Source organism: Sceloporus occidentalis, unplaced genomic scaffold, assembly GCF_023333645.1.
Source record: "Sceloporus occidentalis isolate IW3139 unplaced genomic scaffold, rSceOcc1.0.p SCAF_1, whole genome shotgun sequence".
Lineage (NCBI taxonomy): Eukaryota > Metazoa > Chordata > Lepidosauria > Squamata > Phrynosomatidae > Sceloporus > Sceloporus occidentalis.
The window spans coordinates 73,517,515-73,589,603 of record NW_028316981.1 but is presented as its reverse complement, the minus strand read 5'-3'; the positions used below and the strand labels follow the sequence as shown (position 1 = coordinate 73,589,603).

Sequence of the window (72,089 nt, the reverse complement as noted above, 5' to 3'; positions counted from 1 at the left end):
TAATCAAATCCGCAACTATCAAAGCCACAAATATGGAGGGATGACTGTACTTTCCCCATAATTCATCCATTTGCAATATAATTACGGGGTAAAACATGACTGCAGGAGATATGTATATACCTTTCAGATCTAATTAGAAATGTAATTAGTGCCATGCAACAGAAGCCCTTGATCCCACACAATAGCATTCCATTATTTTTTTCAATGATACAATGGTATTTAGGGCAAACTTTTTAAAGCTTTCATTTTCTTTAAATTAAAGCTACAAGACTTTTTTAAAAAGTGATAAGCAGCAGCACTGCCAATTTACTTCACTGTTCCCTAGAAAAGTCCCATAACCCATGGGCTTGTGCCCCATATAGTAAGAAGTGGTAGCACTCTATTGTTGCCAGTATTTTATGAGTGCTATTGTTCCAAATGCACTGGATCATGTGAGAAATAAGACTCGGTTGTGCTTGTTTGGGCCACATCTGAACACTCTTGCTGTGAGAGAGAATTTGGAAAATAAAAAGGAATGTGCATTTCAGCCAGCAAATGTTTTACATTCATGTTAGCAGAGCTATCTTCAGAGTTATAGCCGGGGATGGGAGTGGGAGAGTAAATGAATGTATTGCCCCCAATTAAATTTGATGCCAGACTCGAAATTTCTACCTTTGTAGTTACTTGAGCTCAGCAAGGAGAAATAAAATTTAGGCATCTAAAGAAAAGGGTAAAGCACAGTTACCAATGGAATATGAACACAGAAGATATTAATTCTAGGTGTGAACAATTGTCAGTGTCTCACTCTCTGCAATGTTAGACATTTGGAACCTGAAGGATAATTTCATTTGGGAGAGCAGACTACTTTTTCTGAGCAGCAATGCCCTCATTTTGTCCCCTCCTAGGGACACCCTTAATTTCACACATTTAACATAATTTTGTTGCATTCACACATTGCCCCCCCCCCTTTAGCCGTACACATAAGATGTCACCGTGTCCCTAAAGAATGCAGTATTTGAAGAGGGCCCCTGAGTGCTTCAGGATGAAAGTGCTTTTTGAAAGTGATGCTGTTTGACTCTGTTAATTGTTCAACCATTCTCTTTTCAAATAGGCAACAGTCAAGTGCAATCTCAGAAGAAGAAATGGCAGAAAAACTAAAAAGCAATTAAGGTAAGATACTCACAGAGACTCCAGATGCCATTTGTTCACCAGCCACACAGAATTCCCCTCCCTGGCTTATAGAGAATGGGTGTGTTTCTCGGAAAGCAAGGACATTTCCTATGAGCTGAGCTAAATAACATGTTATCTCCCTTGGGACAAGAACATAAAGAGGGAAAGTCAATGCAAGAAATAATTAATCCCGAAGTAGGCATGGTAGCATGTAGTAATACCATACATTTCAACACAAGTGTTCTCTAAAAAAATCAATTAGTAATGGATACCTTTTTCTTATTTCTCAAGTGGTAGGAAAGTCCAGATTTGGTCATGTTAAACAAAACTGAGGAAAGGAAATTTTTCTGTCTTCTACTCAGAGCAGCCCTGAGCTTGTTTTTCAGCTGTGTTTTTGATATACCGTATGTTGTGAGCTTCCCCGGATTCCATATTAGAAGCAAGGCAGGATATAAATAAAATACATGAATACATTGGCAAAGTTATGTTCCAGCTTTCTCAAGCCACTGTTACCTAAAGTCAAGGGACACTGCAGAATGTTGTGGGCTGTGATGGGAGAGGAGATAAAAAATTGCGTGTGCGTGCACACACACACACATCCACTTGTGTAGCCCAGCTAGCAGGATCCCTTGAAGGCCTCTGCAGCATTTTCACAGGGCTACAGGGACTGCTTTTGACAGAAGGGACAGGAACCTCTCCCACCATCCCAGTTCTTGTGTGTCTGTTTGTCTTTGTCACCTCTCACTTATGGTGATCCCTTGAATTTAATACAGTTTTCTTAGGCAAGGAATCCTCAGAGGTGGTTTTGCCAGTTCCTTCCCCTGAAATATAGCCTATAGCACCCAGTATTCATTAGTAGTTTTCCATCCAAGTGCTAACCAGGGTTAACCCTGTTTAGTTTCCAAGATAAGATTTGCACACACACAAATTTGGATCCAACCCATACAGTTCTTTCTCCATTCAGAAATTAATTATTTCAATGTATTTATTTTATTTAACTTGTAGAGCAAATGCTCTCAAAAGGCAGCTTCCATTAAAAAGCTGTACATTCCATTCCCTATCCACAGCCCAAAAATTACAGGACAAGGTTTTCTGCAAGCTATCTTTCAAGACATTAAGATTAGTTGGTGCTGTTTTGTGCTCTGCAGTGCTATGGATGCAATCTGGATAATACCACTTTTCACATAATCTTCATATTGTATCCATCTTCAGTCACTGATTAGAAGTAAGATGGCAGTTTAAGTGGACTTCACCTGTCTGCTGCGAGTACAATTCACCCAGTGTTAGGCATTTTGAAACAAAATTTGTTTTCATTCAGAGGACTAGGTCAGATCACAAAATCATGAGTTGTAAAGGGCATAGGAGGTCATCTGACTTAACCTTTCCTCAATACCTGATCTACAATTATACTTTTATGTGACAATAATGTATGTCTGGGCACATCCATAATATTAGGAAAGATTTAATCAAAGTCAGCTCATCTTGCTTCCATGGCAGCTTCTGGTGTGAACATTCTGGCTATCCTTCGATCCAAGATTAAGATGGATTATAAGTAATGTAAACAGGAGACTTTCTAGAAAAGCCTAATTATTCTTGATGAGACAGTGTCCTTACTTACAGGTCATAATCATGCAAAGTGTAATGTATAATGCATTGTGTTTCAACTTAAGTTTAAAGGAGGAAGTATTCAAGAAGAAACAATTTTATTAAATCCTTTGGGAAAGATAGCTATCATGCTGCTTCAAGGGTGTGATTCTCCCTTCTTCTGTTATTATTTACTTTTCTTCCTCTCTGGGAAATGTTGTGACTTGCTGATTGATTGTTGCATTCTTTTGCTGAAGGAGATACAGGTGAAGATAGGCACCAGTGCTTCCACAACAGTGCTTGGGTTTTGAATGGTGCTGGAGCCAAGACCATGCAGCCCAAGACTACTTTTTGTGGGTCTCAATAATTCAACACTGCACATGCACTACAGAACATTCATGTTGTATGGAGTCAAAAAGATCAGGGCAGAGCCTGAAGTTTGAGGCCTTCTCAGCCAATGTGCTTCACCCCACCATCCTCTTTACTACACAGCTGGGGTAGGAAAATGTGGAACCCTACACAGTTCTGCCATAACACTCATCTGCTATAAAACATACATACATTTTTCTTGTGACTGTGCATATCCTTTATGGCTTAGAAACATATTCCATAACATTTAGAAGCCAATGGAAAGTAGTAGAATATCCCGAGAATTTAAGAACAAAAACACAAGACTATTATATTCCATTTTCACAAAAGAGGCATAATGAACTCCAACAAATACTTGAGGGTGATAATGCCTTATGTGCACAGTTCAGCAATCCCTTTTAACAATGTCATATACTGTATTGCATATTTCTGGTATCACTGTCCTTGAAAACATCACATTATTTGTCAGGAAATGGGCCCTTAAGTTCTATAATGATTTTCTTCTTCCTGAAAACACAGATGCACCCTTTGTGTTATCCCATTCTCCTTTGCTTTTAGTCTTAACAATCTTATTTGATTTGGAATAAATATAAACCAAGGTTATGTCCAATGGGTCTCAACATAAGACGTATTTTAGAGAAAATTAAAAACAGCAAAAGAATCTGGAACAGATGGACCTAAAGGGGTGACTTGATTCCACCCCTTTCATCGCTGAATCAGGGCTGCAGCAACCACACACAGTGACCCCAATCCAGCGTTTTTCCAGCCCAAAAAGAAATGGCAAAATGCCACTCCTTTTTGGGGTGGAAAAAGGGTGGCTTTTCTGTCACGGTGCCAGCTTTTCAGCACTCCTGTGGTGTGCAGCGTATAAACACACTGCTGGAGGGCTGCGATGTCATACATTGTCTGGGCAGGTGTGTGGTGTGATGCTGACTTGGGGATGGTGGCAGGGTATGCATCATCTAAACTCCACTCCCCATGCCACCCCCTGGTCTGTTGTACTGGTCTGTTTTGCCAACCCCATGCCATGCAGGAACTCAACATCAAAGCATTATTATTATTATTATTATTATTATTATTATTATTATTATTTATATGGTGCTGTAGATTTGCACAGCACTGTACATAAAAACAATAAATATAAAAGAGTAAACCTGCCTATGGCATACAATCTAAGCATCCCCTGTGACAGATGGCCATCCAGCCTTTGTTAAAAAAAACTCCAAAGCAGGAGACTCCACCACACGCCCAGGCAGCATGTTCCACTGTCAACCAGCTCTTATTGTCAGAAAGTTTTGCCTAATGTTTATGTGGAATCTCTTTTCCTGTAGTTTGAATATATTGCTCTGGGTCCTGTTCTCTGGAACAGCAGAAAACAAGCTGGCTCCATCCTCAATATGACACCCTCTCAAATATTTAAACAGAGCTACCATGTCACTTCTAAACCTTCTCTTCTCTAAATATACCCAGCTCCTTAAGCCCTTCCGGATAGGGCATGGTTTCCAGATCTTTTAATAAATAAATAAATAAATAAATAAATAAATAAATAAATAAATTTATACTTTCCCCCCCTCTCCCAGGTGGATCGAGGCAGGATTACAACTCAGTATAAATATACAATAAAATACAGCAGTTAAATATATAACATCTGACAATTAGAACAATATAATCAAATCAAAACGACAGTGGGATAGAGTATTCTAATCTTGAACAGAAGAATGGAACAGTATTTCTTATAGAAGATTAGGTGGGTAGGCTCACCCATTTTGTTTGTTGTCCTATGGACATAGAATCATAGAGTTGGAAGAGACCGCAAGGGCCATCCAGTCTAACCCCCTGCCATGCAGGAACTCTCAATCAAAGCATCACCAACTGATGGCCATCTAGCCTCTGTTTAAAGACCTCTAAGGAAGGAGACTCCACTACACTCCGAGGGAGTTTGTTCCAATGTCAAACAGCCCTTACTAACAGGAAGTTCTTACTAATGTTGAGGTGGAATCTCTTTTCCTGTAGCTTGCATCCATTGTTCCGGGTCCTAGTCTCTGGAGCACCAGAAAAAAAGCTATCTCCCTCCTCAGTATGACATCCCTACAAATACTTAAACAGGGCTATCATATCACCTCTTAACCTTCTCTTCTCCAGGCTAAACATCCCCAGCTTCTTAAGTTGTTCCTCATAGGACATGGTTTCCAGAACTTTCACCATTTTGGTTGCCCTCCTTTGGACACACTCCAGTTTCTCAATGTCCTTTTTCAATTGTGGTGCCCAGAAATGGACGCAATATTCCAGGTGGGGCCTGACCAAAGCAGAATAGAGTGGCACTATTACTTCCCTTGATCAAGATACTATACTTTTACTGATGCAGCCTAAAATCACATTGGCCTTGTTAGCTGCCGCATCACACTGTTGACTCATGTTCTTGTGGTCTACTTGGACTCCTAGATCCCTTTCACATGTTGTCTCCTTAAGCCAGGTGTCCCCCATCCTATATCTGTGCATTTTATTTTTCTGCCCTAAGTGCAGTACCTTACATTTCTCCCTGTTGAAGTTCATTTTGTTAGCCGTGGCCCAACTTTCTACTTTATTCAGGTCATTTTGAATTTTGATCCTGTCCTCTGTGGCGTTAGCTATTCCTCCTAATTTGGTGTCATCTGCAAATTTGATAAGTATGCTTCCATTTCTGTCATCCAAGTCATTGATAAAGATGTTGAATAACACTGGCCCCAGGACAGAGCCCTGTGGGACCCCACTGGTCACTTCTCTCCAGGATGAAAAGGAGCCATTGTTGAGCACCCTTTGGGTTCGGCCAGTCAAGCAGTTACAAATCCATGTAACAGTTACCTTGTCTACCCCACATTTTACAAGCTTCTTTGCAAGAATGTCGTGGGGAACCCTGTCAAAAGCCTTACTGAAATCAAGATATACTATATCCACAGCATTCCCTTCATCTACCAAGCTAGTAATTTTATCAAAGAAAGAGATTAGATTTGTCTGGCATGACTTGTTTCTCTGAAACCCATGTTGAATTTTTGTAATTATAGCATTGCCTTCTAGGCGTGCATCACTGAGACCTGGCTGGGGCCTGAGAGCGAGGCAGTGTGGTCCCAGGCCCTTCCAGCCGGGTACTCAGTTAAGGACCAGATCAGGTTAGGTGGGCGGGGGGGCGGTGTTGCCTTGGCCCATAAAAATACCTTTTCCTTAACCAGGATCCCAGTCCAGAAAACAGATCACATCGAATGTATTTACCTGTCCCTGAAGGCCAGAGACAGCCTAGGGATTCTGTTGGTCTACGGGCCACCCTGTGCGCTAACAGACTCCCTGGCCGAGCTGACACAGCTGGTCTCGGAACTGGTGTTGGAGTCCCCTAGGCTTCTTGTCCTGGGGGACCTCAACATCCCTTTCGAGGCCAGTGATATTCTAACAGGTGCAGCTCGGGAGTTCATGACTACCATGACAGCCATGGGCCTGTCTCAATTAGTCTCAGGGCCAACACATTGTGCTGGTAATACTCTTGATGTGATCTTCAGTACGGACATGGAGGCTCCGTGGGTAGAGATCTCTAATGTCTCTCCCTTGTCATGGACGGATCATTTCCTGGTTGAGGCTAGAATCAAGGCTTCTACCATTAACCCTCCCGGGGGTGGCGGACCTATTAGGATGGTCCACCCTCGAAGGCTGATGGAACCCATAAGGTTCCAAGAAGCCCGAGAGGGGTATACGACTGGCTCTGACGGCGACTCTGTTGATGCCCTAACTGACATCTGGGATACTAATCTCTCCAGGGCTATACACAGTATCGCTCCCAAGCGTCCTTTCCGGCCTGCTTCCAATAAACAACCCTGGTATACGGAAGATCTCAGGGCAAGGAAGCGGGTCGCGCAACGACTAGAGCATAAATGGCGAAGACATCAGTGCTTGTCTGACAGGACACTCCTTCGCTCTCATTTGAGAGCTTATGGAGTGGCAATACGTGCAGCAAAGAATTCTTTCTATGCTGCACGTATTGCGTCCGCAGAGTCGCGTCCGGCAGAGCTGTTCAGGGTTGTGAGGGAGCTAACTCGGCTCCCTCCCACCCTGAGCCCTATTTTGGAGCCATCTAAAGCCTGCTGCGACGATTTTAACAACTTCTTTGCGGATAAAATCTCTCGGGTAAGGGCTGATCTCGACGCCAGTTTTTGTGCAGATCCTACAGGAGAGGTGTCCGAAGCGTCCGTGGTCCCTGTTATACTGGATCACTTTGAGTTTGTTAGTACCGATGACGTGGACAAGATCCTCCGAAGTGTTAGGAGGACGACTTGCTCTCTTGATCCCTGTCCCTCATGGTTGACAGCTCAGTGGGGAGATGTGGTGCGACTAATGTTACATCACATAATCAATACATCTCTAAGTGAGGGTCAGTTTCCATCTAAATTAAAATTAGCAGTGGTTAAACCCCTGCTAAAGAAGCCCTCCTTAGACCCCCTGCTTCATAATAACTATAGACCCATCTCGCTGCTACCTTTTTTGGGGAAGGTGATCGAGAGAGCAGTCGCCTTCCAGCTTCAGTCGATCTTGGATGACACTGATTTTCTGGACCCATTTCAAACCGGCTTCCGGGCGGGCTATGGAGTTGGGACTGCCATGGTCGCCTTAGTTGATGATCTCCGTCTGGGCATGGACAGGGGGAGCGTGTCCCTGTTAGTGCTCTTGGACATCTCAGTGGCCTTCGATACCATCGACCATGGTATCCTTCTGGGACGCCTGAGGGAGTTGGGAATTGGGGGCACTGCTTTGCAGTGGTTCCGTTCCTACCTCTCAGGCAGATCCCAGATGGTGGAGCTGGGGGACTGTCGCTCCGATAGGAGGGCCCTGACATCCGGTGTCCCTCAGGGAGCGATTTTGTCTCCTATGCTATTCAACATTTACATGAAGCCGCTGGGAGAGATCATCCGGAGACATGGGGCGCGGTGTTATCAGTACGCTGATGACACCCAGATAATTTTCTCTATGTCTCCGACTGATGCAGTAACTAAGGATGGCATCTCTCCTCTAGATGCCTGCTTGGCGTCGGTAATGGGCTGGATGAGGGAGAACAAACTCAGTGTGAATCCAGGGAAAACGGAAGTACTGGTGATAGGTTCCCCGGTTTCTGGTGGTGAGATCTGTCACCCGGTCCTGAACGGGGTCACACTCCCCCTGAAGGACTCGGTGCGCAGCTTGGGAGTACTCCTTGATTCGTCGCTCCAGCTGACTTCTCAGGTGGATGAGACGGTCAGGAGTGCCTGTTATCAGCTTCGGCTGATACGCCAGTTGCGTCCCTACCTGGACCGAAAAGACCTAGAATCTGTTGTACATGCTTTGGTAACCTCTCGATTGGATTTGTGCAACGCGCTCTACATGGGGCAACCCTTGTACCAAACCCGGAAGCTGCAATTGGTGCAGAACATGGCAGCTAGATTGGTCGCTGGTAGCTCCAGGACGGGCCATATAACACCTATTTTAAAAGACCTTCACTGGCTGCCTATTCGCTTCCGAGCTCAATACAAGGTGTTGGTTTTGACCTATAAAGCCCTAAATGGCTTGGGCCCAGGGTACTTGGAGGACCGCCTCTCCCCATATAATCCGCCTCGCACACTCAGAACTTCCGGGACTAAATTGTTGGAGGTCCCTAGGTCTAACCTTACACGGACCTCACAGAGGGCTTTTACTACTGCTGCCCCTTCACTTTGGAATAAGCTCCCTGCAGAGCTTCGCTCCGCCGCCTCATTAGCTGTTTTTAAAAAACAGTTGAAAACATATCTATTTCGGCTGGCCTTCCCACCTTAATTTGTCTGTTTAATTTTCCTGCCCCCTTTTTTTCCCTTTTGACCCTGGATCGATGTAATTTTTTTCTTTTCTTTTTCTTTTGCCCTTGACATGTGTATTTTCCTATTTTACTGTTTTCCTGTTCCCATTTTGTAGTAATGTTTTTAACTGTTATACTGAATTTTAATCCTGTATTGAAATGTTTTTTATAAATTTTGTAAGCCGCCCTGATCATATCCATGGAAGGGCGGGGTAGAAATAAATTTATATTATTATTATTATTATTATTATTAGATGTTCACAGACTCTCTGTTTAATGATCTGCTCTAGAATCTTTCCTGGTATTGATGTCAGACTAACTGGACGATAATTGTTGGGATCCTGTTTTCCCCCTTTTTGAATATGGGAACAATGTTTGCCCTCCTCCAGTCTGCTGGGATTTCTCCTGTTTTCCAGGAGTTTTCAAAGATTATTGCCAATGGCTCCGATATTACATTTGCCAGTTCTTTTAGTACCCTTGGATGTAGTTCATCTGGTCCTGGAAACTTAAATTCATTTAGATTAACAAGGTATTCCTCTACTATCTCTTTACTTATTCTGTGCTGAAATTCCCCTATTCTGTCCTCTGCTCCATTATCCTCAGGTTAAGCACCCTTTTCCTTTTCTGAGAAGACCAAGGCAAAGAAACTGTTGAGTAATTCTGCCTTTTCTCTGCCCCCTGTTAGCATTTTGCCATCTTCTCCATACAGTGGCCTTACCATTTCCTTCTTCTTCCTTTTGCTGCGGATATATCCAAAAAAGCCCTTTTTGTTGTTCTTAACCTCTCTAGCAAGCCTGAGTTCATTCTGTGCTTTAACTTTTCTGACTTTACCCCTACACGTACTTGCTATTTGTTTGAATTCCTCTTTGGTGATTTCTCCTTTTTTCCATTTCTTATACATGTTCTGTTTAAAACTTAGCTCAGTTGAAAGTTCCTTAGTCATCCATCCTGGTTTCTTGAGACACCTCCCGTTTTTCTTCCTCATTGGAACTGTTTTAATTTTGCCTTCAGTATCTCCCCCTTGAGAAACTCCCATCCATCTTGAACTCCCTTCTCTTTTAGTATTCCTGACCATGGGATCACCCCCAGTATTTCTCTAAGTTTACTAAAATCAGCTTTCCTAAAGTCTAGATTGCATGTCTGACTATGGCTGGCTTCTCCTTTCCATTGTATAACAAACTCCAGGAGAACATGGTCACTTCCACCTAAGGATCCCACCGCTTGCACCCCATTAACCAAGTCATCCTTGTTGGTTAGGATCAGATCTAAAGTAGCTGATCCCCTTGTTGCCTCTTCCACCTTTTGGACCATGAAATTGTCTTCCAGGCAAGTGAGGAATTTGCTAGACCTTGAGGATTTTGCTGAGTTTGACTTCCAGCAAATATCAGGATAGTTGAAGTTGCCCATCACTACTACATCTCTTTTTTTTGACTGTGTGGTCATCTGTTCTAGAAAGATATCATCCAATTCCTCAGTCTGACTGGGAGTCTGTAGTAGACTCCCACCGTAACATCCTTGTTGTTTCCCTCCCCTTTAATTTTTATCCAGATGCTCTCCACCTGGTTTCCATGACTGTTGTCCTGGATCTCTTCACTGGTGTAAATCTCTCTGTCATATAGTGCTATTCTCCCTCCTTTCCGGTTGGCCTATTTCTCTTAAAAAGGTTATACCCCTCTATTTCCACATTCCAATTATGAGACTTATCCCACCAGGTTTCAGTGATGCCTATTATATCATATTTGCTTTGTTGTACTAGAAGTTCGAGTTCATCTTGCTTATTTCCCATGCTCTGTGCATTAGTGGATTCAAATAAAAGGAAAAGAGATTCTACCTAAAAATTTGGAAGAATTTCCTTATGCTAAAAGTTGTTGGACAGTGGAATACAGTCCACATTCACAGGGATTAGAGCAAGGGACCCCACAAAAGTGAAAAAAACCACAAACTCTCTTTGTAACCTTGAAACACATAACTTCCCCCACATTTCCGAAGTGCTTCCACTTTCAGTCTGATGTTAGCAGCTACAACTGCAAAGCATCCACCTTCTCTCCTCCTCCCCATCCCTCCTGGCCAGACAGAAGCAACACATTATCTTCCCAACTTTGACAAACTTTGCATTTTCCTCATTTCCAAAGTCTTTCCACTCTGAATTCAATGTTTGCTGCTATCACCAGAAAGGGATGGTATGGTTTTTCTTTTATCTACCTGGGAGAAAGAGTGAGGAGGAGGAGGAGGGGAGATAAGTTGGATCCTCCTTAGGGTGGCTGCAAACATCAGATTCAAAGGGAAGGTCTTTTGAAAATGAGGAGGATGCAAAGCAGGGGAATGTATGGTGCTGGTTTTGACTGGCTGGAAGGAATGGTGAGGAAGAGGGAGGTTAAGAGGTTGACCTCATTAAGCAGCAGATACAAAGTCACAAATAGTCAAAACCACAAATTGAAACCTGCAAATGTGGAGGGCCAATTGCACACTGCCTCAGAGTGTAATGGAGTTGCCTTCTTTGGAGGTTTTTAAATAGAAGCGGAATGGCCATCTGCCAGGAGTACTTTGATTGTATATTCCTACATGGTAGGGGGTTAGACTGGATAGTCTTTGTGGTCTCTTCCAACTCTATGATTCTACGAATGAGTGAATTTCCTGTGGCTCGGCTTCACTAGAGGAAGAACTGTCACACAACCATAGTGTGGCTCAAACCAAGGCCAGGTGGGGCCTGGCCTCTAGCCCTGGCCACAGGATAGTAGCTTTATGCAATAGTCAAGAGTTTAGCCTCTCTCCCCCACCATTTTGCAGTAAAAAACAAAAATGCCATCAACCTTAGCCAGCAAAGGTCTCCCTGCGCAGGCCCCTAATCAGCTAATAATTGGCTGTAATGGTGCAAACAGCAGTGGCTTGTGTGTTACTGAATTATCAGCTAGTGAGGATGGAGGTGGAATTGCATACTATGTTATCCAGGCCCATATAATAATCTGCACATACCAGAATCTGACAGCCAGTTCTCTCAGATATTCTCCCCCCACATCACCTCTGGAGGAAACTTATTTTCTCTTTGTGTAGGCCTATCACAGGGGTAGGCAACCTTTTTGAGCCGGGGGCCAGGTTGCTGTCCCTCAGACAACTGGGGGGGGGGGGCGAAGCCGGGGGTGGAGCTTCCACCCCTGGGGGAGGGGCCACATGCCGGGGTGAAGTCTCCACCCTCCGGGGGCGGAGCTTCCAGCCCAGGGCAGAGTTCCCACCCCAGGGCAGAGCTTCCACCCCTGGGGGCCCCCAGGGGCCAGGCCATCTCCTCTTTGCCGGCCCCTAACGGGGCCCCAGGCCCTGTCAGAGGCCAGGAAAGAGGCGGCGGGGACCACCAGCGCTGGAGGCCTCCCCGTCTTTGCTGGCCCCTGATGCCAGAGGCCCGCTGCCGCCGTCAGAGCCCGCCTGGAGGGCCCCAGCGACAGCAACAGGCCTCCTAGGGGCCCGCTGCCGCCGTCGCAGCCCTCCTGGAGGGCCCCAGTGACGGCAACTGGCCTCCCAGGGGCCCGCTGCCACCGTCAGAGCCCTCCTGGAGGGCCCCAGCAACAGCAACAGGCCTCCCAGGGGCCCGCTGCCACTGCAGGAGCCCTCCTGGAGAGCCCCTGCGATGGCAACTGGCCTCCCAGGGGCCCGCTACCACTGCAGGAGCCCTCCTGGAGAGCCCCTGCGATGGCAACTGGCCTCCCAGGGGCCCACAGCCGCCGTCGGAGCCCTCCTGAAGGACCCCAGCAAAGGCAACGGGCCTCTGGGAGGCCCGCTGCAGTCGCAGGAGCCCTCCTGGAGGGCCCCAGCGACGGCAACTGGCCTCCCAGGGGCCCGCTGCTGCCGTTGGAGCCCTCCTGGAGGACCCCAGCAAAGGCAACTGGCCTCCCAGGGGCCCGCTGCCGCCATCGGAGCCCTCCAGGAGGGCCCCAGCGACGGCAACTGGCTTCCCAGGGGCCAGCTGCTGCCGTCGGAGCCCTCCTGGAGGACCTCAGCAAAGGTAACGGGCCTCTGGGAGGCCTGCTGCCGTTGCAGGAGCCCTCCTGGAGGGCCCCAGCGACGGCAACTGGCCTCCCAGGGGCCCAGTGTCGCCGCTGGAGCCCTCCTGGAGGGCCCCAGCAACGGCAACGGGCCTCCCAGGGGCCTGCTGCCGCCGCTGGAGCCCTCCTGGAGGCCCCAGTGAAGGCAACGGGCCTCCCAGGGGCCCGCTGCCGCTGCTGGAGCCCTCCTGAAGGACCCCAGCGAGGGCAATGGGCCTCTGAGAGGCTCGCTGCCGTCGCAGGAGCCCTCCTGGAGGGCCCCAGCGACGGCAACGGGCCTCCCAGAGGCACGCTGCCACCGTCAGAGCCCTGGGCGCCGCCATTTTGGGGGGAAATGGCGGTGAAATCTCGCGTGACCTTCTCTGAGGCCGCGCAAGATTTCGCTGCCATTTTTTGCCCAAAATGGTGGTGCCCATAGCGGGCAAAAGCCACAATCGGCGGCGGCGGCAGGAGGAGCCAAGGGCCGGCTTAAAGGCCTCCACGGGCCGCATCCAGCCCACGGGCCAGAGATAGCCGACCCCTGGCCTATCGAGTACAGCAGCTTAAAAAGCCAGTATGAATCTAGGCTGCAATAGGAGCATAGCGTCCAGATAAAGGGAAGTAACAGTGCTAGTCTGTTCTGCTTTGGGGAGACCTCACCTGGAATACTGTGTCCAGTTCTGGGCACCACAATTCAAGATGGATGTGGACAGGCTGAGGCAACAAGGGGATCAGCTATTTTGGACCCATCTGTTTGTGTCACTTTGGTGCTATTCAGACCGACCTGGATTCGTGCTAGGGTTGCGTGAGGGCAGCGCCACCGCATGCCCCGCAACCCTAGCACGCCACGGTGGCATCAAAATGGCAGCGCCCTGTCTATATGGGCAACACCATTACGATGTGATGGACACATGTCACACTTGCGACATCACAAGTGCACCATTTGCACACTCGGGCATCGCAAGTGCAACAAAAAAAGAACCCGCAAAAAGCAGGTTCTTTCCCACCGGCAGAAAAGGAGGCGGCGACAGATTGCCCTTTTTGGGCGGTCTGTGTCCCGCCATTGGCAATCCACAGTATCTGTTGAGCTCTTCTGTAGCACCACATTTCAAATTTTTTTTCTTCCTATCAGCTTTTTTCACTGTCCAGCTTTCACAACTGTACACATAAATGGGGAATACTATAGCAAGGACTACTCTGACCTTTGTCTTCAGTGATATATTTTTACTTTTCAGGATCTTGTCTAGTTCTTTCATTGCTGTCTTTCCAAGTCCTAGTGTTCTTCTGATTTCTTGACTGCAGTCTTTGCTGTGATTAAATATTGAGCCAAAGTATGGAAAAACTATTTTAATGTCATCATCATCTACTCTAAAATTATGTATTGTAAATTATGTATTGTTGCAATAAAACATATTTAAGTGGCTTCCTTCCTTCAGCTGATTGGCTAGATGGTAGAGGCATGCCACTGCTCTCATTATGTTAGGATTCATGGAAAAAGTCTTAATGTTTAAAGTATAATTGACTCTGGGAATGAGAGGGCTGTTCTTGCGAAAGGTATAACGCTGTGAAGGAAGCAAGGAACTTGCTGTGTTTTTCCTTTTGGCAACTGGGCATCTGCTAAACTACATCACCGTGATTAACCTTTCTAATCTCTTGAATGTCTGTAATTCACTGAAGAAGTTGGATTAGCTGAATCTCAAAGAGTTTTTTTCTTGCTTTTTATTCAACATATTTTTCAATCAAGCATAGATAGCTGTAGCAAACTGGATTGCTTTAATGGTTATAATTAGTTACAATATTGTCTGTGTGATGGAAGAATTTAAATGCTTTGATATCTTATACTCAATTGATATTAATTCTATTAAAATATTTATTATTTCCTTTTCTGTCCAACAAGGCCCCCCTAACCAATGATGAAATATATTAAAAAGTATTTTTAAATACAGTGCAAAATCATTTAAAAATAGTTTCAATTAATATAAATGAGTGGATATAAAAACATACTCAGATTAAATGCATCACCACACAGTATATCAGAATTTGTCAGAGGGATACTGTGAAACATAACAAATTAGTACCAGAGAGATGGGAAATCATTGCTGTGAAGAGAGAAAAATCTGAAAATAGGAGTAACTGGGTTATAGAATTATAGAATCATAGGGTTGGAAGAGACTACAAGGGCCATCCACTCCAACCCCATTCTGCCATTCAGGAACTCACAATCAAAGGACCCCTGACAGATGGCAATCCAACCTTTGTTTAAAAATCTCAAAAGGAGATACCGCCACTCTCCAAGGGAGTGTGTTCCACGGTCAAAGGGGGTGTTCCCATTCGCCTATAAAGTGGATCATGATGCAAATGTAGGGGGTATCGTTTCCACTGAAGCCCAAATTAGACCCGCATTGCCCCAAAATCGTTCCAATTGCGTTTCGAATCTGATTCGGTTTATATTGTATAATCTGGATTATATGCCTATAAACCGGTTTAAAAAACAGTAGATTTTAACATGGATTGTTTTTGATCCCGGGGTACGATTCACTGTATCCGAATGGGAACGACAAGGGTGTCTGATTCAGGATCCTGGAGATGGGAGGAGCAGCACTTGAGGGGCTGGCTTGGGGGTGTCACCCTTTTGTTCTCTTTCTGCTTCGCCAGCACCATTTTCTTCCATTCGCATAGCCTTTCCCCCAGTGGAGTGGGAAGCAGGGTAAGGCGATCGTACTACATTGAGCTCCAAATGCAGTAAATACATTACTCCCCCTACAACCTCCCCTCTGCTCCACATTCATAGACCGATGTGTCAGGAGAGCCATTGAACACCATTTTAAACTATTATTTTTTCTTTTTCTTTTTTTTGCCTCTGCCTGAGGCAGCAAATGGGCTTTGCAGTAAATGCCTGTTTAATCGCCCCCCAGACAGCCCAGGCAGAAATGGGGGAGACGAAGGGATTAAGGGTGATTAGAGTCTTCGCTCTTTCTCAAAGGGAATCTGGGGAGACATAGGAGAACCTGGATGCCCAGTGATCTGGGGAGAAAATAGAGCCTTTCCTTCTCTCTTTCCCAAACGGAATCTGGGGAGACATAGGAGAGCCTGGATGCCCAGTGATCTGGGGAGAAAATAGAGCCTTTCCTTCTCTCTTTCCCAAACGGAATCTGGGGAGACATAGGAGAGCCTGGATGCCCAGTGATCTGGGGGGAAAATAGAGCCTTTTCTTCTCTCTTTCCCAAACGGAATCTGGGGAGACATAGGAGAGCCTGGATGCCCAGTGATCTGGGGGGAAAATAGAGCCTTTTCTTCTCTCTTTCCCAAACGGAATCTGGGGAGACATAGGAGAGCCTGGATGCCCAGTGATCTGGGGGGAAAATAGAGCCTTTTCTTCTCTCTTTCCCAAACGGAATCTGGGGAGACACAGAAGGGTCTTTGCAGCTGATTTTCATTGGCTGCCCAAAAAACAACAACAACAAAACAGAAATAGGAACAGAGAGCAAAATATACTGTGTCAAAGTGTTTTGAATCAGGTGACGACACTTGTGACGTCTGAAGCCTACACGCTTGATTGACAGCTTGCAGACACAAATGGGAACGGGGAGCAAATTAATCCGCTTTAAAATACAGTGATTTAAAATACATGGGAACAAAAACAGGGTCTAAATGAATCGGGATAATTTGCCCCTTTTCGTAAATGAAACTATGGAAAAAATTCGAATTATTCTCGGAACATAATCCGAATCAGAATCGTACCAATATAATCCATTTTATCTGCCAAGTGGGAACACCCCCAAAGAGCGCTTACTATCAGGAAGTTCCTCCTAATGTTTAGGTGGAATCTCTTTTCCCATAGCTTGAATCCATTGCTCTGGGTCCTGTTCTCTGGAGCAACAGAAAACAAGCTTGCTGCCTTTTCAATATGACACCCCTTCAAATACTTAAACAGGGTTATCATATCAGTTGCCCAGTTGCCAAAAGTTGCCAAAACGTTTAATGTACAATTGTCCAAAAGAATGGTTGAATACCATAGTGGGGCATATCATAGTGGTATACCCAGCCTCATCTCATGTTTTGCTTGCTTAGCTTAAGCTCGTTAACAAAAGGGAGTGGTTCATATTTTGCACAGCTGTTCAACTTATATAATACCTCACACTGGGAAAGGAGAGAACATAAATGTAATTTAAAAGTTATTTTCCCTAATCATCAACTGCTTACGCTGTCTCATCAGTGCAACAATATCTACATACAGTGTTAAAAGTGCTATGAACCAGAGCCGATGTTTCCCTAAATCTGCTCCCCTGCAATAGGCTACTAGTCCTATGATGAACCCACAGTGTAATCTGGCTTTCTTATCTTTCGAACAGTAACACTGATTTTCTGTTTCAAACTCTTGTCCACCTTTAGTGGTTAGTGCGGCTTCTTTTTCAAGTTCATGAATATCAGCAAGTTTACCCTTTGTAGCATCCCAGGTTTCTGTGTCAAATACATCATACAAGATTCAGTTTATTGGACTGATGCAACCAGTATAACAAAAATGTATAATTCCAATGCTCTAAATTTCTCCCCATTAAGAGAGTTGCTACAGGAGGTTCAAGATCAACTTTTCCATGAGTGAGGCCCAAATAGGAATGGGGGCTGCAGTGCTCAGGAAAGGGAGTAATGATGAACCCTGCCCCGAGCTCCATTTCCCTAGTTAACATTGCTTCCATTACTTTAAAGATTTTAGTGGTCCACTAAAAAACAAAACTCACACAGGCATTTCAAAGTCTACTTTGCAATATACGCAAAGACCTCAGCTCAACACATCCATATGTTTTCCATAATGGAAGAGAGGGGAATGGTATTTTTCAAGAGCCAGCATAGTGTGGTGGTTTGAGCAGCAGGCTATGACTCTGGAAACCAGGATTTGAATCCCTGTTCAGCCGTGAAAAACCACTGGGTGACCATGTGCACATCACAGCTGCAGAGGAAGGCAAAGGCAAACCCCTTTGCCTAGAAAACCTTTACCTTTAAAGTCTCCAAAAGCTGGAAACAACTTAAAGGCACGCAACAGTACGAGGTCATCAAGTGCAGACTAGACTACCAACTGTCTGCAACAACACTCCTTTAATTCTGGATTTCTTCTGTTTTCTTCAACAGAGATCACATTACTGTTTCTTTTAAAGGAACTGGATCACAACCCCCTTTCAAAGAAACATTCACAACCCACACCTTCCAATTGACGTTCCCTATCAGCTCTGACAAGCCAGAATGGGTCCTTTTCCAAGCATTTCGTCCATGCCTCAAGATGAACAAATTGAAGCTAATCCATCAAAACTGGGCAAATGCATGCTTCAGTTACCTCCCCAGATCTACGCTTAATGTGGAGTCCAAGCTGGAGTGGATCTGAGTGATTTTCCATACAAATGTTTTGTAGATTCATCACATGAAAAAACATCATTTGGTTCATGTAACTCAAAAAAATATTTTTTAAATTGTTTTATATATTTATATATATATTTTTATATATATATATATATATATATATATATATATATATATATATATATATATCTCCCACTTTTCTTTTGATATAAGGACTCAAGATGTCTAACAATAAAGTTAAACCCAAAACAATACATTTTATACTTTATAAAAAGTATAAATAAAAAATGTAAGTACAGTTAAACAATTTATAAAGTCAAAAACATCAAACATTTAAAAATACTTAAAAAAATTTTAAAAGACTATATACAAACTTTAAAATTTGAATCACAGAGCACTCAAAAGCCCAACCCTCATAATTTGGCACAAAATGTTTTTACCTGCTGCCAAAAGGAGAGCCAGGATGGGCCATCCTGGCTTCCCTAAGGAGTAAGTTCTCCAAAGAGAAAAGGCACCATTCTATTAGAGAAGTTTTAATGAAAATTAGTAAACAAGCTTGTAAAGTCCAGATGAAGTTGGTTCTCTCAAACTTCCTCTTGTTAGAGAGATGACATGTGGGGTGGAATGACATGGGAGATGTCCACCACAGTGTGTCTATGATAGAAACAAACTGGCAAAAGGCAAAATAACATTTTTCTGGTAATTGCTGAAGTCTGCATTACACTCTTCTGCCTTTAAAGAATCCCCACAAAGTAGAACATAAAATTTCCTTCTTGCTTCTGTCTTTCTTTCTTCCTTACTTCCTTTCTTACTTTCTAAACACATTTATTGCCCATCAGCCCATTGCGGCTCCCAAGCTGATGTGCAACAGATAAAAAGATTCATCTAAAAAAGATAAAAACAATTTCAAAAATAATTTTTAAAATTCATTATTCTTCAGGAAGAGATTTCTAAGCTCTTGGAAGTTAATCCTAAAACAGGTTTTGACAATGAAAGACTATGTGAGGTAATACACCCATGACTGCCTGACAGAAGCTCAATAGGGATGGTGCCAACCTGACTTACCTTGAGAAGGAGGCCAACAATTTAGATACTGCAAGAGAGAAAGACCTGTCATGTTTACTCACCAACCTAGCTTCTTGAATGGTGGGATATGCAACAGGTTCACTATTTAAGATCTTAAATTCCAGGTAAGCTAATAAAAGAAGGTCTTTCAGAAATCCTGGCTCAGGACATTCAAGCCATTTAGGGCTTAGTCAAAAACAGCACTTTGAAATGAGCTCAGTGAACTGGGAGCCAATGCAGTTGGCACAAAAGCAGTGAAATGTGGTCTCTAAAATGCACACCAGACACAGTCTGACTGCTCTAGTTTCTGAAGACTTTTCCAGGGTACCCACAGAGAGTGCATAACAGTAGTCTAGTCAAGAGATAATTAAGTCATGAACCCCTGAAGCCAAATCCACTCTTGGCCACAGAAGCCACATTGCCTTCCAAGAGCAATGTTGGGTCCAAGAGCACCTGTGAGCTGAGAATCTGATCTTTCAATGGAAGTGGAACTTCATCCAGAACAAACTGTAATCTCGTTCTCAGAATAGCTTCACAGGGACTAACAAAAGTTCTGTCTTGTCTGGACTGAGCATCAGTTTATTCAACCACACTAAGGTTTCACTGCATCCAGACAACAATTCAAAACGTTCATAGTGTCTTTGGTGTGTATTGCAAAAAGAGAGGCTGAGCTGGTTGGCACTGGTATAGCAGCAGGGTGGAACCCCGTATTCTGGATCATCTCTCCAGCAGCTTTATAGAAATGTTAAGAAACACTGGGGACAGTATTGAACTTTGGGGAACCTTATACACTAACGGCCTTGAGGCCAGAAGCAATCCCTTAGCACTACCTTCTGGTAGTATTCAGCCAAATAGGACTGGGACTGCTGCAAAACAGTGTCAGCAAGTCCTTCCAATTCCCATATCAACCAAAGAGCCCAGGAAGATACCAAGATCAATGGCAATGGATACTGCTGAAATATCCTGAAGAACAAACAGGGATGTGCTGCCTCTGTCCAGTTACTATAATATGGAAATGGTGTGTGTGTTTGTGTATGTGTGTATGAGTGAATCCAGCAGAACATTTGAGGAAAAACTGGTTTATTTCAGCTTTTGTGGAGATTAATCCACTTTTTTGGATGCACTAAGTTCTTTGGAAGTACAGTTAAAGATATAGGTGTACAAGGATTAGAAAGATGCAAAATGTGACCCACATTATGAATCTTCAGGGGGTTGGGTAACATGGAAACATCTCTCAAGTAACTGGTCAGGGATTCTGAGGAATGGTGGCTAGGGAACTTTAGGAACTGTAAAGTAGCTTTCCAAAAGCTTTGTTCCTTTGCTCTCATTTCTAAATCGAACCCCACTATTCCCAACTGTTGGCAGCTCAACTATGAAAATTGCCAGAGACACCCCTAAAGAGTAGCATGGAAATGTGGTGGAGCATTGCTGTGGGAATCCCTCCCTCCCTCCCTTGTACTGTTTAGCACCTCTCAAAGAGCTTAAACAGATCAAATACTCTTAAAATCTAACGAGTTTCTCAGGGAAAGCTAGTTCTCTTATTAATTAGCCACACCCTTTCATAATATGACAAAGACAAATTCTATATTCCACTCTGCCTTTCTTTAACTGACGTCTGACTAAGACAGTTTTCTTGGAAAAACCAGTTACACAACAGCAGCATGTCTTCTTCCTGCTGCTTTTACGTAACACCACTGATTTGTTTCATCTTTCTCTTGCAGCACTCTTCAACAACATTATTAATTTATTTATCTCTTGTAGCAGATTCCAGGGCTCACTGCAACAGCCTGTCAAAATACTTAAGAGCAGCATATTCTCTCTCTCTCTCTCTCTCTCTCTCTCTCTCTCTCTCTGTTGCATGACCTTTCTGATTGGTAAGCCAGCAGATCTCATCTTTTTCTCAAGAAATACAAGCCGTTTGTAGTGCTTTATTCGGTGAAATTTCTGGAAACATTTCCTTCTAAAATAACTCTCACAGGGGCCACTGCTGACACCACAAGGCTGACAGTTTTCCAAATTGTATGGGTGATGGCTTCTGGAATTAGGCTGGCCATTTACTCATTGAAAAGAGGGAATGGTTTATCAAAATAGAAAAAGACTAGGAAACCAGTTGCTGTAAAATTTGCACATGCAGGAGAAATTTAAGGTCATACTGCCATTTCAGCCTGTTGCTTCCAAAAACGAAGTATAGCAATTGTACGTTTATAGCTGAGAAGGCATATAGAATAAAAATTAAACCACGTGTTTATTCCCAGGTGATCAGCTTTTTAAAAAAGCACAAAAGTCATACTCAGGGACCACAAATTATAATATAATATAATGACCCTGCCCACAAATCTCATCAAAAACCATTGAAGGAGAGTAGAGGATAAAGGTCTGTGTGTGTTGTGTGCCTTCAAGTCATTTCCAATTTATGGCAATCATAAGGCAAACTTATCGTTAGGTTTTCTTCACAATATTGTTCACAGTAGGTTTGCCATAGTCTTCCCCTACGGCTGAGAGCATGTGACTTGCCCAAGGTCACCTAATGGGTTTCATGGCCAAGCAGTGGTTCAAAACCCTGGTCTCCAGAGTCATAGTCCAACACTCAAGCCACTACGCCACACTGGCTCAAATATGTGGAGGGGGCCAAAAAGGTGGAGGAATCATGCTCACTTTTCATTGTTATTATTTGTAGGTATGCAGGCCTGTTGCTGCCTAGAACCAAAAAAACCTCAGCCAACAACAGTGATTTCCTACCCACAATTCTCATCAAAATCCCTAGAAGGAGAGAGCCCAAGGTAGGAGGAGAGATGAAAATGAGGTGAGGGGAAGTATGCAAAAACAGGCTCTTCGGCTTTCAAACCTTCTCCCACAGGTAAAAGTTATAACACTGCTAAATTGAAACACATGCCTGGTAGCATATGGTAACAGAGCTCACTGGAAAGAGTCCTAACAAATGGAATTTGGGAAAAAGGGAATTGAAGGGAATTGTTGTTGCTGTGTGCCTTCAAATAATTTCTGACTTATTGTAGTTGACTCTATCACTGGGTTTTCTTGGCAAGATTTGTTCAGAGGAAGTTGACCTTGCCTTCCAGTGAGATTGAGAGATTGTGATTTGCCCAAGGTCACCCATGGATTGCCATAGCTAAGCAGGGATTTGAGCTCCAGTCTTCCAGAGTCCAAGTTCAACACTCAAACCTCTACATCACCAAATTTGTTGTCAGGAAATTGAATACTGAAGAAGAAATAGAATAAGCATTACCCACTGGGAAACATTTTATGTGCTCTGCACATGACCCAAATATTACAGTTCTGGATTATTATTTAGTTAGTTATACCCGACCTTTCTCCAGATAAAGGGACTCACCTATATTGGACTCAGTTGAACTGTGTGTCTGCTCAGTCTGTACTGTCCAGATGATTACTGTTGATGAGCAGTGTCAGGGTCTCTGCTGCTTTCTCTTTGTATGGTTCTTTATTTTCAAAACAAACATGGACTACCTTTCTAATAGTGGACTGTATTCTGAAAGAAAAACACAGGATGACTCCGCCTGGCTTGGAGATATGTGTGCTTGAGCACATCACATCTGTGAATGACAGCAGGAAGGGAACAGAATAAAGGTCACTCACAAACTTTAAACAAATAGAATAGCTTGGACACAGATAGACAAATTGCAGTTGAAACAGGCTGAATCATGCTAAAAACAGCTGCCCTGGTAAACAATAACAACAACAACAACAACAATAATACTCAAAACTCTCCGATTCAGTACCAGTCTCATGGCTGATGATAAATGAAAAGGAGAAAACTCACATAAAACACCAACACAATTTATAAGTGATTAATTTGAAGTATGAGACTAACTGTGCAAAAGAAGTTTTAGCATAAGCTTTCATAGACTTGGTCTTCTTCCACAGATGCATGGAGTGAACTGGTGCCCAGGAAGGACCTTTATAATCAGACTGTATGAATAGCCATAGATATACGAAATTTGTGGGTATGGTGATAAGGTGACAAGTTCAGTTTTAACTATGGTTATTGAGGGACAAAGGCCAGAGTAGATGGATGGAGTTTTAGAATGTGGTGTGTGCAGGCTGGGAATTTAAAGTATTTATAGAAGAGACCAAAACATTAGGGCAGGGTAGGAAGCTGATCTCAGGATTATAATACTAAAATCTGGATGGTCTAGCATATGGACATCTCTTACTCTTAAATATATTTTTTTGCTATTACCATAAAATAGATTCTCAAACTTACATACAAGAGGTACCTTACTCCTGTTAAATTGGCAAAGATAACCAGGAATGACAGAAAGAAAAGTTGGCGAGGATACAACGAAAAAGGGACTTGTTTGCATATGTGGTTGAGTGTCCTGAAGTTTTGGCAAACAATCCTAGATGTGACAACAGCCATCACAAAGCAAACAATGGAGCACTACCTGGATCTTTTACTACGTTCTCTTTATATCACAGAAAACAGTCAACCGAGAGACAGGGACTTGACTGTCTTTATAATGGCTGCTCACATGAAGATAGCTAAAAATTGGAAGACTGAAGCTGGAAAAGAATCTGGGAGGTGGTGGGGCTGTCAGATGACATAGAATCATAGAACCATAGAGTTGGAAAAGATCTCAAGGGCCATCCAGTCCAACCCCCGGCATGCAGTAATACACAATTAAAGCATTCCCAACAGCTTAAAATCTGTTTAAAATCCTCCAAAGAAGGAGACACCAGCACTCTCTGAGGCAATGTGTTCCACTGTCAAATGCTCTTACCACCAGGAAGTTCTTCCTAATGTTTAGATGGAATCTTTTTTCTTTTTGCTTGAATGCATTTCTCCATATCCTAGTTTCTGGAGAAGCAGTGCTCCATAAGGTCCTCAAGCCACTCCTCATAGGGTATGGTTTCCAGACTATTCACCATTTTGGTAACCTTCCTCTGGATGTGCTCCAGCTTGTCCACACATCCTTCATCAGCTATGGTGCCCAGAACTGGACACAATATTCCAGGTGAGGTCTGACCAAAGCAGAATAGAGTAGTACTATTATCATCTTCTATCCTGAGAGGGAGTGATCAGGCAGACCCAGCTCCACCAGGGATAGCCTAAAAGAAGAGACTCCTCCCTCCTTAACTGTCATCTTCCGGCCTCCTATTCCTCTCCAGCTATGCTCTGACTGTGTGGGGGAGAGGCTTGCATACCCTAATGAAGTTGTGAGCTATGCTGGCAGTGGTATAATAGCCACCAGTAGGGCCTCCCATGCCAGACAGGTCACAACCAAAGGGTCTGACCAAGAGCACTAAAGGGCAGGATGGGCTCTCTAGCCTTACGGCAACCATCCTAGGAGAAGGAAAACTCTAATCCCAAACCCGGGCAGATGGTGCTCGTCTAACCCTGTAAGGTCAACCATCTAAGAGAAGGAAACTCTAATAAAAACCTATGACCCGAGGACCTCGCTGCCACCGTCCATGCTTGTCAAGGCCTCAGCAGTCGAACCTCTGGTTTAAAGGGTGAGGCCAGTAATGAGCGTGCTGCACTCCACCAGAAAAATCCATTGCACAGGCTCAAAGGATACATCCAACGTCATCAACGTGCTTGTAGAAAGCACAGATGAATCCTTCCTGAATTTTCATTTGCAAAGTAAAGCCAAGAAGAAGAAGATTACTTCCCTGAATCTAGACACTATACTCCTATTCATTTGCATTGGCTTTCTTGGCTGTGCATCACATTGCTGAGTTGTGGCACCAGAACTCTCTGACACAGAAGGCTAAATGTCTCATACAACTACAATTCCCAGAATTCCATAGCACTGAGCCATGGCAGTTAAGGTAGTGTCAAACTGCATTATTTCTGTTGTGTGGATGCAGTCCTAGTTATCAGTATCAGTTTCAGTTTTTGCTTTGGCTTTGTTATGTTTGTTATCATCACAGTTGTCATGAACTTCTAAAAAACTAAAGGTTTACTCAGATTGAAACAAACTTTTCTACCCTTTCACATGTCAGTTTATTTCTTGATTTAATGTGGGTGTTTCCAAACAGAGATCAGATTCTTTCAATGCCCCTCAAGGGAAGAAATGCATTCTAGTGGGTAACCTAGGACTTGCTTGTCCTCCTCATTCAGTGCACAGAAATTAGAATAATCTGATACTGTGCATTGATTTAGAAATAATTTGGAGAATATATGAACACCTTGTTTTAAAGATTTTATTCATCATGCTAAAATAAAACATCCCATAACTGATTTTCTTCCTTCCCCCCCTCCAATTTTACAGGGGAAAAAACAAAAAAGGCTTTGGGAAAAATGGGGTTTTCCCTGAATATTTCCTTTTTTTTTCCTGGGCCTTCCGATCTTTAGGTAAGACAAAATCATAGAGGATAGGACTAACAATGACAGGTATCAGTAATCATAAAGTTCATGTAACACTTAAATTTTCAGACATTTTCAGTCTTAGTTGCTGTTGTACTCCTGCTAGTGAACTTCCCAGGGACATCTGACTGGGTATTCTGAAAAGAGAAAGTGGAACTAGCAGCTAAATTTTTGATCTCATCCAGCAAGGTTCTTCACCAATGTACCCATATAATACATATGTTTGCAACAGTCATATTTTGTTTTTCAATGTAAATGTAATCTGTGAAGTGGTGTTCTCTACTGGGTCATCCAGAAATACTTGGGGAAATGTGGAAGGGGGGGGGGGGGGAGAGAAAACAGAAGTGTTACAAACAATGTGTCAAGACTAAAAAGCAAAAAGAAAAGCAAACAAAAACGGAATCTGGAAGATTCTATGATTACCTTCTTGATTAGGGCCTCTGGATCATTTTATTGGACTGCAACTCTCAGTATCCCTTGCCATTGACTATGTATAAGTGTTATGCATAACACTTGAAACCTTATTGGATGAGAAAACAAAGTGGAAACTGAGCCAGAGAGTAGTGGCTTTCTCTTTGCCTCACTGCATGGCATTGTATTGCTTCCATTTTCTTCCTACAGGAGACAGTTGTAAAGGTGCATCTTTTTTCTTACTGGATAAATCTGTTTGACAAAAGGATTTGCTTTTACAGCCATCCCCTGCAGGAAAAGAATGGAAGCGATTCGGCACTATGTGGTAAGGCACAGAGAAAGCCACTAATCTCTGGATCTGTTTCCACTTTGTTTTCTCATGCAATAAGGTGAACCGTAACCTCTTGGTGAACCACATGCTGTTCATTCCCAAATTGGAACAATAACTGCTACTTTATGGTTCTGCGAGAAAGGACCAATGATGGGAGTGAATGGGGATGGAACTGGATCTGAACAGAAGGTGGGAAAGCCCAAGATCTGGAAAGATGTCTAGAGCTGGAGTGAATTAATTTATTTTGCTTGTTTATTTTATTGCAGTCTTTTTATTAGCACTCAGATAGGTTTTTTTTAAAAAACACAACTTAAATTTCATGTAAAGAATCATCCCGGGGAATTTCCTGACCTCATGGTCTCAGATCTTGTTGTTGCTGTGTGCTTTCATTTCCAACTTGTGGCAGCTCTAAGGCAAATCTATCATAGGGATTTCTAGAGCTGAGAGTGACTCACCCAAGGTCATCCAGTAGGTTTCCATGGCTGAGCAGGGAGTTAGCCAAGCAACTGACATAAGTTTGTAGTTATATGTTTAGGTTTTCTGGCACCCAGCAGCATTTGAATAATTGTACCAGCTATAATAAAGCAGTCTGACACCACTTTAACTTCCACAGCTCAAAGCTATGGAATTCTGGGATTTGTAGTTTGTGGGCACCAGAACTCTCTGGCAGGGAATGCTAAACATCTCAAAAAACTACAGATCCCAAAATTCCATAGTACTGAGTCATGGTAGTTAAAGTGGTGTCAAACTGCTTTATTTCTGCAGTGTGGATATACCCAGAGTCTCACATAAAGTGTCATGCAGTGGTCTAGTTTTGAGCTTAAAACAGGATGGGTAAAAGTGGCTGGGTCAAAATGGTCCAGATAGGGCCTAGGCTAGAATACAAGTTAGGACTTGTAAAAAGCAGTGCAAACCATTGTTACAATCTGCCCTTCCCAAGATAATGATAAACCCATGAATACTACCAAATTGTGCACTTGGTGCTTCAAGGGGAGTACAACCCCAGTTAGGACAGGTTGTACCCTACTATCCAGATCAGCAGGATTCGCAGCCTACATAAGATCTCACGCTACATAATTGTTTCAACTTGCTCTCCTTCATCCATGCCAGAATCAAATCCAGATGCCTGGTGCTAGGTTTTGCAACCCTGTGATCTTTGAGAAGTTGGAAGAAAAGAACAGTAGAGTTGACATCAGTTGACATGAAAGCCTCAATTGCCAATTTGGTTCTCTTAGTGACTTCATGTTCTTGCTGAAGAGCAATTTAGAAAGGCTATGAAGAAGAATTTCTTGTCTTCTTGAACTGAATACCTAGGAACGGCCAGAATAGTCTTCCTGGGTCCAGACAAGGCAGTTGGGATCAGAAAACACCGTAGTTTATGATATAAAATACTGCTACAATATACTTGATATATATGCAAGCAGAGAGCCAAACCAACCTTCCAGTCCCCCTCTGGGTCCAAACTGGCAAGGAGTAGTTCTGGTTTAGAAACTTCCCTCTTTGCCTACAGGGCAGTTGGAATATCAACCAGCCTGGAGAAACAAACAAAGCCATAATCACTTAACTCACATTTGCCTCAGTAGCCATGACATGAGTAAGACAGTTTGGTTCTATTTCAGGTGACAGCCTTAACTCAGCACTAACATGGCTTAATGTGCAAGGATTTAATGGCAGACCTTTCAGAGCAGTCAAAGGTCTGGACCTGGATGGGCCAGTCTGTTAGATTTGGGGCTCATTCCCACTTACATTTAAACTGGTTTGCAATTCGCTTTTACTCCGGGTCAGTCAATTGATTCCAGTCAGTGCGTAGTTTCCACTATGGAAGTGGGTCTTTTCTTTATTCGCTTCTTTTTTGGCACAATTGTCATTCCCACTAGTTTGTGCTGCTTCAAAATGCCTGTCAATCATCTATATGTCAACAGTGTCACAACCAGCAACACATTCAAGAAAACACGGGAAGGAGTCATGGGTGCCATGGCCAGAATTGTCCCCTGGGATGTATGGATCCATGGGTGTCATGGAGGACTCTCCCCAGGGATGCATGCATCTCTCAGGTCAGCCGGGAAGAATTTGTTGAAGGTCCCAAATGCGCAATATGCGGCGACCTCACAAAGGGCATTTTCCATCTCGGCCCCAAAAATGTGGAACAACCTTCCCGACAAGCTCCATTCCACCACCTCCCTGGATCTTTTCAAAAAGAACCTTAAGACCTTTTTCTTTCACCAAGCCTTCCCCCCATGAGATGTGATATTATGCCCTTTCCCTCTACTGGTAATGACTTTTGTAATATTTTGGACTTTTTCCCTCAGCTGGCTGTGTAATAGTTTTTTAATATGAATTGTTTTATTGTTATGTTTGTATTGGAATTTTATTTGTATGCCACTTTGATCATTGTGGAAAAGCGGGATAGAAATAAAATTTTATTATTATTATATTATTATGAGTATGATGGACGACTCTCCCTGGGATGCATGCATCCATGGGTGTCATGGAGGATTCTCTCCAGGGATGCATGCCTCCATGGGTGTCATGGAGGACTCTCCCCTGGGATGCATGCAATTTTTTTTAAAAAATTGACAGTATATGTGTTCCATTGTTTTTGCAATTACTTGTCTCACTGAGCCGTAGTTAGTCTGCTCGCTCGGCTCACCACTCTCAAGTAATTGTAAGTAATAGCAAATACAATGGAGTGCATATACTTTAAATTTGTGTGTGTGTGTGTGTGTGTGTGTGTGTGTGTATGTATCATGCGTCCATAGGTCACACCACAAAGCACAAAGGCAGCACTGGGGGGGGAATGGTGGCTTTCCCAAAAAACCTGAGACGGGATGGTAAACTCCCCTCTGCCATTAGTCCCTCCCCTCTAGTATGATGCGATTCAGATCTGTCATTCCCACCGCAAAATTATCCGCATTTGGAAAGAGTGGATCTTTTGCATTTGCCTTGCTTCATCGTGACTGAAACCAAGTGCAGTCGGTTTGGAAATGGTTTCAAGTGGGAACGAGGCACATATACTCTGATCAGCAGTTCACTTTAGATCATAGTAGGAATGAGCCTTTAGTTTCTCTAACTTTTCAATTCTGTTTTTACCTCAACTGTTTTTCATTACAGAGCCAGCATGGTATAATGGTTTGAGTGTTGGACTAGATTCTGGGAAACCAGGGTTGAAATCTGCTCAACCATGGAAGCCCACCTTAGTCAAGTCACACTCTCTCAGCCTCAGCTGAAGGCAAGGGCAAACCCTATTTGAACAACTGTTTCCAAAAGAAACCTATGATAGGGTTGCCTTAGCATCACAATAATTTGTAAAAGATTTGAAAAGACACAACAACAAGAACATATTCCATTCAAAATATGAAGAAATTTGCTGGGGGGGGGGGGTTTAAAATAAACTATAACAAAATTCACAGTGTCCCTAACTGAAAGAAGAACTGCACATTTTTACTGATAGCTCAATCCAAAGTTACCTTCTGTTCTGCTCTGACTAAATACCATTCATGTATAATGGAGCCCAGCTAGTTGGAGTCGGGGTGCATGAGCATTGGTCAATGAAAGGCAAAGAATGCTGGAAGGAGAAGGGTTGAAGAACATGAGCCAAGAACAGTCACTGGTTGAACGCCAGGTCATACATCAATGTCAAAGATTCAAAGGGTTCAGCACAAGTGTTATAAACCAACCCAGGGCAGAAAGCCCTGTAAGATATTTAAAACAGACATATGCCAGAACTGGCATTGTTTCTAATGCTTGTCAGAACTACTGACCCGTTTATAATGCTGAAGGCTCCTAGCCCTGGCCCACATCCCAGCTGTATTTAGTTCTTATACTGGTTCCTCCTAGGAAGGCTAGTCTGTAGCTACACACTTTGGGTGCATCTACACTGTAGATATAGGGGATAAACAGACTGCCCCTTTCAGCGCCAGATTAGGGCCACGGCAACTGCATGCTGCAGGCCCAATTTGACATTTCTTCAGAGCAAAAAGGAGCTACAAAAAGTGGCTTCTTTTTGCACCACAAAAAAGGGTGCCTTTGCTGCTGCTGCAGCACCTTCTGGCACTTCTTTTGGTGCTGTGTCATCTGTACACAGAGCCAAAGGAGCACTGTGAGGCTGCCCACCATGCAGTTGGGTGCATGGCATGACAGCGGCATCTGGGCAGCATTGGGACATGTGTTGTGTGGAGACCATGCCCCACTCTGCCCTGAGGCCGATGTTTATCACCCGTCTGTTGAGGCTGTTAATGATGTTTGACACCACTTTAACTGCCATGGTTCCATCCTACAGAATCATGAGATTTGTAGTTTTGTGAGGCACCAGCACTCTTTGGCAGAGAAGGCTAAAGACCTTGCAAAACTAGAAAACTAGAAGCCACTGGTGGCGCAGTGGTTAAATGCCTGTACTGCAGCCATTCACTCAAAACCACAAGGTTGTGAGTTCAAGACCAGCAAAAGGGCCCAAGCTCGACTCAGGCTTGCATCCTTCCGAGGTCGCTAAAATGAGTACCTAGACTGTTGGGGGCAAATTAGCTTACTTGCTAATTAGCTTACTTGCTGTTCACTGCTATGATCTTTGGAATAGCAGTATATAAATAAAACAAATTATTATTATTATTATTTCATAGGGTACAGCTAAAGCACTTAAAGTGGTGTCAAACTGCATTATTTCTACAGATGCACCTGTAGTCTGAGGAAAAGAATTTGAACTTGTCACTTTTGTCTATGCTTTTCCCCAGGATTGTTCTTTATCTTATCCAGCCCTGAGGTAACTTGCCAAACAAAAAAGGGGCCTGGCTGGTCTTTGGCTGTCTGACTAGGTATCTGATGGGTCTCCTTCCTTTCATGCTAGCAAGGTAAGTCTTGTTCCTCATCATCCAATGGGTAATGACACCTCCAGGAGCATGCCAATAGCAGTGATGTATGGGAAGGCTGCTGTCCATCACCACTATATTTTGCTGCAGTAGGAAGGAGGAGGATTTACATGGAATTCAGAGCCAGAATACTCCTGGGGCAGTCCAGAGTATTCTGGCAGATGTAGACAAGCACCTAGACACCCTGGATTGGTCCATCTATTTTCTAAGCTTCCTGGCAATTGCAGTGCTTAAGTAGATGGCATAACAATCATTGTTGCCACTTGCAGTGGGTGTCTGTCATCATCCCATTCTTTTGACACTCCCAAAGTGCCCACAGAGACAGAATCAAGCTCGGCTCTATGTAAAATCTGCCAACAAATATGGAAAACAAAGCAATGGCCCACAGACTAGAAGGAATCAATATACATTCTCATCCATACAAAAAAAGGAGACAGAAATTACTGCAGCAATTACAGAACCATTTCCCATTCAAGCATAATCATGCTCAGAATTCTGCAGCTAAGACTTCTAACATATATGGAGTGAGAAATTCCACAGATGGTGGATTCAGGAAAGGAAGAGGCAATAGAGATCACATTGCAAACATACATTGGATAATGGAGCACATCAGGGAATTCCAGTAGAAAATCTTCATGTACTTTATTGACTACACCAAAGCCTTTGACTGCATAGATCACAAAAAGCTATGGTTTGCACTTAAAGGAATGAGTGTACCACAGCATCTGACTGTCCTGATGTATAGTCTGTACTCAAGACAAGAGGCTGCTATCAGAACAGAGTATGGAGAAACAGAACAGGTCCTAATTGTCAAATGGATTGGGCAGGGCTGGGTACTATCGCCCTATTTATTCAACCTGTAGGCAGAAAATATCATATAAAAAGTAGAACTGGACTTAGGCAGGAGGAGTGAAGATAGGAGGAAGGAACATTAATAACCTAAGATGACCAGACAACACAATGCTAGTAGTAGCAACAAAGACCTAGAACAATTATTAAGGAAGGTCAAGGAGGAAAGTGCTAAGGCTGGATTAAAGCTGAATATGAAAAAAAAAATTACTACGGAAGATCTACAAGAATTCCACAAGACAAAGAGATAAGAATTCCCATATCTTGCGTCAAATATCGATAAGAATGGAAACTGCAGTCAAGAAATCAGAAGAAGCCAAAGAATGTGAAGGTCAGCTATGAAAAAAAATTGACAAGATCATAAAGTGTAAAGACATAAAGTCGAAGGCTTTCATGGCCGGCATCCATAGTTTTTTGTGGGTTTTTGGGGCTATGTGGCCATGGTCTAGCAGAGTGTGGCTGGCATCTTCAAAGAATGCTTTGCCTGGAAAAAGTTGGGTGTATATATACTGTGTGAGTCTGGGAATGCAAGGGTGATTTCAATGGCTTCCCTGTGCATCCTGACATGAAAACACCGAAGTTCTGGACCATGCCAACCACTACCATGTCAGGATGCACAGGGAAGCCATTGAAATCCACAAACATCTGGACAATTTCAACCAGAAAGAAGAAACCCTTAAAGTGAACAAAATTTGGCTACCAGTCCTGAGGAATAGCAAAATAAGGACTCAGCAAATGCAAATGGGAAACCATTCAGAGTCAGGAGCTTTCCCAGCAGATAACCATCACCAATTAGCAGACATTAATCCTCTTTTGCATTAGCCTCCCAGGCTGAGGCCAGCCATCAACACAGAACAATACACATGCAAATCACTCCTGCATTTCCAGACTCACACAGTATATATATACACCCAATTTTTCCAGGCAAGCATTCTCTGAAGATGCCAGCCACAGATACTGGCGAAACGTCAGAAAGAAACTCTGCTAGAACATGGCCACATAGCCCAAAAAACCCACAAAAAACTATGTAAAGACATAACTCTGAACACTAAAGTGGGGGTAGTCCAAGCCATTTTATTTCCCATCACATTGGCGGGATACAGACGGGCAAAAAGGGGTGTATTCATGACGTCATGAAGGTAGAGCCTTCAGACGGCCCTTACCTGAATGCCGCCATGAACACGCCCCCCGCACGCCCCAAGCGGGAAGAAGCGGCATTAAAAAGGTGCTGATTTTCTCCGCTTCTTTTCCGTTTGATGCGCAGCTGCGCAGCTCCGTCTGTAAGCTGCTGCACCGGTACGCCAGAATTGCTACGCCGCTAATTTAAGTTGCCCATTTAAAAGCTCCGTGTCTGCTGCGTCGCATAATGAGTTGGGGTCCTGGAACATGCGCAGTTTGCAGTCAGGCTTTAATTGCAGCGTCAGCTGCCATGCAGGTGTGGAAGCTGCAGCACAGCTGCAGCGCATTTTAAGACTCATAACCCTAACCCTAACCCTAACCCTAACCCTAACCCTAACCCTAGAGCAACATGTACGCATGCGCTGCTTGGAAAGTTTGGACTTTAAAGTGAGCCCCTACACACATTCCTGTGCCATTTTCACCTAACAATAAAAACCGCTAAAACTGTAAATATTTACATATGTACAAGGGAGGTGATGGGGATGGCAGGGGGACAGCGGTGGCAGCGGCGACAGCTGTGGCTGTGCATTGCAGATTCAGCAGGAGCGCGGGGACCAAAGGAGAGGAGGCATCCATGATGCTGGTGACACTGGCAAAGTGCAAGTGGACAAGGATGCCAACACCAGCTGATCACCAGCTGGCAGGAGACCACTATTGTTCTTGGGCAGAGCGGGGGGAAAAGTTTTAAAGGGGCTTGGGCACTTTAAATGTGCCCATAGGCTTTCTGCCGCCGCTGCTTAGCGCTGCAGCTGCGCAGCTGCGCATCCGCCAGCCGGCAAAGGAAAAAAAAAAGCCCCGTTTTTGGCCGCCCGTGAGGAAGCTGCCTCTCTCTTTGCAGCATCCTCCGAGGCGGCGGTTTGGAAACTGCGGGTCAGAAATGGCCCCAGGTGAGGCGTCTTCACTGCCCCCCATGTGGAAGCCCCATCTCCTGAGCCATGTCCCCAGGGCGGGCGGTCTGGAGGCTCCGTATTCAGCAGAATACACCTCCAAGACGTCTTCCCCTGCCCGTCTGTATCCCGCCATTGTGATGGGAACGTGAGAGCTGGACAGTGAAAAAAGCCAATAGAAAGAAAATCAGCTCATTTGAGATGTGATGCTGGAGAAGAGTGCTGAGGATGCCGTGGACAGCCAAGAAGACAAACGGCTGCTAGAACAGAACAAGCTTGAACTCTCACTGGAAAGCAAGACTTTCAAACTGAAGCTGTTGTACTTTGGCTACATCATAAGAAGGCATGGCTCATTGGAAGAAAAGACACTTATGCTAGGAAAGATAGAGGGCAGAGAAAAGAGAGGAAGACCACGTGTCAGATGTCTAGACTTGATCAGGGAGTTACAGACAAGGGCCTGCAGGACCTGAGCAGAGAGGTTGAGGACAGAGGGTCTTGGAGAGGTTTCATTCACAAGTTCAGCAAGAGTCAAAGTTGACTCAAGGGTGATTAATCACAACAAGGGTGCCCTAATGGGACATCATTCTAGGGTATTATAAAAACATGACACCAACTCCTGCTGGAAGCAAACAGGCCCACCTACCCATGTCACATGCTGTTTCTAGTCCTGGAACAATCACCTATGTATGCCTTTTGATCACAGAATTGCTCCTCCTTCCCCCTCCAAGAGCCATTTCTGTGTATTCTTCTTTTGTGCTTCTCATTTGGGCAGTGGCAGCTGCTGGCTTTCAAGTCACTGGGTCAGTGAACCCACTCTAGGTTTTACCCAGAACTTCAAAAGAACTGTCTTTCAAAGGATAGGATTCATAAACATTTGAATTAAAATCCAAAGCAGATTCACCAACCGACTGTCATCAAAGGCATCAGGGCCTTTGGGAAATATTCCCAGCTCTTGAATTAAGTATCCTTGCCCCTATCACTTCCTTGACACTCTTTCTTAACCATACTAGATTAAATCCTTAACTTTGTGTTTCTTTTAATGACCTCTCGTATTTATTCTACCAGGGCCTCTGTTCTTGTGGTTTTGGAGATATTTCAGTCCCTTGACTTTTCCATTCAATTTTATTTTTACCAGTTCCCTCATTTTAGAGGCGTTTCCTCTTGTGAAGTCAAATGTGACTGTGCTGCAGTTCTCTGCCTTTTTCTCACTTGCATATACTTGAAGTTGATAGTACTGAGATGGCAATAGCAAGTACATTTATATAACGCTTATGAGTGCACTTAAGCACTCCCTAAGCAGCGTACAATGTGTAAGCTAATTGCCCCCGACAAGCTGGGTACTCATTTTAGCAACCTAGAGAAGGATGCAAAGCTGAGTCAACCCTGAGCCCCTGGCTGGGACTGAACTCACAACTTTGTAGTTTATGATTGAGTGGCTGCAATACAGCCATTTAACCACTGCGCCACCAGCGCTGAGACCATTGAGTTGTTTCCAATGCTGGACCTGCACTCAGCCAAGAGCAGAATCCAGCATAAGGAGGCACATTCTCCCCTCATTGGAAACCCCAGAGCACTCCCAAAAAACCTTTGCTCCAAAAAAGGGGTGGGAAACTCTCCAAACCAAATTTTCAGGCAGCTGCAAAGGAAAGGGGCTGAAAATCCCAACACTCATATGAGTGTCCTGTTGGATTTAATTAACTGTTTCCAGCTGATGCATCAGCACTCAGCTCTTTCATGAGGAGCTCTTACAGCAGCACAACTTAGAATGAAGTCCAATGTTTCCTCCCTTCCTGTGTTAGGTGAACCACTAATTTTCAGCATAAATGCCTGATGCATCCAGACATTTGTAAATTCGTCAAAACCTTTGGGAGACAAACAATAACTAATCAGTATGCAAAGGGATCTTGTAGAGAGACTATGGAGTTTAGCACACAGCTAAAAAAAGTGATTTACTGCTGCTGAATTCAATTCTGATTCAGAATATATCCTCATATTATCAAATGCATTTTGGTACCGACACCGCCGGCCAGGTGAATCCCAGGTAACTTCTGGCTAGAATCCATGCTCAGCTGGCCAATTTGCAAAGCCAAGAGCTTCCCAAGAGTTCCTGAAAAGAGCTCAGATTCTAGCTGGAAGTTACTAGGGATTCACCCAGTCGACAGCATCGGCAGCTAAACGTGTGTGATAACATCAGGATACATCCCAAATTAGAATTGAATTTGGCACCTGTAAGTCGCTTTTTTTAGCTGTGTATTAAACTAACAGAGAGGGTTTTACTGCATGAGCTCCGTTCTCAGAGCAATCATGTTAGTTAAAAAAACGGGGGGGGGGGGGGACATATCACTTTCAGAGTAACTATTGCCACACGTCTTCTCAATTACATGATGGGGCCTGCTATCCCCATCATACTCACTTCCTGACTCTCCCTTAACTGGCCACCATGCCTTATGCTCTACCCAACATGTCTTTCAGGTGTTGTTGTTTTTTAAATTCTACCTTTCCATGCAGTTCTGGAAGTCTGCTGCTGTGAGTTACTGTGAGTTAAGAAGAAAGAAAAGCAATGGGGTAAGAAAAACAGGCTGCATGAGACTAGTGGAGAGGAGACGGGGGGGGGGGGGGAGAGGAGGAGACATTGACATTGTGTGACTGCCAAATCATGCAACTGTTCAAGCAGTGATATTTCACAGTTTAGGACTTGCACAGTTGCAAGGTCACTGATGGGTTTCCCCTATCAAGCCACTTTTTCCTGGTGTAATCATGGTTTAAAAGCCATGTATAGTAATCTCCAGAGAGAAGCTTGTATCATAAACTTCCCTGGATTAAGTCTACTTGAGTCAGATGCCATTCTGCATACATCCAGTCTAAAAAAGCTTATGCTGCAAATTCCTTTTTCTCAATTCATCTCAATGGTGTTACAAGTTTTCTTTGCATGCTTATCCAGATTAACATAGCAGCTAATCAGGTGAGCATTCAGTTTTCTATCGAGAAAGTGGGAGAAATTTCTTCTGTTTAGGCTGCTTTCATGCACAGACAGTTCCTAGAGCTACCAATCAAATGGTTATTTCTTCTTTCAACAAAAATTTAGTTTCAAAGGACCCCTCATTTAAGTCAGACCCACATAATGATGGGTTAACATTTTGATTTAGGGACAGTATTTATGCCATAGTGATGTTGAAATATGAACTGGTTTGCCAAAAAGAGTGGGTATAGGTTAGGGTTTAGCCAAATCTTCCTAAATTTAGAATTTTTTGTTGAATCTTGTATATGCAAGATTCTGGTTTGTTTGTTTTTTCAGCAAAGACAAAAACCAAAAGTATATGCTAAGGTTTCCCCAGTACATGCTTTTGATATAGCAGTGTAGTTCAAACTTTGCACTATTTCTCATCTGAATGTAACTGTTCCTGTGCCTGGGCTGCCAACTTAATCGTTCTCTTATTTCAATCTTCAGACTGGCTGCTTTTCTTCCTTTCCTGTTATTCTCTTTATGCACCACTTTGTTGTTTTTTTCTTTTGGGTAGATACATTCTTCTGCCCAAATCCATCGATGAACTTTTCCGCGTTGTTTTTAAAGCAATTCATGTTCTCCCTCCATTTTGCCTTGATTTGTCCTAGGTTCTTGCTCCCACCCAGATCACTCTGCTCAGTCTGACTGGGATGCATCTACCCATCAGGTGAACTTGGGCAAGTCACATGCTCTGAGCCTCAGGGGAAGGCAATGGCAAACCTCCTCAGAACAAATCTTGCCAAGAATAGGTTTGCCTTAGAGTCACCATAAGTCATAAAAGACTTGAAGGCACACAACACACAATGCAGTTTGACACTACTTTAAGTGTTGTAGCTTCATCTTATGGAATCCTGAGTTTTGTGGAGAAGGATAATGATTTTCTCTACAAAACTCAGGATTCCATAAGATGACGCTACAACACTTTATCCTTCTTTATCCTTCTCTGCCAAAGAGCTTTGATGCCTCATGAAACAACAAATTCAAGGTTTCTATAGGATGGTGCCAAAGTGGTGTCATACTGCAATATTTTGACAGTGTAATGTAGAAACAGGAGTCCTATAGTGTGTCTGCATTACACTGTAGAAGTAACGCAGTATGACTGTATTGTCTTTGGTTGATCACTGTATTGCCTTTATTTGGTCTGACTTCTCCCTGTGGTTGGAAACTTCCAGTTTTTAATGTCCCTCTTCTCTGCCACTTTTTTTTTAAACTGTTTATTCAGTTCTACATTTTTTCTGTGAACACCCAGTTTAATTTTTGGTTCAGAGCCCCTTTTCAGTATTTCTTTCGATTTTCTTTAATGGTCAGATTTTATTTTAAAGACAGATCTCTTGCTCTTTTGATAACTGTTTAGAACAGTGCTACTCAAAATGGTGGTCCATGGACCACTGCCTGCCTAGAAGACATATACTGTCAATCTCCAATGAGTTTCCAGGAAAGAAGGAAACAGTTGTCACCAATGATCAACACTATAGTGGTTTTCCCTGGCACATTTGGTGGTGGTGGGGGGGGAAACCCCACCAGCCCCTGACATCAGATAGCTAAAGAAGCATTGGTGTGTAGATGACAGCATTCTAGCAGGTGTATATTGCATGACAAAACTACACCTGTTGGAATCCCCTCTTCTATACAGCAATTAAAGGAATGACATCTAGCAACCTTAGTTGCTATCTGCCTACTCTAGTTTAGCTCTTTTCTGTCTTCTCCCTCACCTGCTTATTTATTATATTTTTTTTATTTTCAACCTAAGAGTTCCAACTCCACCTTCTTCTACATCTCCTCCTCCAGCATTGTACAGTCCTTAGCAGTTTCAGGCATTTTATAACTAAAAGATAATGAAAAAATAGATGTTCTTGACTCAGACCTAGTAAAGATGAACATTTATTAAGCAGTAACTTAGAATAGTATGCCTTCTGTCATTACTTGGTGGATTAGTTGTCTATACTGTTGGGGAGTTTAGGGGGAAATTTTGAGATACAGAAAGGTGGCCAGGAATAGTTTGTTTCATTTTGTTTTTGAGCAGAATTTGCCTAAATTCACAATATTTAAATGTGGAAAAAGCAAAACTAACAGATCTACCCAAACTCTTAGTTATAACAGAACCATCAGGTAACTCCATTTAAAGACACCATGCATCTAGAGACAGAATTGCCAATCATGTCTGCCTTGCTGTCAACACCACCACGACACACTCATTTAATCAGAGTTGTGCATCATATGTTTTCTCAGCATGTGCCTAGAGTCTTTGAAATGTCGCTTGTGTAGAATGTGTTGATCTAATTTAATTTATGGGGTTCATTGTGCAAGCAGCCGATGAACTGGATGCTGCACCAAAGGTATGTTTCAGAAAAGAATATCATGCTGTTATAATTAAAGGCCTGTCTCCATCTCCATTCACACCTCTATTTTCAAAGATTTATAACCCAGCTGTACAAATAAATTTAGTCTGGATTGAAACTTGGCACAGAGCTCTTTGTTAGCAAGAACACATGAGCCTTGGCAAAATGTCCTCAGAATAAAGAATAGGAAATGATCATTAGGTTAGCACTGAAAGTCATTGGAACTACCCAACTTTCGTTCTTGCTGGAGGGCTGTGTGTTTCAGAACCTCGTGTAATTCATCACAACAGGAGGTCAAATCAATGTCTTTAAACCCAGGTTATTTAGACCAATAGAGGACATATTTTTCTCCCCCAAGCTCTGTCCTCTCAGCCTATTGCTTGAGCCTAGTGGCTATTTTAGGCAATATAAAAGGTACATTTGAATTCTAGATATGATTTTGTTTTCCTGAGTTTCCACTTAATAACCATTGCTTTGCTATAGCTTCTTTCCATTCCTCTTTTCTGCTGAATTAATGTGAGTGCTAAACACTTTGGAGGAGAACTGAAACATCTGGGTGAGTACAGATTTTACCCTGCCAGTCCATCTTGTGAAGATAATATGAAGCTGCCCAATTTTGGGAAAGGTGTTTTTCTTTTTTCCCCTACCAGAATCCCCTCAACCAGCTTGGAAAATGACTTATGCCATCACACAATTGGCCTATCTAGTGCAGTACTCTGTAGTGACTCCCATATCAGTTTGAACTCATTCTGGGATTTAATCTGAACTGCAGTGGAGTTATTTGGGGAATTGACTTCAACCTTTTGGATAGCTCTTTTAAAATTCAGCTACAATCTGGAGCAGATTCACCACCTCAATGACATGGAAGACACATGCCAGCAGTGGGACACTTGATGGATAAGCAGCAACTTTCAAGGGTTTCTTATAGGAGTTTTTCCAGCCTTTCCTGGAGTTACCAGGGACTGAACCTCAGATGTTTTATGTGCAAAATCCTGTCTCCTTCTCTGAGTTTGTCCTCTCCCTTTATAATAACTGACTTGCTGAATCAGACCAACTTAGGCTTCTGGCAACGGATGGGTTGCATCTCATGCCAGTTGGAAGAAATGTTTTTGCCAACAGTCTCAAGAATTTGATCAGAAGGGCTTTAAACCGAGTTTCATGGGGGAGGGAGACAATATTATGGAAGGTGAAAAGTATGGAGAAAATAGTCAAACTGACATAGAGGAAACAAGACAAATAGTGCAAGGACCCAACAGTGGGAGACAAAAAAAACTTGCACAGGCAGCAAGTAAAGAAGACCCATGGTCTGCGATGTCTCTACACTAATGCACAGAGCATGGGAAATAAGCAAGATGAACTCAAACTCCTAATACAACAAAGCAAATATGATATAATAGGCATCACTGAAACCTGGTCGGATGAGTCTCAGAACTGGAATATAGAAATAGAGGGGTATAAACTTTTTAAGAGAAACAGGCCAAACAGGAAAGGAGGAGGAATAGATATATCAGAGATATTTATACCAGTGAAGACATCCAGAACATCAATACTGGAAGCCAGGTGGAGAGCATCTGGATAAAAATTAAAGGGGAGGGAAACAACAAGGATGTTATGGTGGGAGTCTACTACAGACCCCCAAGTCAGATGGAGGAATTGGATGACGCCTTTTTAGAACAGATGACCACACTCTCAGAAAGGAGAAATGTAGTAGTGATGGGTGACTTCAACTATCCTGATATTTGCTGGTATTCAAACTCAGCCAAATCCTCAAGGTCTAGCAAATTCCTCACTTGCCTGGAAGACAATTTCATGGTCCAAAAGGTGGAAGAGGCAACAAGGGGGTCAGCTATTTTAGATCTGATCCTAACCAACAAGGATGATTTGGTTAACAGGGTGCAAGTGGTGGGATCCTAAAGTGGGAGTGATCATGTTCTCCTGGAGTTTGTTATACAGTGGAAAGGAGAAGCCAGGCATAGTCAGACACGCATTCTAGACTTTAAGAGAGCTGATTTCAGTAAACTTAGAGAAATACTGGGGGTGATCACATGGTCAGGAATACTAAAAGAGAAGGGAGTTCAGGATGGATGGAAGTTTCTCAAAAGGGAGATACTGAAGGCATAATTTCAAACAGTTCCAGTGAGGAAGAAAAATGGGAGGTGTCTCAAGAAACCCGGATGGATGACTAAGGAACTTTCAACTGATATAAGTCTTCAGGACCAGATGAACTACATCCAAGAGTATTAAAAGAACTAGCAAATATAATGTCGGAACCATTGGCAATATTCTTTGAGAACTGGAGAACAGGAGAAGTCCCAGCAGACTGGAGGAGGACAAACGTTGTCCCCATCTTCAAAAAGGGAAAAAAGAGGATCCCAACAATTATCGTCCAGTTAGTCTGACATCAATACCAGGAAAGATTCTAGAGCAGATCATTAAACAGAGAGTCTGTGAACATCTAGAAAGCAATGCCATAATCACAAAAAGTCAGCACGGGTTTCAGAGAAAGAAGTCATGCCAGACAAATCTAATCTCTCTTTTTTGATAATATACCAGCTTGTTAGATGAAGGGAATGCTGTGGATATAGTATATCTTGATTTCAGTAAGGCTTTTGACAGGGTTCCCCATGACGTTCTTGCAAACAAGCTTGTAAAATGTGGGCTAGACAAGGCAACTGTTACATGGATTTTTAATTGGTTGACTGGCCGAAACCAAAGGGTCCTCAACAATAGCTCCTTTTCATCCTGGAGAGAAGTAACCAGTGGGGTTGGCTCTTTCCTGGGCCCAGTGCTATTCAACATCTTTATCAATGACTTGGATGACAGAATTGGGGGCATGCTTATCAAATTTGCAGATGACACCAAATTAGGAGGAATAGCTAATACTCCAGAGGACAGGATCAAAATTCAAAATGACCTGAATAGAAAGAAAGCTGGGCCAAAGCTAACAAAATGAAATTCAACACGAAGAAATGTAAGGTAATGCACTTAGGTTGGAAAAATGAAATGCACAGATATAGGATGGGTGTCACCTGGCTGAATGAAACTACATGTGAAATGGACCTAGAAATCCAAGTAGACCACAACTTGAACATGAGTCAACAGTGTGATGCGGCAGCTAAAAAGGCCAATGCAATTTTAGGCAACATCAATAAAAGTATAGTGTCTAGATCAAGAGAAGTAATAGTGCCACTCTATTCTGCTCTGGTCAGGCCCCACCTGGAATATTGTGTCCAGTTCTGGGCACCACAATTCAAAAAGGACATTGAGAAACTGGAGCGTGTCCAAAGGAGGGCGACTAAAATGGTGAAGGGTCTGGAAACCATGCCCTGTGAAGAACGACTCAGGTTGCTGGGGATGTTTAGCCTGGAGAAGAGAGGGTTAAGAGGTGATATGATAGCCCTGTTTAAAAATTTGAAGAGATGTCATATTGAGGAGGGAGCAAGCTTTTTTTCTGCTGTTCCAGAGAACAGGACCCGGAACAATGGATGCAAGCTCAAGGGAAAGAGATTCCACCTCAACATTAGGAAGAACTTCCTGACAATGAGGGCTGTTCGACAGTGGAACACACTCCCTCAGAGTGTAGTGGGGTCTCCTTTCTTAGAGGTCTTTAAACAGAGGCTGGATGGTCATCTGTTGGGTATGCTTTGATGGAGAGCTCCTGCATGGTAGGGGGTTGGACTGGATGGCCCTTGTGGTCTCTTCCAACTCTACAGTTCTATGATTCTATTATTCCTTTACTCCAGTCAGGTTGCCCCAAGAGAAAGTCACAGATGCAATGCAATGGATCACCATTATCTGCCTTGAACATTTCATGACTGCATGTGCACTGCCTCTCATTCAGCATGAAACACTTCAGAGAGAACTGTATCCACATGGCACTCCTGCCTTTCAAGTTCATGTCATTCCAATGCAGCTCATAAAAGAGAAGTTGCACAGAAGTGTTGAACTGCAATCAAGAGCCACATGTTGGCATCTGAGGAACTGGGCAATAAATCCATGAGCATTTATAACCAATAAAATTTCAGGGTCCTCCCACCATAAACCAGAGTGAGGCAGATGCTGTGGGCAGCAGCAGTAGCAACATCTGACTATTCTTCCTTAGCTGAGAGACACCCTGACTGCCTCCCTCTGTTAGAGGATAGCCAGGCTTGTACATGTCACATAGCCTGTCTGCCCCTGCAGGTAGTCCTGGCTGTCCTCAGCTATGGAGGAGATCCTGTCATCAGGGTAAAGATAATCCTCAATTACCAGTCTAGTTCGCTTTTGTACAGCGATGTGGAGGAGGGCACCATGTTTTCACCACACATTGGCTGACATCTTGTTAGTCATATACACAGATGTAGGTTGCACAACAAATATGGGGGGGGGGGGGGTTGGGGGGGGAGGGGGTTGACAATGCACAACAGTTGTATCCAGCTAAGGACAGGGCAAGTGTGGTTGCATATGTGTCTCTCCGGGCAGATGGTAGTGTATGAAAATACATAAAGTAGTATATGAATGTGCCTTGCCTCTATGCATTGTTTGTGCATTGTGCATTAAAATTGTAAAATTGGTTGTTAGCCATATGCATTGACCATTGATTCACATATGTTGTGCTATGTTGGCATATCGTATAGGAGTTACATATTGTAGCTCCACTGATGGATGTGCAATCTCAGCCAGGGTCTTGGGGCACCCTTGGTTGAATGCAGGAGCAGGGAGAGCTTCTTGGCATTTTGGCCAATACTATGCATTCCAAGAAGAATTGTGCTTTGGGTCTAGCTTGCCTCTTCGTTCCCTCTACAATGTAGTATCTTCCCAAAGAGCTACCCATGTTGACTGCAGACCATCCTGAGAGGGACACAGCTATAGTTAGGCTGCAGCTTGAAGATAGATTTAGCAGAAATCCAAGATTCATCTGAATGGTCCCCATTGATTTCAATGAGGCTGCCACAAGTGCTTAACTCAGTGTTGGTTCTTTTTAGGGTCCAGTGAGAGTCAACCAATGCCTGCATGAGTAGTTATTAATGTAAAGTAATTCAAGACAAGAATTCTTTGAGATACATAATGAACAGTCTCATATGACAGATTTTAACTGACTGAACAAAAACAGCAACAACATATTTAATTGCCAGAAATTTGTTTCTGAAATGTGCCACAAACTGAAACACAGTACTTCTGTTTCCTTTTAAAAAATCCTGTTTTCAACTGTCAAAAACAAGGGGAAGAGAATTGTCAACATTTCTCTAAACATGAGCCCATAAATCTTTGAAATACAGTGAAAATGTGTTATGCAATTCAAACTACGCAATGTTTAGAGAAGCTACTAAGGCTGCAGTTTTCATGAAGCCTCACTATGCTGTTTAAGGCTTATGGGAATTGCAGCTCATCAATATCTGGAGGGCCACAAGTTGCCCACCCATGGCTCCAAGTTGCCACTTTCTCTGGTCTTCAGCTGACATCCTGAGGAGTTACAAATGAGTCAGCTACACTTACACATTTGTAACTGTTCAATATGCATATTTACAATTGTGGACTATTGCAACAATCCCAAATGGCTTCCTAACCTATTTTAACAGCCAGCAGCTGCACCAAATGAAGGAGGCCTGTTCTGCTGGCAATCAGAGCTCTGCAGAATAATATTTTCAGCATCCTCCTACCAGCCATCTGCAGTGACTATCTGCAGTGTTTCTGTGACTATCAGAAGCAACAATACAGATCACTGTGTGTGTGTGTGTGTGTGTGACCCAATTGCCAGCAGAATAGATTTCCAGCTCAGTGCAGCTGCTGAATTGTTAAAGTAGAGTTGGGGTCAAGAGATGATAAATAGTTACATTTGTGATGTACAATCTCAACCCTTTATTTCCCCTGTGATGGAAGAAGATTACCTGTAGACTTCTCAAAGAAAATAACCTTTTCACTCCCTGTTTGAGCATTTCCCCCTTTTGCAAGGCTTTAGAGTCTTTCAGAGAAATGAAGTATGCACAGAACCATTTAAAAATGGGTCCAATTAGGGTAAGAAAATACACACACTCACATACTTTTGTCAGTGCATAAATGCCATACGTTAGTTAAAACATGTGTAATAAGGAAAAAACAAAGTCTCGCTACCAGATATGAAACAAGGACAGGAGATACAATATAGGTGGAATCTGGAAAAATCCAGTGAAAGCATGACAGAGATTTTCTCATGCTTCTATTCCCTGTCTGAATAACGGAGCCCTCATCACCATCGCTATCGCAACCATGGAACTATCTCACAAAATATCTGTTTTTAAACCAGACTTTGCTATAGGGGAAATTTTTCACTTTCTCACAGGTAGCCAACTGGCAAGAACATGTTTCTTTCCAAGCTTCTGCTTTCAGGGGAGAGGAATGGAGCATAGCCAAAGCTAGAAGGCAAGGAGTGGAAGATTGTGGTGTATGCCAGTTCACCTCTCTCTCTGGCCCTGCTTGACTGCAGCATGTGCTGGAGGCAGGAGCTACTTGCTCTCTGTGACGTTAGCTCAGTCCTAACATTTATGCACACCATTGAGGGTTACATGGCTTTTTTGTGTTATATCAGTGACCTAATGCAGATGCTTATATAAGTGAGCTGCTCTACCAGGCAAAAATGGCCATGCCATGGAATGGATTAATTTAGCTCTTATCTTTCTAAGACTTTCCCTTATCTATTGTGGCAATTGTTTTTTGTTTTTGTTTCTTTGCTCTGAACCAGAGCATTTCAAACCTAAGTCTCTGGGCAATTTCAGTCAGGGCTTGGAAATGTGCATTTTAAAGTTATAACCCCCAGAATCCCCCAACCAGCATGGCTACGCATCCTTTTAAGGTGCCCCATGTAGGGAATAGTACACAAAGCAGTTGTTATTCTGGTTGGCCTCAGACATGCTTTTGCTCCAAAACTGGCAAACATTTTTACTCCTTGGTTCACTTAAATAGGCTGAAGACAATATAAGGGCACGACTATGGCCTGTGCTGACATTTGCCATCACAGAAGTCTGTATAGTCACAATTTGAAATGATATCACAGAATAACTCCACAAAAACACTTTGAGGTGTTTGAATATAGAAAGAAATATTTGTTTTCTCATATAAGGGGAGAGAAAGCTACATTAATTTTCACCCTTGCAGATGAGGACAAAATGATGGAGGATTTACACGCCAAAAAAAACCAATAATACTATTCAATTGTTTTTGTGGCTTTTCATTTCAACTCTACCTCAGTGCTAAGACCAAGGCATGTTGCTGCCTAGGGAAAATCATGCGATGGTACCCCCTTCTATTCCATGTAAAAAATCTACCGTGTTACAGTTAACATGGAATGTATCACCATAATTATGTAGTATGAATGGATCCACTAACAATATGGCAGAGTCCTCCACAGCACCTGAAAGAGAAGATTAGCTTAAGGGCACTCAGGCCAAGCTGTGTGGCACACAACCCCCCTCCTCCAGTTTCTTGTTGTTACCTCCCTGCATCTGCTGTCTCAAATGGCTACTTATTCTGCCTAATGATAGGGCTAGTCTTATAGAGCAATAGTGTAATCCACTTCATGCAACTCTAAATACCACTGCAGTTTTTGGGTGCTGCTAAAATTTATCTTGAATAAAAGAAATTCTACATAGGGAATAGAGTAGGGAGAATGTCTCGTTCAGCAACCTCCCTGGCCCAATTTAAGAAGGGGCTGAAAACGTTCTTTTTTAAACAGGCTTACCCCTGATACTTCCCCTGAGAGCCCTCCTCCCTCTGTTAGCAACTTACGATTTGGCACAAGTTCTTTTATTGTTTTAATTGTATTGTTTTTAAATTGTAAATTGTATTGTATTGAATGTAGTTTTATTGCTGTAAACCGCCCTGATGTTTCGAAGGGCGGTATATAAATAAAGTTTTTATTTATTTATTTTATTTATGATCTGTATGAGCTGCCACTTGGGGCTGAAAAACAGGGTTTGAAAATGTGCTAAAACATTTGTGTATTGAGCTTCTAAAGCAAAAGGTTCAAAATCAGCTGAATGCAAAAAGATTATTCAAGACTATGAGTTGGCAAGTAGCTACCCAAGTTTCCACTTCCTAGCACTGCACTGTTGCCCCTTCCCCTGGCCCTGAGAAGAAGCCTAGATGGTGCCTCATCACAACATATGGGGTGTGGTGACTATAGTGATAACCAGTAGCCTTCATGTTAGTGTGGAAGTGAATCCACAGTTTTTCCTGAACTTTAAATGAGTTATCCAATGTGCTGAACTTTATGCCCAAAATAGGTTCAGCACCTAGAATAATTCCTTTAAAACTCATTAAAAGTGGGAGGGGACACACTACTTTAACAGGATGAAAGCCACTAACCATGGCTGGCTACCTATTCAGCAAGCCACATTGCCCAAGGTTCATGACTATGGCCAAGAGAACAGAGGCACTATGAAGGCATATTTCTGTCAGATCTCACCATCTATTGACAACTGGTGCTGAGATGAAATTAGACTTTCTTTTCATTGAAGTTCCAATGAGGTTATCACATTAATTAAATCCTCAACTTTCTTAATTTACAAGCAAAAGAAGTCAAGGGAACTAAAATGGATTAAATCTCAGAAGCTCAGCTTCACCAATTTGTAGGGAGTTTTAGATTTGGAGATTCTGGGAGCTGCAGTTGAAAAAAGATATGCAAGCAACGAGTCTTAAGTTTTCTAGTTTCAAGACATGTGAAAATTTTATGGTACAGATGTATGGATTCTAAACCTCCTTCTGCAAGCCTGGTACTAAAGCATGTTGCTAAAGAAGAAGTATTTGTGTGGCTTTTACCATCTTGCAACCCATAGATGGTAATGTTGCAGTAGATTGGTCAATGCATCAGGTAGGTCTGTGAAGTTCAGCAGATGAGTTCAATGAAAGTTTTACTATAGTTCCAATACTTAAATGTTCAGTTTTATGAATAGTTTCATCTGCAGCTGGAAAGGAAACTTTATCATGTTTTTATATTTAAAAATATCCTTTATTGTATTTTATTTCAATATATTCTCATTCATTTGCCTTTGCTCCAGCACCTGCCATAGCACACAAGTGGAGAGCTCAGTGATTAACAAACCAGATATCACACATACACACACCCTTTGTCAATTATCAAGACAAGAAAAACAAAACAGAAATAACAAATCCTGGGGAAAAAACATGAAAATAAATGGACACTGACTAAATACAACAGGTCATGTTAGATGGTTGATAGGGAGCACTTTGCTCCTTACATTTCCTTCAGGTTACCCTGGGATCTCATCCAGCCTACCTCAACCTGATATCTTCCAGATGTGTTGGACAAATGCGGCCATTATTTCCAGCCAGCATGGCCATTGAGGAAGGCTGGTCTTATTCCTTCTTGCTTTTCTGACATAAAGCTGCATCTTTCTCAAACTTAACCATAAGTCTATGAAAGCAAGTATATCCATTAACTATTTTGGGGTCTTAGAACTATAATGGAGGAAAATCAAATTCTTAGACCACACAAATCTCCATCTTCAGAGAATGTGTAGAGGTCAACACCCTCTGGGGCTGGTGGCTCAAATGGTGGGGTCACCATAAGCAAACTCAAGGGGTCAGTAGAGGCAGAGCCAACTGCATCCAGTCTGCCATCTCACTTGAAAGGTTTCAGCTCACACTATACTTCCCTGCTTCTTGGAAAGTGTGTTGGGGATTAAGTTGGTGGTACCCCACCTTCCCAAACTGCCCACACTGCATGAGGCTGAGAAACGGGTGGAAAACAGAATTGACACCAAGGGGTTTCTCTCACTTTTAAGCAGTCAACACTGGCATCCTGACCTTCACCCTGATAAATATGTTGCACCAGAATGATCTCAATATGGTGTAAAAATAAGCTGGAATGACAGCTAGCTATCTAACTCTCTCTCTCTCTCTCTCTCAAAGATGCAGCATCAAAGTTAATTAAGTGTCCACAGGTAAGTTTTAGGAAGTCAAAAAGGACATTAAGGAAGTTTAAAAACAAATCCAGTATGAAAGAGACAAGGCAATATTGGATTTAGCCGATGATTCAAACCTCCATAAGCAGGTAAGATGGTAAGTGACACAATAGCATCCTGTTCTCTGTGCAGTCCCATGGTGCTACTAGACCAGTGTTATGATAGCTTAACATTCAACTTATAGGCTGACACTAGTGCAATAATAAGGGGGAGGTGGCCTGCCTTTTACTGAGTTCCTTCACCAAAGGAATATAAACAGAAGCAGCTACAATTGACTACAAGTCACCTTTATAACTAACAGTCAGGAAGTGTCTCTAAGACAGACACTTAAACTTTGTGTGACATGAATTTAGCCCCCACCCCATTGTTCTTCTCTGATAAATTGGATCTAATGTTGGATTGAGACTGAGAGCCTCCTATTTAAAAGGGGGAGTGGAGAGAAAAAGATCCGACCCCACTTATTTATTTAGGTGGAAAGGGAGCAATTCTGTGGTTGGGATCAGACCTGAAATCTGGATGTTGTTTGCGACCAGAAACAAACCTTCATACACTTCCCACATATTCAGAGTATATCTAGGCTTCCTCAACCAGGTGCCCACCAACCAATTTCCCCCTGGATGATGGGAAGTATAGTCCAAAACATCTGGAGGGCTCCCAGCTGGGGAAGGATAGAATACACCATCATAGATTATGGAGCAGGCTCTGGCCAGACAACTTAACTGAAGTTTACATTCAGATCCTCCTAATGACGTATGTCTAATTCAAATAGCTGCAGTTTGAGCCCTTTTCTAATAATGTGTTTGGAAAAAGAGAAAGAAGTAAAAACCATCTCAATTATATTTGGAAGCAATGGTGGGGGGAAGAATACAATATACCATGGGTATAAATAAATGACAGTAACAATGCCTTAACATTCCTGGTGTGATGATGATTTTGAAATTCAAGTAGTGAGCATAAGCTGGGAGAGTTTTCTCACAGCCACAGTCAGTGAGAAAGAGAAAAGCCCTGAGGTTTGGGCAGTGGAATTGTGTACCATACACACATGTATCGCTGATACAAGCAGCCTCCTCCATGGCATGGGAATGGAATTAGGGTAGCTGAGGTGGTAAGGGGAGTGAACATGAGATATGATCTCTTCTGGCGGCCACTTATTTACTACGCCCACTTAATAATATGGCACCGCAGTGGCTCAAAATTACAACACTGTCCCTTCTGCTTTTTAAAAATAGTTTCTTTTGTCCATCTGAGGCAAAAATAAATCAGGCCATATCCTCAAAGCCGGAAAGGGTACTGCTTCAAATAGTCCTTCATTCTCTTTGGTAGAGGCAACTGTTCCGTCTCTGCCGTGGATCTGTTGATCTGTAGCCGGCAAAGATGCTGCAGGCTAGGAGCACCGTCCTTGCGACCAAGTGGCTGGATTAGTTTCAGATGTACTGCTGAGGCTGCCATCTCCTTCTGTAAGGGAGGTAAAGGCATAGGAGGAGGATAAGGGGCCTCGCTCTTGCTCTCCACAGTGCATGACAGAACATAATGCTGGATAAGGCTGACCACATCTGGGAAGGCCAAAATTCGAGGCTTGGAGAGGCAATTGGAGTCTAATCGGAACTTGCTGTCTGTGTATTCAATGCGTACATTGGTGGGGCCTCTGTTGGTCTTGACTGAGAGGGTGAACAGGTAGCTGGGGTGTGTGCTGTCCCGTACCAAGAAAGTTCCTTCAGGTGTCTTCTGGAGCTGCTGCTTGGCTTCACTGGCTGTGATAGAGCCCCAATACCAGCCTAAAAGAGCCCCAGATAAGAAGAGGTCAGGAAACACACAGAAAACATTCAACATTTTCAGAAGTTAAAAAAAAATATGGGGAGGAGGGGAAGGAAATGTATAATTTCTATTACATTGGTATCCCACCCACCAGTGAACTCAGACTGACATACATCCCAACCGTACCTTACTTTATTTTACAAAATCTGAATCTATCACTCACTGTTTCAACCCTATCATCATCATCTCCATCATCATCCTCATCATCTCCCCCTTTCCCTCAAAACTGGGACTGGAAGTGCTTGCAAAAATCTAATCAGATAAAAACAAGCACAAGTAAAACTATTCAAAAAATTTATAATTAAAATATATACAAAATAAAGAACTATTTTAAAGCACATCCACCAAACAAGGGAAGAAAAAAAGTACAGTGGGCTATTAAAAGCGCCAGTTCCCATAAAAAGCCTGCCAGGATAAACAAGTCTTCCCTTGCCAGTGGAAGGGCACCAGGCAGGAATCTGACCAACCCTCTGAGGAAGGGAGTTCTGAAGCCTGGAGGCAGCCACCAAGAAGGCCCTCTTTCATATTCACAACAGATACTCCTGTGAGAGTTGCTGATCTCAGAGAAGGACCTCCCTGCAGATGTCAATGCCAGTAAGTTCATACAGGAGAATACAGTGCTCCCAAATGGTGAAACCTTCTTTCTACTAACCCACACACCCCAATTCCATACTCAAGATAAGGGCTCCACAAACCAGGTTTTTAAAATAGCACATTACCAGCCTGGCAGCACTTGCAAAAATGCTGATGAGTTTACTTATTGTTCTGCCCTCTGAGGAGTCCCTTCTTTTGCCATCCTAGCAGATGTGTGTGAAGGCCATTTTTCTCCTAGCCACATTTTAACAAAAGCGAGCCTGCAGTCATCATTTCATGTTCATTACAACATGCAGCAGACTTTGATTTCAAGAGCTATAGGTAGAGGCTTAGAAAGTTACTCTTTTAGTTACAAATCCCAGAATCCTCCCTTCCACTTTGTCTGTAGGGGTAGTGACCATGCCATTTGATCAATTCTGGGAGTTGTATTCCTCCCCCCCTCCACCCCTGGTGTGTCCTTACCAGATTCTCTCAGGTATGAAAATGTTTTGGCAATGCACAGGAGATCCTCCTCTGGGTCTCGGGTCTGAGGTGGCTTGGTCTGAAGCGTGGGTGCCAGAGAGGGAGGAGGAGCAGCCTCTTCATGGAAGGGCGTGACTGGGAGAGGCTGCATGACCTGCTCTGACACATTCACAGAAAGGCCCCCAAGCGACAGTCTCCTGATCTTCTCCTCTGCCAGCAAAGGATGGGATCTGAAAAATGAAGAGTGCTTTGGGTTATTTTTACCCTGTGTAGCATCAACCAGGTTGCATCATCACACTGCTACCTAATGTACTAACCCATTATGCTACCCTAGGCTGCATTGATTAAGCAGATTCCTGGGCTAGCAATGTCTCAAAGAGAAGGAGGGAAAGAAGACATCAGTCACTTCAGCTGGAATCGTCAATAACACTCGAATGTAAGCACTGGTGAGACCAGTCTTTGAGTAGGCATACATGTGAAGTTAAGCAGATATCCACTATCCACGGCTAGACAAGTGATCTGATAATGCAATCCTATTATGTCTACTTGCAAGAGCTCTGCAGCGTTCAATACAAATTACACCAAACTGCAGGTATTGAGAAGGAAACAATAACAATGCCATTTTCATAAAGAGCTGGAGACTGGAAAAAACAGAATTAGCTGTTAAAGAACAGATTTCAGTACAGAGTTAACTTGGATCTTGTTTAAGCCCAGCCTTGTCTTCTTCTCCCCTGCCAATTACAAATACCACTATCCATTTCCAACTGGCTCCAGGACTGGGCAATTGCTGTATCCTTAGTCACTGGACACTCATGCCCACATTCCTGATTTACTTTTCTTTCAGCCAGAGCTTCAGAAAGTTATGTTTTTATGCACCTATGGAATTTCAGTTCCCTGACCAGTATGGATTCTTCTCACTTTCCACATAGGAGAGTATGCAGATAGACCATGTAGCAGCATTTATTGGATAAAACCCTGTGCTAACATAGATATAAAGCCACTGACTTCACTGAAAGTACTCCCTGACCTCAGCATAACTCCCTATATGAGATCCTTTAAACTATAAGATACCCAGGAGAGACCCTTCTCTGTTGTCCACCAACTTCTCAAGCTTCTTTGGTGGGAACAAAGGAGAGAGTCTTCTTGGTAGTTGCTCCCAGACTTTGCAATTCGCTTGCTGGGGAAGTCAGGATGATTCCCTTCTTTCTCTCCCTCGGACAGCAAGTAAATTTTCCTATTTCATTGAACAGCAAGTAAATTTTCCTTTTTCATCAGGCTTTTAGGAATTGACTGAGATGAGCTGTTAATGGTATGCTGTGCTGTTTGATTCACTTTAAAAATATTATTTTTAAATTATAAATAGTTTTAACTAATATAGATTGTAACTAACTTAATGTTTTTTAATCTGTATTGGCTTAGTAATGTGTAAGCTGCCTTGAGTATTATTTTTGAGGAAAAGGTGGGACATAAAAAAGGATAAAATAATGCAGTGTTGTTGTTTTTCTTTAGTTCCTCTGTACATCCCTTAAAAGGCAGCCTTTTAAGAAAATTAAATCTATTTGAAAAAGCAAAAGAGAAAGTGGAATTGTGAAAAAAATTTAAAATTCACTTTGAAATATTGGCCTAAACTAGAGTAAGCCCATTAAATCAAATGGATTGACTCATCATTTGACAACTGATTCAATGAACTACTCTAGTTGAGATTAACCAACAGGACTTAACAACATGCGTTCTGCTTTCTCTTATGTTTCTTACACTTACTATACCTGAATAATACATCCACTTTTTATTTTAAAATAATCACAGTTATTAACACACACAAACAATGTCCTATATTAAACGCTAACACTATCTTAAAATTATTTCTCTATTTGTGTTGTATACATGTGTTACTTATCTTATAATCAGGTACACAGTACAGTTTTGGCATTTTTACTGCCAAGCATTCTTGACTGAGGTCGTGGCAGTTCCCTTATGCTCAAGGTGTTTCAAACAATCATTGGCGGCAGGGCAGCTTCATTTGAGGAATAGTAGCCCTGTGGTGCCTCCACCACAAGGTAAGCCTGGCCTCTGTACCCTTCAAGCAAGGTGACTGCGATCAAGCTTTAACAGTCACTTGGAACTCCGCAGAGCCGCAGGGAAGGGCACAGTCATACTTGTCTCAGCTGGTGGTAGGAAACTAGCAAACCAGCTCTCCAAGAGCTGCTACACCAAAAGATTTTAAGCATCTGCTACATTGCATTTATGTTAAAGCTACCCATCAGGCTTGGCTTTTACAATATGGTGATCCTAATTTTTTCCTACAGTAAAGACGCACTGAATATTGCTGGTTGTATCAGGAAGGAAAAACAAAACAGCAATACCAGTTTCATAAAGAGCTGGAGACTGAAAGAATGGGATTGACTATTAAATGCAAGATTGTATTGCACCCTGAACCTGGATCTGGTTTTGCTACATGTAGGCCTGGCCATGTGCTCTCCTGCCCTGCCAGTTGCATGCACCACCACCCACTTCCAGCTGGCAGTGGGACTGCAGCCATCAAATGATCCTGAGTTACTGGGCACTTTTAAACACACCCCTCATTTACTTTTCTTTCAACGGTCAGAAAGTTATGTTTGGGGTATAGCAGCTTCCAACGTTGCTCCTGCTGGTTAAAGGTGAGGGGCTGGGAGATGTAATCCAAAAATATAAAATTTCCAGACTGCTTTCTGCCTTCAAAATGGAGCAAGCACACATGCAAAAAAGTGAAAGTCTCATTTGCAAATGTCCCAGTGCCTTTCTCTTTTAATTATACAACCTCTCAACTGAGTGAGGCCGGGTTTTTTAAAAGTGACATTGACAGTATGTAGTGTCACTAACGCCCTGATGAAAGGAAGGGATAAGATTATATTCATCCTATCCCTTTTCTATTCTACTCTTTCCCCTTCACCACCTTATTCTGCTGCCTCTTAGTTTAACCCAATTTAGCACTGAAGATTCCAAATGAATAAAAGGAAAGCATACATAAAGTTATATCACCTGCAAGGCCTATGATTAAAAAATAACAATTCTGTTCTGAGGATTTTCTAGCTTCCTAAAATGGAAATGCATGAGAACTGAAAAAAACATGTGGAATATACTCACTGGCAGATGCAGCAATGAACCTAACTCACATGGTAAATCTAGATATTGCTAGGAATCTTCAAAGGTTCCTATCTTTCTATTGGCCCTCCCTTCTTCTTCATAACCATGGAAGAAGGCCCTTCTTCTGCAGTGTAGGATCAAGAATGAGCTCCTTGCTCAGCATCTCAACTTGAATAAATTCAATAGCTTTTCTGAACTGAGGACTTTCAGCAAAAAAAGGAAAAAAAAGAAAGAAGATCTATCTTAGTTTGACTTCTGAGCTTTGTTGCATCTTGCATAATCATTTGTATCTCTCCAAAGTGGGTGTGATACCAGCTGGCAAATCCTGATAAACAGTACTTTGCACAGTAGTAAATGACTAAACAAGGTAGGAAGGAAGTTCCAAACTCTGCCAGTTCAGGTCAAACAATGGCCCTCACATTATCCTGTGAAAAGATGATGTGTAAAGGTCTCCTTTTCTTTCCTCAGGTCTTTGGAAATAGTCTCAGTTGAAAATTATGCATGGCTGAATCTATTTCTTATATTGATACATTCCTACTGGAGGAAGAATACATGCTCTCTAAACTTTATTTAACCTCAACAGTCTTTCTGTGATGGTGAAGGAGACAGAACTGGAAGTATAGGATGGAGTGAATGTGTTCTTTGAAGTATCTGCATTGGTCTGCTAAAAGCATTACAAGGTTATTTCAGCTAGAAATCCCAGAATGCCACATGGCCTCTATACATGGGCACAGGCCATGGAGGCTGGAGGATTCTAGGAATTGTACATGGGCCCTCCACATTCGCTGTTACGGGCACAAGATCCTTGTGAAAGTGGGAAAACCACAAATAAAAAGAAACATAGGCCTGTTACAGACTGCCAAAATAAAGCTGCTTGGGGTCTCTTTGGAGGTATGCTGTTTAAATGATGCATGCATCCTAAGAATCCGGAAGCTGCACCAAAGCTGCACTCCAGTGCTTAGGAATGGAGTGTGGCTTTGGCGCAACCTCTGGAATCTTAGGACACACGCATCATTTAAATAGCATACCTCCAAAGAGACCCAAAGCAGCTTTATTTTGGCAGTCTGTAACAGGCCATTGTATATTTTTAACCTGAGAGAATAACTCTCTGGATATCTCTAGGTTCTCCGGCATAACTCTATGGTCAACTTCTTGTTTTCTACTACTCCAGAGACTAGGACCTGGAGCAATGGATGCAAGCTACAGGAAAAGAGATTCTATCTCAACATCAGGGGGAACTTCCCGACAGTAAGGGCTGTTCGACAGTGGAACACACTCCCTTGGAGAGTGGTGGAGTCTCCTTCCTTAGAGGTCTTCAAACAGAGGCTGGATGGCCATCTGTCGGTGATGCTTTGATTCTGTGTTCCTGCATGGCAGAGGGTTGGACTGGATGGCCCTTGTGGTCTCTTTCAACTCTATGAGTCTATGATTCCAACTAAATTATGCTGGAGGACCTAGAGATTCCTAAGAGAACATATCAATTAAATCTGCAAATAATCAAATCTGCAAATGTCAAAGCCGCAAATGTGGAAGGCCAACTGTACTCCAAGCTCTCATGGCTGGTGATTAAGGTCTATCTTGGGAATTTTTTGGCCAAGGTATTTTGGCCTTTGGCTTAACCCTATAATCCTCATTCTCAATAACATCAAATGTACATGCTTGCAAATATTAAGCCATCACATACCATATTCCTATCCATCTCGCTATCGTCTCCTTTCTCTATTTCAGATTTTAATCTACTTGGGGCAGGGTCTCAATGGGTTGTTGTTTTATGTTTTTCTCCAACAACAAAACTCCATAGAGTTCCATGTATATGAATGACTCTATAGAAATAACTGAAGTATTAAGAATTACATATCCTCCCCCTCCCAATAGTTTCCAAGAAAGTGGTGTTACATAACTCCTTGTAGGTAACCAAGCCTTAAAGAATGTAGGAGCTGCTGAATCTGTTCCTAATGGAATCAATAAACTTACATTTCTTCCCTAAAAATCTTTATTTCTAATGGCTTCACTGTGTAGAAACTATGGAACTATTTTTGTGCTCCCTTGCCTTCATCACTTCATTCCACCCCCACCCACCCCCATGGATATTTACCATACAAATGACAACAGGAACAATTAACTCATTTTATGCATCCATTCCTACATTCCTACATCACAGCTATTAAAACACTGTGGTTGGCCCTAGCAGTCACTACTCACAATCTTGCCAAAGGGAAAAGAGGGCATACGTTACTACAACCCACATTGTTTTCTAGATTGACTAAATACTTGGCAAGGGAATCTTAGAGCCAGGGGTCTCCTTTGCTGGGACTCCAACAGAGAAGGGGCAAAAGAGTTGAATGAGGGACAGCATCCACCATAATAACTGGTGGAATTGATGGGAAGAGATCAAACTCTTTTTATAAACACCAAAAATCCTGTCTCAGATATTGCTTCTAGGGTATAAAACACAATTCTTCATCTTCTTTTTAAAGCATGCTTGTCCACCTTTTGTCTTGGGAAGTAGTGCCCTACGTGTTGCATTGTAAGGGTTTTCTCTGCATACCTCCTTGAGGAATTAGGTATTCTTTCTGCTCTCTATCTCAGGCGTGAGGGGCCCAGGATGTGGCAGCAAGACAGCAAGACAGAAGTAATGAGAAACATAAGAGCATGCGTGGGTGAGAGTAATCAAAAACACCAACTGGGAGTACAAGAGGGACAGGTGAGTAGTAAGTAAGCTGGAGAACATTTTTGAGTAGGTGTACAAGCAGGATACAATAGATAGGGATCTTAAACTAGGCATGTGGAGTATGGCAGTCCCTTCCTAAACTTTATGAGAGGAAAAAAAGCAGAAGCTGTCAGGACAGCCATAGGGCAGCCTCCTCAATACTGACAACAACAAATAATATAGTAAACTTACTACAAAAGGAGGGATATCAAAGCTTATCCTTTAAAGTGTAATGGAACAGCAAATGGACTTGGGTTCAGAACCAGGGTCTGTCCACTCTACAGGATAAAACTGGTTTAATCCTCCAACTCTCTCTTCTAACTTCTCTTTGCTTAAATTGTACTTCAAGGAAATGGTTTTCAGTCTTTGGCCCTCCAGACAGTTTGGACTTCAAGTCCTCTAATTCCCAGCCAATATTGGCAAATTTTAAGCCTTCTGGGAGGTGAATTTCTAAACATCTGGATGACCCCAGTTGGAGAACCATTGGACTACAGCATTCTAATTACCTCCCTACAAATTTCAAGGCCTTTTACCATTAAAGCTGTATAAAATCATTATACACAATCAATATACAGAGACAATATACAAATCAATATACAGATACACCCCAGTTTATTTTGCAGTTGATAATGTCTACAACTATAAGGATTTAACTTCAGCTAAACAGCTCAGTGGATAAAACTAGGCCACCTCTATTTTTCAATCTACTTTGCGGAAGGACAGAAATGGCTTCTAAACAAGGCATCATTCTAAAGAATGAGGGAGCCCCAAAGATAATGCCTATGCTGGAAGAAAACTAAATGTGAAATGCCAGCAGCTAGATACTGCTGGCACTTAAATTACAATGCAAAAAATGTTGTGCTATATACGGCCACTCATAAGTAAGACAACTTCTCAAACAAGTGGATATAGGAACAGTAGACAATCTAGTACTCTCCAAGCACTGACCTCTACAACTTCCACAACCCCTGACAATGGACCATACTGACTGAGACTTATGAAAGGTATAATCCAAAATACCTGGGGAGCCCCTGGCACACAGGACTGCCGCCTTAATCCAAGACTAGTTTCAAGTAGATACATGGGAATCATCACAAGATGTGAAAACAATACCAGTGAGAAATAAGAAACTGGAATATCATGTAGTATCTCATAAGCACTCTGTGTGGTGTGTGCCTTCAAGTTGTTTCCAACTTAGGCCAACTTTAAGGCAAACCTATCATGGGGTTTTCTTGGCAAGTTTCTTCAGAGGAGGTTTGCCACTGCCTTCCTCTGAGGCTGAGAGGGTGTGACTAACCCAAGGTCACCCAGTGGGTTTCATGGCCAAGCGGGGGATTGAACCCTGGTCTCCAGAGTTGTAGTCCAAAACTCAAACCACTATGCCATGCTGGCTCCCATCTCCTAAGCAATATAAAGAAACAAAAGCACCAAAGAAGAAGGCAAAAAGAAAAAAGCCTGGCTTCTAGGAAAATGGATATGGAAAAAAAAAAAACCCTGCTAAATTCTATTTTGAAACAATTCTTCATGCCCCAAATGCTAATAATTGTAGGACCCATCAGCATTTTGCCTTGCCTTGGTATAAAGTTCTATAAAGGTTCTGAAATGACCTGAAGGAACTGCAAGGCTTCTCATCAGAAACCATGTGGGTTATAATAACCAGAACAAAACTGTAGGAAACATCTAGTCAAACTAGGCAGGGCTGGGGAACCCCCCACCAAATTAATGCTACCCTAAAGGCTGATCCTACACACACGGAGTAGGGCTACACTGGTGGTTTCTTCATGTCCTCCCAAGCCTTTCTCTCTCTTTCTAACTCACACTCACTCCATTTTGAGTGCACACGCTGTTAGTAATGTTAGAAACTAGGGCTGTATCCATACTGCAGAAATAACCCCGTTTAACACTACTTTAACTGCCACAACTCCATTCAATGGAATTCTGGGAAGTGTAGTGGTGCCGCAAGAAACTACACTTCCCAGAATTCCATAGCAAGGAGCCATGGCAGTTAAAGTGGTGTCAAACCAAATTATTTCTGCACTGCAGATGCAACCTTGGAGGGTTTTTTGACCAACTTTTCTCTTTTGTTTCAATATTAAAAGGAATTCAGCTCTTCCAAACCAGATCACAACCCCCTGCTATTCACAACAAAGTGCTCACGGACTCCTGTACTGAATGTCTGAAATGCTCTTCCCCTTTTCTTTAGGAATTCAGTTCCTTATATCACTGGCAGTTACTCTCTGTATGTTCTCCAGTTCTCTTTTGTTCTTATTTCTCTAGTTTGTTAGCTATAGTTCGCTTTGGGAGCCCCTCCTGTGTTTGTTTTTGCTGCGTGCAGAATTTTAAAACCAGATCAGCTTTTCTCACACCTCTCCGCATTGGGATGAGCCAAAAAATACCCAAAGGCACATTGGGGCCTGTTGTTGTGTTTGGAATGAAAATCCATATAAAGGGTTAGAGATCCTCAGCAAGCATTAGTTCACCGCAGAAACACCAAGATGAGTGAGAACCCATACACACACACTTATTTTTTTCTTAAGCAAAAGCTTGGGATCTGTTCCACACCATCCATTCCCTGCCATTTTCTGACCCCACTGAGGCTCCCATCCAACACTCCCTTAACCAAGGAGTAAATCCCCTTGAACTCAAGGAGACTGACCTCTAAGAAGAGGCTCAGTTAAGAAGGAGAAAGTCTGAAAGCGGAGGCTGGTTGGCCCTCTCTCACAGGGAGGGCACTTTGATGGCAGAACGGGGTTGGACTGGATGCCTTTTGGGGTTCCCTTCCAACTCTATCATTCTGTTCTACTGTAGAGAGAGCTTGCAGCCAATCTGAGACTGACTGAAAGAAAGAAGTTGGCAGCAGGAGCTTTTGTAGACTTAGGTCCAAGCCACACTGCAGAAATAATCCAGTCTGAGACTGCTTTAACTGCCCTGGCTCAGTGCTAAGGAATTCAGTGAATTGTAGTTTTGTGAAACATTAAGCCTTCTCTATCAGAGAGAGAGAGCTCTGGTGCCACAATAAACTACAATGTCCAGGATTCCCTAGCACCAAGCTGGGGCAGTTAAAGCGGTCTCAAAGTGGATAGTTTCTCCAGTGTGCTTTGGACCTTGAATCTACTTCCAAATGCCTCTGAAGTCTAGGAAAGCTCCTGCTGCCAACTTCTTTCTTTCTTTCAGTCAGTCTCAAAGGGGCTCCATCTCCCCCCCCCCTCTCCATACTGGTCCTAGAGACTAACAGGGCTATGGATCTTCTTCTATTGTGGGTGGCTCTTCTCTTACCCTTGAAGGCAGAGGATCATGTCAGTCCAGGACCAAGGAAAGTGCATCAAGGCGCTTGGGACTTGCCAGCCCTCTTCTCCTGCTGCTGCTGCTGCTGCTGCTGTTGCTCTTGGGGTGGCCTTCCTTCAGTCGTGGAAAAGTCTCCCAAAACAGGCACACGGACAGAGGAGGCCGGGTCCCTCTCCAGAGACCTTTCCAAAAGCAGCTGGGAGCTCAGCCTCCCCCAAAAAACCAAAGAAGAAAAAGCTGAGGTCTCCAGAAAGCCTTCCTTGGGAAAGAGAGAGAAAGGAGGGGAAACGTCAGTATTGTCCCAGGAGCTCTTGCTGGGTTTACAAACAGAGAGCAATAGTCATCCTAGGAAGAACAACAACCAGAAGAGAGGAACCGATTATCAAACACAGACACACACACATATCTATGAATATATATATAAAAATATGAATAATAATAACCATGCTTTTCCTCTTCAATTACCAGAGTAATATATATATATATAAAATAACCGTTTTTCCTATTCAAATATATATACGAATAAAAATAAAAATAACCGTGTTGTTCCCCTTCAATCACCAGAATAATATACACACACGAATATATAATGGCGTTTTCCATCTTCAATTATCATATATATATATATATGAAATCTATATGGATAAAAATAATAATAAAAATAACCGCGTTGTTCCTCTTCAATTACCAGAGTAATATATATATATATATATATGGATATATATTATATGAATATATATACATATATATGAAAAGAGTTCTGCTTCCCGCCGTCTTTGGTGCAAAAAGAAAGGAGACTGATCAGAAGTAAAACGAACCGTGGGAGCGAGCGAGCGAGCGAGCGCTGGAGCCCTGCTTCCTTCCCTGTCTGCGGCTGCTGCCGGTGTGACTGAGCAGGAGGAGGAGGACGGAGTGGAGGCGGAGGGAAGCCCCGCAGCCGCTCCTAAGTAATCTTTTGTTTGCTCCTTTTTTAATCTATTCCAGGAAGTGGCAGATTCCTGGAATTGCCTCGTACTCACATCACGGTTCCCAGAGAGAGAGAGGGAGAGGGAGGGAGGGAGGGAGGGAGTCACAAGCCCCAGAGTATAAATAGAGAGGGCTCTGCAAGGGAGCCCAGGTGCAAGAGACGGGCTCCAAAAGCCCTTCAGGAGGGATATATATATATATATATATAGAGAGAGAGAGAGAGAGAGAGGTTGTGTCTAAAGAGTGCTCTCTCTCTCTCTCTCTCTCTCTCTCTCTCTCAGCGCCTTGCCCTTCTGCTGACGCGCTCGCGCTCCATTCAAGGAAACACCTTTGATAGATTTCCAAGAACTTTCCAGGAAAGAGGTTGGCCGGGCCGCCTCCGCCTGCCAATCACAGGGCAGAGGGGCGGGGCCCCGACCCAAGGGAGCTGCCAATCACAGGCGGATGACGACACAGATGCGGCAGAGGAGGAGACGCCGAAGCTCTAGCCTTTCTTCTTTACACCAACCACTTCCGCCCCGCCCCCGCCCAATAAAGGAGGGAGATAGGCTGGGGCGCGCGAGCTCTGCTTCCAGCACGCGAACCCCGCCCCCCCCCCGGCAGCAATAGAACGCGAGGGAGGGGGGAGGGGCGAAGGAGGGCGGGAAAAAAGGTCTCCTCAGTGGAGACTCCCCGCCTCAGCAAAGTGATCGTGACACGACAGTCACAGTGAATATAACACTGATATTGTGATAACATAACAACACGACGATAATATAATGATGTAGTAATGTGACACAAACACGGCAACAATCATAAAACGATATATTAATAATAATGTAACAGCAATATTATAATAATAGCATAATAATATAATGGTACAATAACGTCACACGAACAGTACAACAATTACAGAATAATATAATAATAATATAATAGTATAATAATGTATTGCTGACAGTGCAACAGTAATAAAAATAATTAAAAATAAAAAATAATAAAAAATATAATAAGACAACCAATATTGTAATAATAGTGTAATAATATAATGATACTAACACTAACAGTACAACAATAACAAAACAATAATAATAAAATATAATAGTGTAGCAATACAAATATATAGTAATAATATAATGATATAATAATGTAACACTACAACAATAATAAAACATAACACTAATAATAGCATAACAATATCATAGGATCATAGAGTTGGAAGAGACCACAAGGGCCATCCAGTCCAACCCCCTGCCATGCAGGAAATCAAGATCAAAGCATCCCAACAGATGGCCATCCAGCCTCTGTTTGAAGACCTCCAAAGAAGGGGACTCCTTTGTTCCACTGTCGAACAGCCCTTACTGTCAGGAAGTTCCTCCTAATGTTCAGGTGGAATCTCTTTTCCTGGAGCTTGCATCCATTGTTCCGGGTCCTGTTCTCTGGAGCAGCAGAAAACAAGCTTGCTCCCTCTTCAATATGACATCCTTTCAAATATTTAAACAGGGCTATCATATCACCTCTTAACCTTCTTTTCTCCAGGCTAAACATCCCCAGCTCCTTAAGTCGTTCCTCATAGGGAATGGTTTCCAGACCCTTCACCATTTTAGTCGCCCTCCTATGGATGCGCTCCAGTTTCTCCACATCCTTTTTGAATTGTGGTGCCCAGAACTGGATAAAATATTCCAGGTGGGGCCTGACCAGAGCAGAATACAGTGGCACTATTACTTCTCTTGATCTAGACACTATACTTCTATTGATGCAGCCTAAAATAGCATTGGCCTTTTTAGCTGCCGCATCACACTGTTCACTCATGTTCAACTTGTGGTCTACTTGGACTCCTAGATCCCTTTCACACGTAGTTTCATTCAGCCAGGTGTCACCCATCCTATATCTGTGCATTTTATTTTTCCGCCCTAAGTGCAATACCTTACATTTCTCTGTGTTGAATTTCATTTTGTTAGCTTTGGCCCAGCTTTCTAGTCTATTCAGGTCATTTTGAATCTTGATCCTGTCCTCTGGGGTATTAGCTATTCCTCCTAATTTGATGTCATCTGCAAATTTGATAAGTATGCTCCCAATTCTGTCATCCAGGTCATTGATAAAGATGTTGAGTAATATATTTAATATTATGATCTAATAATACAACAACATTCACACAATATAATAATATAACACTAATAGTATAATAATATGTATAAATAATAAAATAATAACAAGTAATAATATAACTATAATAATAGTATAATAATGCAATATAACATTGATATTATAATAACATAATATTATTCTATAATAAAATAACATTAATATTACCAGAATAATATAACAATATAATAATAATAATAATAACTACATCATTATAATAATATAACAAAATAGTTTTTTGTGGGTGAACAGCATCTGTGGCTGGCATCTGTGGCTGATGCTGGCGAAACGTCAGAAAGAAACTCTGCTAGAACATGGCCACATAGCCCGAAAAACCCACGAAAAACTATGGATGCCAGCCATGAAAGCCTTCGACTTTACAATATAACAAAATAATAAAGATCCAAAACACACTGCAGATATAATCCAGTTTGAGACCACTTTAACTGCTCTGGCTCAGCGCTAGGGAATCCTGGGAATTTTAGTTTGTTGTGGCACCAGAGCTCTCTGACAGAGAAGGCTCAATGTTTCACAAAGCTACAGTTCCCAAAATCCCGTAGCATTGAGCCAGGGCAGTTAAAGTGGTCTCAAACTGGGCTATTTCTTTAGTGTGTTCTGGACCAATAATAATAATAATAATAATGATGATGATGATGATTCAGAGACATAGCCATGTTAGTCTGGCATATCCATATGTCGTCTCAAAGGTGGTATTATTACAGTCAGCCCTTCTAGGGTGACTAGATGTCCTCTTTTTCCAGGCCATGTTTTACATTTCCTCCTTCTGTCCAGGACTAATTCCAAATGTCCTCCATTTTGAGCAGGACTAACAAGCATGGATTTACATTTCTAGAAGTGTTTTGAGCTTTTATTTGGCCATGCCCTCCATTTTTCTTGAAAGTCCTCCATTTCATGGTGCCTCGTCCTCCTTTGTGGTTAGGACATCTGGTGACCCTGGGTTCTCCTCCTTTGCTGCTTTGACTTTTGTGGAGTTGATTTTTCATGGATTTGAGTAATATGTTCTCTTTAGGAATTTCTAGGTGCGCCAGCATGACCGATCAATGTCTGGAAGAAGTCACACTGTGTGTCCAAAAGATTCCTAGAGAGGTGTTCTCCAAGATGGTTGTTTTTTTTAAGTACAGTAGTGGCTTGTTGTTGTTTTTTATTTGAGGTTTTTCCACCTTCATGGACAGGCAAGGTTCCTGTGCCCCTAACCCCAGCAAATGTGGAGGACCACTGGGTATTTGTTTGTTTATATCCTGCTATCCCCCCCCCCCCCCCCCGCAAAATAGGAACACAAAGCAGTCCACAATTTAAAAGAACTGTGCAATCAAAAACATACACAAAGTGTGCCTTAAATTAAACAATTAGAGTATTTGAGAGCCAGTATGACAATATGGTTTGAATGTTGGATTATGACTCTTGAGACTAGAGCGTTTATCAGACGGGGTCTTTGCAGCTCAGATCTGGGGCATCTGCGGATCAGGCCATTCGCATTCTTGTGATAATGAGAATGTATTTTCATACCTGGTAGCTATAAATGTGAGCCCCTTCCGTGGGACTTTCGAACTGAATCCTTACTGGCTCCTCATTTTGGCGCGTTTTGGCAAGTGCACTAAATAAGTGGATTGACGCAATTCGCATTGGGGCTCTGTTCGATCTCACTGCGAATTGGTCTGGCGTGGAATCCCAATTTGCTTGTGCTCCTGACCACCATCGCAAGACCCCCGGGTTGCAAATCTCCCATGATGCCCTGCTGCAATTTGCCCCATTTTCTTCCGGTGGCTTTTTTCAATAAACGCCCTGGATTCAATTCCCAGCTTGGCCATAAAACCCACTTTGTGGACTTGGGCAAATCACAGCCTCAGAGGATAGCAATGACAAACCTCCTCTGAACGAATCTTGCCAATAAAACCCCATGATAGGTTCACCTTAGGGTCGCCATAAGTTGGAAACAACTCGAAGATACACAACAACAGGATTAAAAATGCATTGTGCATTTAAAAAATAAAATACAATTTTAAAAGATAAAAATACTCAAAACCAGTACAGTTAAAACAGTACAACATCCCCAGCCTGTTCTTTAAAAACTTTCTGTTTGAAAAGATGCCTCTCCTTGTCCTGAGTGGATCAGCAGTGAACAGATTCTTTTAGCAGGGTGACCAAGTACCACAGGGGAGCTTTCCTTCATGTATGGGTATATATGAAACAAAAATGAATTTTGTGTTTAGACTTGGGTCTCATCTCCAAGATGTCTCATTATGTACATATATGCAAATACAGGTATTCCAAAATAAAAATCCCAAACCCAAAACGCTTCTGGTTGCAGGCATTTCAGATAAGAGAGATGCCTCTATGAGACATGCCAGTTTGTTATTCCCCAAACAAGCAGATTGATTTGGTTTAGGAGATTCTAGAGAAAATGGTATCCACAAAAGATACCAGTTTTGTAGTCCCATTCCAAGCATGTACATTCTCTCTTCTCAAAGCACACTGAAAGTCAGTGGGATTTTCCAAAGGCCATTATTCTTGACAGGAGATTCTTAGTAGTTGTGTAAAATGATAATCTCTGGCCCAATTCAGAGAAGCAGCAGTTGCATGATTCCTTCTTGAAAAGCATCAACACAGAGTCCATTCTTCCTGGCAAATGACTGTGACTCATTGGACTAATTGTGGCTTACTTGTTTTGTTATTGTCCTCAGGGTTCTGAGTTCAAATCCTTCTTGTTGATACAGACTGTAGCTTAGAAATGTTTGACTGGATCCCTGTATTTTAATTTTAAGATTCTCAGGCATATTATGAACTGTGCAATTGTAATAGGCTGCACAACTGTCTGCAAATGTTACTGGGTGACTTTGAAGCTAGTCATTCTCTCAGGCTGGCCTCCTTGGGCTGTTGTGAGGATAATGTGGGGAAGAACCCCCTTGCCTGCTGCCTCCTTGAACTCATTGGAAGAAGAAATGTGTTGATATCAATATAATAAATAAATACTGTATATACAAATTCCATTAAATGATGTATCACATGCTAACTCATCAAACTAAATCGTGTTTATCTGTAAGAGATAAAAGACGATACAGAAGCTGTTACAACACCAAAACCAGTAGTTTTGAGGACAGCCACTCCCAGAGGAGTAACTCTCATATTTATGTAACAGTTTGAAGCATGTATAGCAATTAAAATGCAGATTAAATAACACTGTGATTTTTTTCTTTCATAGTACAGAGGATTCCCATTTTCTGCCATAGTTGTGACCTCTTAAAATTAGAAGAGCGGACTTGCCAGAACACATGAGAGATTTTGATCAGGAACTTCAAGACAGTACCCATGTCTAACTTCCTCTCTAATACACCAGATTTAACATAAACAGTCGGCGTATGGAAAATTTGTACACAGACTGGGAGGGAGTGGCAGGTTTTAGGGAAGAGACAGCTGTGAGCCTGTTGGGGCCGCAGATGAGCAGGACAGCCCAGGATAAGCAAAATGTCCATAATCAGCAAGTGGAGCTCAAAAGGCCACACGTGAGTAGCAATCCATGTCCAAGACAAGAAGGTCAAGAGTGGGGGTGAGTTCACCAAGGTGGGGCCCTCTCCAGTGACACAAGCTGCTCCGACTGAAGAAGATCCCACTCTGAGGCTCTGGCTTTATAAGGCTATGTGGACCCAGATTGGTCCTTGAGGGTAGCTGTCAGAATATCACATCATCTTGCTCTTGAAGCTAGCCTGAATGACACCCTTGAGGAACATCACTGCATGTGCCTGGAACATGCTATATTAAATCTGTTAGTCTTAAGGCCATCACATGATGCCTTTAGCCCTTTTGTGACTAAAAGAGAGAGATTGCAACATGAGGAATATAAATACCTAAGCCTGCTGGTCAAGGGGCTGAGCACCTTAACAAGCCTATCAACATCTAAACGTGTGGTGTACAAACAGCATCTATCATATGGATATTTGGGTAGCTTTTATGGAAGTTTATGGCTAGATTCTCATGTACTGTAGCATGTTTTCACTTCACTCTGTGTGCATGTCTGCATATCCATGTCCCCATGCAGAGTCTATTGGCCTGTTATTACTATTTCTTTGTATGAATTAAGCACGAAAAACAAAAGAAAAATTAAGAGGAAGGTGCCTTATGGTACTGCAGCAAACAAACATGGCTGGCAATCACTGGGATTTTTTGAAGAGACGTTGTCAAGGAAGCTTCAACTGGGTATTTCCTGCATTGTCAGGGAACTGGAGTATATGACTTTGGGGGGCTCTTTGGCAATAATATAATCATCACTGTCAGTACTTTATCTCACTTAATTTTGACCTCGTAGTCAATACCCCATCTCCTGCCATGCATACTGTACCTGAACAGAAGTGAGCAAAGTGTGGCCCTCCTGCTACTGTTGGACCACAGTTCCTGTCATCTCTCAACATTGGCCATGCCATATATAACTGATGGGAGCTGCACTCTAACAACCTCTGGAGAAATGCACTTTGTCCATTCCAACTCTAAGATGCATTTGAGAAAATGGACAATTGTCCATGACAGCTCATGCTATAATAAATATGTTAGTCTTAAAGCTACTACCTGGCTCTTTGTTATTTTTCTGCAAATACTTAACAGTTCCCTCTTTGTAATGTGTTGAGAATTTGACTCTAGAAGTTTGACTACAAGCAGCAAGAGAGACACATTTTGGTTACTTCTGTCTAAAAGTGATGGATGGCGGTTCGAGTATACAGTCAGCCCTCTGAATCCACAGATTCTGCATCCACGGATTCAACCATCCATGACTTGAAAATATTACACACACACATACACACACACACACAAACAATCCAAAATGCAAACCTTGAATTTTCCATTGTATGTAAATGACACCTTTTTACTACATCATTGTATATAATGGTGCTGGAGTATCCACAGATTTTGGTATCCACAGCAGAGCCAGGAACCAAATCCCAGTAGAAACCAAGAGTCCACTGTATACACAGAGCACATGACTGGAGATGGGTTGTTGATTGTGAGGTCAAAGCAAAATTAGCCATGAAAAAGTAAGTGAAATTATTTTCAATATAGAATTGTAGAATTGGATGGGGCCTTAAAGGTCATATAGCAGAGCCTAATTGCGAGGAGCCCCTATTTGAGACTTGTAAGCCCTCAGTATCCCAGAGGGAGATGGTATCTTCTTTCCATCCATTCACCCATCACTTGCCTTTTTCATAGATTGTGACTCAAGGCAGCTTGCAGAAAGGCATAAAATGCAACAAAACACATATAGTTAAAAATATACAAACTTAAGTATTAAATAACAGCAGAATTCAAACCATTTAAAAATCTTACAAAGGTTTAAAACAGTAGAGCAGTGATTTCCAAACTTTGGTCTTCCAGATGTTTTTCACTTGAGCTCCCAGAATTCCTGACTGTTGGCTAAGCTTACCAGGGCTTCTGGGGCCCAAAGTTTGGGAACCAGTGCAGTAGAGCAACATAAAATCCCTTCATTAAAAATCAGTTGCCAAAGGCTTGCTGGAAAAGAAAGGTTTTAACCTGCCAATGAAAGGACAACCAAGAAGGAGACATCCTAGCTTCCCTAGGGAGAAAGCTTGGGTCAGTGGCATCCCACACCAGGGTGTCATCTGGTGCAAGGGGTAGGAATTTGGGGGCAGGGCCAAAAGGGTATGCTCACCTCCCTGCCTGGCATGGTTTTACACATGAGTAAATTCATGCCAGGCAGGGAGGAAGGGGTCCCCTTGGTCTCTGTTTCATTGCCCGGTGCAGCTTTACACATGAGTAAAGCTATGTCAGGCAGGGAGAAAGGGATGCCTCTTTTCAGGTGTCACCCAGTGCAGTCCTCACCCCCTGTGTGCCCCTAGTAGCACCATTGGTTTGGTCAGGCTTACATGGGAAGATATGATCCTTCACATAGCCTGGGGCTAAGCTGTATAGGGCTTTACACAGTAGGTCAAAACCAACACTTTGAATTGTGCCCAGAAACAAACCAGCAGCCAGCCAGTGGTTCTGTTGCAACAAGGAAGTTGTGTGCACCCTGTAACCAGCATATTCATACACCCAGCTTTCCTTTCTCCAAAAGCCCTCTCCTGCCCTATCCCATAAAGCTAATAAACAAGATCACATTTAGAAAGTATCTGTGTTAAGGCTATTCCTTTCTGGAACCTCAGTTAACCTTTAGGAAATTCAAACTCTTTCCATTTCAAAGCAGAGTTCTTTGAGATTAAACATTCACAGCACATAATGTTATGAACACAGCAGCTCATCATTTTTCCTGACCTTCATGCTCTTCCTAGACTTGTTCAAAAGCGCCATCTAGGAGTCAAAATCGGGGGGGGGGGGGGGCTGCTTTTGAAAATACTTGTTCAGAGTTCTTGCTCATTTCTGATAAATAGCATATTACTTTTAGGGATAATAATTTATAGCTCTATAGCTTTGATAAAAGATTCTAATCAGTGTAATTTTTTGAAATGATTAGAACATGATACTAAATTGTTGGAACGGTGGCATGCATCGGTATGATTCAATTATATTATTTGAATGTTTTTCAAATTACTCCTGTAATAGAATGAGTAACATTTTATCTTTTTATGGTCAAAGAAAATATATCACTTATTGTGTTTATCAAACAGCCTGCATGGGGCATTAAAACTAATCACTTAATCTTATTAGGTTTTAATTCTTAAGAATTTCCTAAAAGTTTGCTATTTTGCAGATTTATGTCTGGAAAAAAATATTTGGGAGGTTACCTGCTGTCATACTGTGCCATTTGTATGGGTATAGGATGACCAAGTGTCCTAACCACAAAGGAGGACAAGGCACCAAAAAATGTAAGACATTCAAGAAAAAGGTAGAACATGACAAAATAAAAGCTAAAAACACTCATATAAATATAAATGCATGCTTCTTAGTCATGCTCAAAATGGAGGACGTTTTGGAATTCCTCCATTTTGGACAGGCTGAAATGCAGGACATGTCCTGGAAAAGGAGGACCTCTGGTCACCCTGTATGGATAACAGTAACATTGCAAATCAATGCGCCAGACTTCTGTTCAGTATATATCTCAGACACTGTAGTTAGTTGAGACTCTAACACTAGGCAGATAGGTTTTAGAGTCCTTGTTAGCACTGTTTATTGTTGCATGCCTTCCATTTGTTTCCCAAAATGTACCTATCGAAGGATTTTCTAGGACTGAGAGTGTGCGACTTGCCCAAAGTCATCCAGTGGGTTGTGGTTGGATACTTTCTGCATTCACTTTGCAGTTTGAGGCTGGGAAAAGACAGGAAGCTAAGAACCAGCTAGAAGAGTAAATTTTTCTGTGTTTCTAACCTGCTTGTACAGCTCTCATAGCTATTAGGTGGGAGGCAGATCATGCTTGCACACTTTGATTTTCTTTATTGGCCTCTGTCCTGTATAACCCTTAGGAGTCCATCTTCTATTGACCTTGCCTTAGAGAATGCACCTTGGCCCAAGGGCTTCCCATATAGCCAGAGATGGGGAATTTTATTGTC

General features: G+C 42.6%; 1 protein-coding gene across 1 annotated transcript; it reads right to left on the bottom strand.

The window, feature by feature from the left end:
- Positions 1 to 48,504: 48,504 nt before the first annotated feature.
- CISH (cytokine inducible SH2 containing protein) lies at positions 48,505 to 62,424 on the bottom strand. Its single transcript, XM_089525232.1, has 4 exons — positions 62,310 to 62,424; positions 61,483 to 61,750; positions 52,374 to 52,603; positions 48,505 to 51,277 (listed from the first exon to the last, which is right to left on the bottom strand). The coding sequence occupies exons 2-4, from the start codon at positions 61,527 to 61,529 to the stop codon at positions 50,775 to 50,777; spliced, it is 780 nt and encodes a 259-aa protein (XP_089381358.1). The 5' UTR covers positions 61,530 to 61,750; positions 62,310 to 62,424; the 3' UTR covers positions 48,505 to 50,774.
- Between the last annotated feature and the right edge of the window lie 9,665 nt (positions 62,425 to 72,089).

Coding starts and splice junctions, on each gene's coding strand:
- CISH (XM_089525232.1), bottom strand. CDS start 61,529: ATGCACTTTCCTTGGTCCTGGACTGACATGATCCTCTGCCTTCAAGG. Junction 52,604..61,482: donor ATGATCCTCTGCCTTCAAGG/GTAAGAGAAGAG, acceptor TTCATTTTTCAG/ATCCCATCCTTTGCTGGCAG. Junction 51,278..52,373: donor TTCATACCTGAGAGAATCTG/GTAAGGACACAC, acceptor GGGCTCTTTTAG/GCTGGTATTGGGGCTCTATC.